The sequence below is a fragment of the Pteropus medius genome, unplaced genomic scaffold, assembly GCF_902729225.1.
Source record: "Pteropus medius unplaced genomic scaffold, Ma_sr-lr_union100, whole genome shotgun sequence".
NCBI classification, from domain to species: Eukaryota; Metazoa; Chordata; class Mammalia; order Chiroptera; family Pteropodidae; genus Pteropus; species Pteropus medius.
In genome coordinates, this window is record NW_024345953.1 from 21,695 (window position 1) to 87,774 (window position 66,080).

Below are 66,080 nucleotides of genomic sequence, written 5' to 3' on the forward strand. Positions count from 1 at the left end.
TATTGCTTGAGGTCCTGGACAAGCCTCCACTCTCACAGGTAAAATGGGAATGTTACAGGAAATAGTGTAAGAGATAAAGTGGCTGCGAGTTACGTCATCTTCTATTATGGGCTTCGTACTTTAAAGGGCCTCTTTAATGATGGGACGTTAATTCTAGGAAAAAGTTCTGAAAGATTCATTTAAACCTGAATAGGAGGTGCACTGTGGATTTTGCCAATATCAGTCGAAGAGTTTGCCCAAAAAGATGTCAGTTGATCCTATAGAGACAAAATTTTTTTTTAGGTGAGGCTACCATTGGTTGACCTCACAGATTGCAGGCTTTGTCAGTTTACAATCCCTTATTTTTTATTTTTTATGACTACAGCACCTGGTCTTTTTAAGTGGTCCACTGTGCTCATCATTTACATTATTGGTTGCAAATTCTTTTCACATGAGGACATTGGTCAGTCACTAAGTTACCCATGCCTGAGGATGAAATTTCTTTGAATCTTGCCTAAACCTTTAGGTTCTCAATATTTTTGTGTTACATGAGAACATAGAGGTAAGGTTAGTAACATCAGGTCTGAAGTGTCAGTACGTGTCCCAGGTATTTGAGTCACTTTATTGCTCTGAGCAATGAAATTAGCCTCCCCAGATTGAGATTTAATATCTGCAGTGAGGAGTGACTTTGATTTGTACTTGGCTGTTGTGAGGAAAAATATACACAAATGTCTTTATTCTAAAGGGCGTGACTTTGGACAAAGAGTTGTTGCTGTTAGTGTGAGATAGCTAGATAATTTTCCTGGCTAAAGAATGGTAAAAAAATGTATGGATGAGTTTGATTCTTGGCCAGGAAATGCTCTAGTGCTAGCATGATCACCTGGAGTTTGACTAATTGATCTGATATTTGGATCCAATCCTTGATCAGCGATGGCGTGTTCAATCTAGGGCCAAAACGCAGCATCTCAGCAGTGGCCTCCATCAGGTGCGGGTGTGACACACTCGTCCATAAAAGTATAAATCCCCTGGTCATTTGCATGCTCCCAAGTGACTCCCAAAGGGAACAATGTGTCTAGAAATGTGGCCTCTTTCAAAATGGATTGAATCACAGAACAGAACACACTCCCTCCTGCATATGGAATATGCCAGAGGCACCACTTTGGGCTCTTTGCTTGTTCCAGGGTAAGACTCTGGGGTCCAGCATGCATGACCCAAGATCAAATTGGGAAGCTTATTTTGGAGGATCAACTAGAGACTCTGTCAGTTGCCAGAAGTAGAGGCTCGAATTGTGTGCATATCCAGCTAAATAGTTTCTAATAGAAAAATGCCATGGACAATTATGTCCACCATGGGTGGTTTAGAAACTTTTGGATGAATAAAAGAAGGGATGTGGGGAAGACAACAATAAAGTGACTGTTATTCTGACAAATCCTTGAGCTATTCGTTTTCTCCATTCGAAGTCAATCATTAAGTGTCGTGTGAATAAGTAAACAAGCAGAGCTGATAAATATGCTATAGCTGGAATTGCCGTGGCTGAAGAAAATGGCCCATGACATAGTTTCTACATCTGCTTCTGTCACCCTCTCCAGACAAAGGACCCTAGTGTTGCTTTGGAGACATTTTCTAGAGCAGAACACACATAAATTTCTAAAGTTGTTTCCAAGTAAGCAGGCACAGAGTGGGCTTGAGTTGAGAACCAAAGACCTAGAAATAATTCTATAGACGGCAATGGAAAAAAATAACGCTGACGCACATAAATAAGGAAGTCCCTGGCAGAACATACTTTGAATATACTTCTAGTTTCAGAGCCACAGTACATTTGGAGATCTGTACAATGGATGTGTTTTGAACTCAAAAACTTCGAGAGCCCATTCACTTCACTCCTAGTTGTATGTATGAGATGAGGGCAGGTGCAAACCTAGAGGCTATTATCTCAATTAAGACAGTGGCAGGAAAGTCCAGCTGTGGCCTGTTTCACGCTTCTCCAGCCCTTGAATACTTCCCTAGGATGGTCTCTCTGTGGTACAAAAGAAATAGTTGAACACTAAAAACCAAGGTTCAAGAGTTTGACGTTTTCCTGGCATATGAAAGCTATTCTGTTGATTCTTAGACACGCACATTTACCTTTACATATGTTGTAAATTATAAATATGTATATATACATATATATATCTTAGGTGTACCTGAGTTTCCACAGATGTATGATACTGCCATCAAACGATAAAGAACATGCCATCGCCCCAAAAGAACACTATCGTGGTTCCCAAATGAAAGAAACCTCTTCAAGACGGAAGTTAACATTATAAAAAAAAAGACTGAATTCCTTTGCTTTGTAAAAATTCATAACTATTATTTTTCTCACTCTTCTTCATGTGCTGAAAGTCAAAGCACATGGAAGTGAAACCTTTGAAAATCAAAATGAGCTGTGGGGCTTTGTGGATCAACACAGACTTCCAGCTACTTCTGCAACAAAAAGATTGAAAATTTCTCATATATCCACTTACAGTTGAGGATGTTGCTCAAAATGATACTCTCTACAGCTAACCTCAATCATTCCTTCGATGATGCTCTAAGCGACCATGGCTTTGTGATATGTACACTGTGCAATCACAGTAAACTTGCATGGATATCACCCTACTCAGAGAATAAACTGAGAAAGCTCTAGAACAGTGCAGACTTAAATAATGCATGGATTGCTGCTACTTTTTAAAATGAAGAGGTAGGAAACTGCACAATATTGAACTTTTTTCCACTCAAGTAATGGGCAGGTCTCATTTGCATTCCTGTTGATTTCAAACATGTAATATAAAGATGTAAAAAAATAAAAAGTGCAGTGTCTACAAGTTCTTTGTAATCTTCAGCTTGTGCATAATTGTTTTAGTTTTTTTTTTTATGTTATTGTTTGAACTATCCCATCTCCACTGTTTCTCTTTGGGGTTTTAAAATATAAATTATTAGTTTGTATCATTTTTGTATCTACATTTTTTCATATTTTTACCTGGCCATTTAAAATTCTGTAAAATATTCTTAAATGGAAAAAAATGACGTTCACTTAGATTGTAAACTTTTCTCAGGTAGAGTGATAATCGCATTCATCATCTTGTGTTTTATGAGAAGGTGGCATGACAACTCCCTGTTGATTCTGTTTAAATAGATTTTGTCTTCTGTGATAAATTGTTGTGTAACAGTAAATAGAAAAACAAAAGATTGTTACCCATGTCAACTTCATGTGTCAACTTCTATATTTACACGTATTATCTCATTACTAAAATGTTTTGGCAATTTTATAATTTGCAGTTAGCAAATTTTGTATGTGATTTCCTTCTTAAAGATATCACATAGAGCTGACAGGAGATTTAGGTTTTAAGTCATTTGCATGTGAATATCAAATCACACTTTGGTAGTCTCTGAATAATGATTTAAAAAACACACCAAAACAATGTCCAAACTCATGACCACATATCCTTTATACAAAATGTTTTAACAATTGCAAAAATGAAGATGAACCATAGGTATATCTTTATCTTTATGGGGAATCTTTCCTGTTAATCACAAGAATTCAGGACTTTCTTGCTGTGCTCTATTCTACACGTAAGCGGTTCCTCAAACAGTGTTTAAATACATTGCATGGAAAAAATTCAAATTGTCAACGTTGACACCATCACTCACTGAGGCTCCTACCCTAACACCAAAGATATATAAACACTCCAGCCTCTCTACTATCTCGCATGTCGTTTACTTTCCTTCAAAGTCTTTATTTCCATCTTACAAACCAACATTTACCATTTGTAATTATCTCTTTTCCCATAAAAATATAAGCATCAGCACTGCAAAATCTTGTTTCCTGCCTCTATATCCAAATCCGCCAGCACCTTGCTAATTTGTGCTGCATTGGGTGTGTTGACTCGAAAGTGCATGGCAGCGAGAGATGTTATAACAATAATATCGGGAGTCTCTGAGCAAGAAAGCCTTGATTGGAATAGTAGTCCTTTTTCTCCCAGGCTAGGTTTCTGTTCTCTCAAATTTACCTAAACATATAAACCTCAGTTGAGTCAAAGAAATGTTTAAAATATTATGTAGTATACTCAGAAGCAGATTTATATATTTTAACCAAAGTACTTTATGGTAAACGGTGTTGCTGTGGGAAATGCAAAAGCTATTGCGAAGGACCAGGCGCTGGTGGCTTCGCCTTCACTGCAAAGACAACTCTTTTTCTCTTGAAGAGAAAAATGTCACAGATCGCCTTCATCTAAAATAACCAGTGACCATGATGAACTAAGACATTTATAAGTGTATTTTGTAACCATATACCTAACAATGTTAAAAAAATAAAGTTCTAAATCACAAAAATGACCAATATACCCCTCTTCTTACTAACATGACTAACTGGGGCTTCTTACTAATTTAGTTACACTACATTGTTTTTGCCTTGTAGAAAATGATTAAGATCACCAGTGATAGGGTCTACCTACTCTGAGCATTAAATACACAAAAATGTCTTTTTTTCTTGAATAGCAATTGAACTCTCAAACACAAGCCAAAAATCATAAGTCGTCATTTGCAGCACCACGTTACTCTAATACTCAGAGTTTGTGGTCATTCTCATTAGAATTCATTACATCCCTCTTTTTGACTACAGGTGTGATCCCGTGGGTGACTGGCAAGAGGGCACTGATAAAAATCATGATTTGAACCTTTATATTAAGAAAGAATAAAAAAAATTTCATGACAAAATTTGTAACTATAAAATACAAATAAAATTTGCCTGAATAAAACACCTGAATTTGTATGTACATATGATTAACACATCCATGTTATATGTGTGTGTGTGTGCGCACATATATATGTGTATATATGATTAAATCAAGAAAACTGCAAAGTTTACCTGGAAATCCAGTTATAATGGGACATTTTCACATATCCTCTCAACATGTTGAAAACACATTAGTTAACATTTGATGACTTAAACAGTTTAAAATATTTCTAAGAAATAACTGGAGAAGTGTTCCTTTGATTGAAAATAGCATGTACATTTAATCACATACAAGCAAATATTTGAAAACATCCTGAGGGATCGCAGTGAGCTAAAAGTGACAGGAAACACCACCAAGTATTCCTGACAGGAGGAAGGTGCTTATTCTCACATGGAAGGACCAGACCAAGGCAACCACTGTCCAGTGCAGCAAAGAAACAACCTCCCATGTTGTTCTTTTCGAATGAATCATTGTAGATGTCGTGAGAAAAACGGGAATACTTTTAACAGCATAAGGTGTTTCCTGTTCAAATTAGGCCTTATATGTATGTAATTTAAAGAGGGGATTCAGACAATAATCGCAAAAAGGAAACTGAATTAAATTCATGGTAGACTACTCAAGAGGTCTTACAGAAAAATCCAGACTTTGATGGATTTTTGATGTGGATCTTGTGAAGACATCAGTGAAAACACACACCTCTAAGAAAATGGAATCAAAAAGTTGAGGACACTCTTGATGGGAAAAGCAAAAAATATGAAAAATTAGCTGAAAGGTGATTTCTTCAGAGCTCCTATATATCTGTCTTTCTCCTGATATGGTGGCATCAAAATATGATTAATGCTTTCTTAACTTCTGCCTTCCAAATGTATGCAAGGCTCTTGGTGAATATTTTATTTTTTTGAGGGCTGGACTTGACTAATCTTTTATTTCGTTTTACTTCTCAAATTGTTTATTGGGGTAATATTGGTTAATATAATTATATAATTTTCAGGTGTACATTATAATTTGACATCTGCATATTCTATTGTTTCCCAAAGTCCAGTTTCCTTCAGCTACCATATATTTGATCCCCTTTACCCACTTCACCCTCCCCAAATCTACTATATTTGACCCCTTTACCTCACCTATCTCCCTCCACCTCCCCCACCCTCTACCCTCTGATAACGACTAGTCTATAGTCCATGTCCATGAGTCTGTTTCTTTGTCCTGCTCCTTTGCTGCTTTTAGGTTTATATCCCACATATAAGTCATATAATGTGATTTTCAACTTTTCCTGTCTAGCTTATTTTGCTTAGCATGATTATCTTGAGTTCCATCCATGTTGTCACGAATGGCCGTATTTTATCTCTTCTTATGGCTGATAATATTCCATTGTATATATGTACCATACCTTCTTTAGCCAATCATCTGTCATAGGACACTTTGGTTGCATCCATGTCCTGGCCACTGTAATGCTGCTATGGAACATCGGTGTGCAGATATCTTTTTGGATATGAGTTTTCCAGTCTTTGGGGTAAATACCCAGTAGAGAGATTGCTGGATCATATATTAGATCAATCCTTAGTCTTTTGAGAAACCTCCATAGTGTTTTCCATAGTGGCTGTACCAATTTGCAGTCCCACTAGCAGTTTATGAGGGTTCCTTTTTCTCTACATCCTCTCCAACATTTATTATTGCTTGTCCTGTTGATAACAGCTATTCTAACAGGTGTGAGATGGTACCTGATTGTGGTTTTGATTTGCATTTCTCTAATAGTTAGCAGTGTTGGGCATCTTTTCATATATTTGTTGGCCATTTGTACGTCCTCTGGGGAGAAGAGTCTGTTCAGGTCCTCTGACTATTTTTTGATAGGATCATTTGTGTTTTTTTGTTGTCAGTTGTATGAGTTCTTTGTATATTTTGGATATTAGGCCCTTACTGGAGGTGTTGCTTGCAAATATATTTTCCCATTTGGATGGTTCTCTCTTTACCTTGTTTATGGTTTCTCTTGGTGAATTCTAACATGAAATCATAAAGAAAATGGATTCTGAACAACCTAATTTGTAATATTACCCACGAGGGGGGATACCTACAATTCTAGTTTTATTCTATGACAGGTCTCTTTTGTTAAAGTCTATCCACCACATACAGTCAAAAGGAAGGTCAAACAAGAAAGGCTGAAACAAGAAAAAAGTTATATTCTTTCATAAACTTATTATACATAACTTATTCCAAATGAATTGATATGGAAAATAAAAAATGCTCTTATAACTGCCATCCCCTCCCCACAAAATCTTTGGCAGTAAAAGTTAGGATATATACAGGGAACTAGGCATACCCAGGTACTGTCACTAGGCCAGTAGGAAAATCCAAATATCAAACTGTCCTTTTTAAATGGAGCCTTAAAATGTAACAAATACAGTATTATAAAAATTGAACTTAATTGCATATTACAAATACACTTCGATTTATTCATGGATCCAACCGATTTCAAAGGAGAAAAAGAAAATATTAACTGATTTAAGGAAAATGCAATACCTATTAATCTTATGTATTATGGTTGAAAGATGACTCAGAATTATCTCACTTCAATAATTAGTTCATAAATTAGGAAAAATCCACATCCCAACGATGCACTTTTGTAAAGAAGCTGGATAAAACATATTTAGACATTTAATAACAACTCTCATGTGAAAAGTTTTCTGGAACATTAAACGTGGCTTAATTTCCATCAAGTTTTTTCATGATACTTATATTTTATTTGGTGAATTTTCTCTTATAAGGATGTGAATCAATTGAAGTCTTTCCCACACTGTTTACATTCGGGTTTTAACCAATGACCACTTTCATATCTTCAGAGAAAACTGGGATTAAAGCTTTCTGCACGTTGTGAACATTCAAATGGTGTCTACAGTGTGCATTCTCACGTCTTCAAATGGTTTGTAACAAATAATGGCTTTACCAATATTTATATTCATGTGGTTCTCTCCAGTGTTCTCTCATGTAGACCAAGATAACTGGAATAACCATGTATTACAGCATTTTGTACACTCAACAGCTTTTCTCCACTGAGATGTCTTTCAAATATTTGTAAACACAGATGAGAACTGAAAGCTTTACCACATTGCTCAATTCACAGGGTCTCTCCTGTCTTTATGTGTGTTGGTAAAAAACTAAAGTCCATAGGCTTTATGTTCATAGTGTTTCTGTCCGGTACGATTTCTTTGGAGTGCTTCTAAGGAAATGTAATCCCTGCAGGCTTTCCCGCCATTTTTACATTCATAGAACTCTCTGTAGCATGATTTTGCATGTTTTACCAGATAGTTAAAACACCTGAATATTTTATTCATTTTTCACATTCTTATGGTTTCTCCAGTGTGATTCATTTTATGTTTATAAAGAGAACTACAATAACGGTATGCTTTAGTACATTGCTTACATTTGTAGGGTTTCTCTCCAGTGTGAGTTCTCTCATGTGATTTTAAGAAATGGGACTCTCTGAAGGCTTTACCACACTGTTTACATTCGTAGGGTTTCTCTACAGTGTGTATTCTTTCATGTGTTTGAAGATAACTGACACAACTGAATGCTTTACTACATTGCTTACATTTATAAGGTTTCTCACCAGTGTGAGTTCTCCCATGTGTTTGTAATTTACAGTAATCTATGTAGGCTTTTCCACATTCCTTACATTTATAGAGTTTCTGTTCAGTGTGCATCCTTTTATGTTTACTAAGAGAACTGGGACAACTGAATGCTTTAGTACACTGCTTACATTCGTAGGGTTTCTCTCCAGTGTGAGTTCTCTCATGTGTTTTTAAGAAATGGGACTCTCTGAAGGCTTTACCACACTGTTTACATTCATAGGGTTTCCCTACAGTGTGTATTTTTTCATGTCTTTGAAGATAACGGAGACAACTGAATGCTTTACTACAATGCTTACATTTATAGGGTTTCTCTCCAGTGTGAGTTCTCCCATGTGTTTGTAATTTAAAATAATCTATATAGGCTTTTCCACATTCCTTACATTTATAGAGTTTCTGTTCAGTGTGCATCCTTTTATGTTTGTTAAGAGAACTGGGACAACTGAATGCTTTAGTACACTGATTACATTCGTAGGGTTTCTCTCCAGTGTGAGTTCTCTCATGTGTTTTTAAGAAACGGGACTCTCTGAAGGCTTTACCACACTGTTTACATTCATAGGGTTTTACTCCAGTGTGAATTCTTTCATGTCTTTGAAGATAACGGAGACAATTGAATGCTTTACTACATTGCTTACATTTATAGGGTTTCTCTTCATTATGGATTCTTTTGTGTTTTTGTAAGTAAGAATGATCTCTGTAAAATTTACCACACTGTTTACATTCATAGGGTTTCTCTCCAGTGTGAGTTCTTTCGTGTGTTTGTAATTTACTATAATGTCTGTAGGCTTTTCCACATTCCTTACATTTATAGAGTTTCTCTCTAGTATGAGTTTTTTTATGTCTTCGAAGACAACTGAGACGACTGAATGCTTTAGTACACTGCTTACATTCATAGGGTTTCCCTCCAGTGTGTATTCTTTCATGACTTCGAAGGTTACTGAGATATCTGAATGCTTTAGCACATTGCTTACATTTATAGGGTTTCTCTTCAGTATGGATTTTTTTGTGTGTTTGTAAGTAAGAGTGATCTCTGTAGAATTTACCACATTGTTTACATTCATAAGGTTTCTCTCCAGTGTGTGTTCTTTCATGTCTTCGAAGACTACTGAGACAACTGAACGCTTTAGTACAATGTTTACATTCATAGGGTTTCTCTCCAGTGTGAGTTCTTTCATGTCTTTGAAGAGAACTGAGACAACTGAATGCTTTAGTACACTGCTTACATTCATAGGGTTTCTCTCCTCCATTGTGATTTTGTTCATGTTTTTCAAACATTTGGAGATAACTGAAGGCTCTCACATTTGCCTTACATTTACGTGGCTTCTCTCCATGTTTCTGATACTCATTGGGATCGTGTCCAGTGTGACATCTGATGTGCCTATTACAAGATGAATGTTGTATGAAGACTTCTCTTCGCACACTGTATTCCCATGGTTTTACTCTTGGCAAAGTTTTCTTCTTCAGACTGAGATTTGAAATAAGGCTGAGGTTTTCCTCACACTGACCACTCGCTTCACTTTCATAGATTCTCTCTTCTATATGACTTCTGTGAAAATTAAGATGAACATTGTTCATGATTTCTCATTAATATTTTAGCATTTTGTAGCATATCTGAACTACAGTTTTACGATTTATAGCAAAAGTGTAGGTTTTCTGCCACCTCAATTGGCCGAATTAAAGATACTAAATTCTCCACAAGAGGACTTCACTCTTGCAATTATTAAAACAATGATATTCACATATAGGGTTTATTAATATCATTTCCTAGTCAACTATTTTGCAAACACAAACCATCTGTATCACATATAAGAAAGTAATTTGGTAAAAAAATTTTTGAGAAATTATAAATTTGACGAAGGGGTTCTTTTGCTTGCTTCCTTTTAAAATTTTGTAGCATACAAGGATGCCCACATATAACACTGGCTAATATTGTACGTGTGACTCACCTCAGTTTTCTCCCATGGTTTTTATATTGATCTTCAGTATCATAATCTTCCACTCTTTTTCCTAAAAGCAGATCCCCCCCAAAAAATTCCAAAGTATTAGAAATTATGGGAAAATTATTAGATTTTAGTTCTGTGGTGAGCTGTGACCATCCCCAGTTTATTTATCAATGCCCTGCATTTCCACATTCCATTGTCTTAGAACAATGCCGATAAGCAACAAACATCACCTCTAATTAAAGTGAAGATGAAGCTGTCATGCATACCTACTGAGGCCAGGTTCTCAAAGGTTTCCCGCATCACATCTCTGTAGAGTTTCTTCTGTGTAGGGTCCAGTAAAGCCCACTCCTCCGGGGTGAAGTTCACAGCCACATCCTCAAAGGCCACTGAGTCCTATAATATCCCAAATATGTGTATAGTAAAAGTTGTAAGACTGATAGCACTTGACACTTATACTCCATGTATAGACAAGTTACCTATGATTCCGTCATCTCCAAACATTTATTTTATAACTTGATCATCAAAAACTTACTCTCGGTCCACACTTACTTCCTCATTATTTTAACACCATCACGAATTATATTTTTACTGTGATCACATTACATCTCATTTTTCCCTAAGGCAGGGTCCACAGCATGTTGGAAAATGACAGAAATGAAAACAAACATCATTTTCAGACCATTAATTTCTTATGAGAAAAATTCTTTCTTCTCCTTCCTTAATCCCTACCATTTACAGCATTCCGTGAAGCGGTGGGTCACTTCAGCATGCGGTATTAATAAAAACGTGAAGAAGCAGAAGCTTTTTCTTCTATCCCCATTACTGAGAGGCTTGGGTAATGGTTAGCATTTTGTAGTATTAAATATTTTAATTAAGGTATGCACATTGGTTGTTTAGACATAGTGCTAGTTCACACTTAATAGACTACAGTAAAGTATAAACATAACTTTTATATATACTGGACATCCACAACATTCATGTAAACTACTTGATTAATATTCACTTTATTGCCATGGTATGAAATCACACCTGCAATATCTCTGAGTTATGTCTATAATGAGATACAACTGGCTAAATGGAAATATTCTTGTTGGGAAGCATTGCTTTTACCTTGTGTAATATTTATCACAGACTCAGTTCTTCCTTTCTCTCTCTGTAGGATTCTATGGTATAGACGGTTAATTTGGAACTTAGAGCACAAATATTAGGAAGAAGGCATGACAACTTAGACCACAAAATCCCTATACTCAGGTGCCTCAGGGCTACTTCCAGCCTATTTTTGGCACACACAAGCACACATGGAGATAATAATATGGTTTTGCAAGAAAAAGTACTTCTGGGGTAACAGTCGATCCTTAGCCCTGCTGACAATGGAGGAACAGGTTAATAGCTGCAGATTGCAAAAGAGTTCATTCACATCCACAGTGGCCTGGTGGTGAATTTACCTTTGATTATAGCATATGTAAATGTGTGCGCACTTAGGCAGCACACATACTAAAGGAGGAACAATACAGAGAAAATTAGCATGGCCTATGATCAAGGATGACATGTAAATTCATACCATATTTTAAGAATAGAAAAGAATAATAGAAAAATAAAAATAGGTAAAGGTGTCAGCAGTGCTTTCTTCCAAAAGAACAATTCAACGTCCACTCTCTAATCAGGAAGAAGCATTTCCCGACCAGCCACTCTAAAGGTTGCCCATCCTTCTTGGGTCATTGCCAAGCTTCCCCATGCAGTAAAGGAGCATGATCTCTCAACCCCAGAGCATAAGAATGCCAGGCATATGACACCATACATGGCCAATAGGGTATGAAAGGGTTTATTGCTCCCATAATTGAGTCTCTAGGGAGAGTAAGGTAGAACTTTCAAACAGGCATGAAATAGACAGAGAACAAGGAAAGGTAGACAAACTTGTTCTGTATTGCGGTTAGGTGAGCCTTCACACACAAAGATGGGAGCTTGCGTGGTTTTTAATCTCTTCTACCACAAGGGAGAAGATACTAAGGTGTTCTTATCACCTTGTACAGATGTGGGGCACAAGGCAAAGGAGGAGGGATGAGGCTCTAAAGCTGTCAGCAGTAAATGATAAAAAAAATGGAGTCAGAGACTTCTGGTTTCTGGTCTGGCATTTAAGTAACTTAGAAGCTGTCATTTCCTACCTTGCTATAAAAAAAAAAAAAAAAAAAGGAAATAAACATATTTTCTTAGATCCATCACAGAATTTAGATCACAGGATAAGAGACTTCTCCATAATTAAGAAAGAGAAAATAAACAGGGCACTCTGAAATATATCCCAGATATTCAATTCTTAATATGGCCTGTACTCAACAAAAAATATACTTCAGCAGTCTCATGCAAAGACAAAAAAGAACAAAAAAGAACACAATACCCATGAGCCCTAGGATAACATGCTTTACACTAAAGGTTTAAAAACACATTACGGGAATATATGAATGAAAACCGAGAAAAGAACAGAAGAAAGCAGTGAACAAACAATATTGAGATTTTCTTAAGTTTAACAATAGACAGCACACTATAGATTCAGGAAGCTCAGAGAACGTTCAATATTATAAACTAAAGTGCAGGACCACGTACGTCACATACAAACTATACAAAAAATCAAGACAAAGAATATATTGAAATAAGTGAGAAGAAAAAAGCACCTTAGTCATTAAAAAACAAAGATTAGAACTAAATCAGGCTTCTTTTCAAAAAATCATGCAAGCTTGAAGAGTGAAGAGAAATATTTCAAGTTCTGAAAGAAAAAGACCATTCTCTTACAATTTTGACAAGCAAAATTATCCTTCCAAAATGAAGAAATAAAAACTTTCTGAGACAAAGATTGCAGGAATTGTTCATTAGTACATCCACCTGGAAAAGATTCAAAAATTCATTAGAAAGAAAGTAAATGATAAAGGTAAGGAGTTACAAAAACATGAAGGTTAACAAGGCTTTTGTATTTCTTAAAATTAGTATAACAGATGACACTTTGCTGAAAGTAATATTATCAACCATTTATTTGGCAATTATAAGCTTATGAATAACTGACATAAATGACAACAAGGTGACAAGAACAAAAAGGAGAAAACTGGGAGACATTATAAGATACTTGGAAACCGGTGCAGTAGTGTGCTATGACTTAACACAGAAGGCGACTTAGATATAAATGTATAATGAAAACTCAAGAGCATCTACCAAAATAGTTTTTTAAAGTACGTGTAATTGATATTCTAAGACGGTAAAATACTCAATTAAAGCCAAAGAAGACAGAAAAAGGCAGAAAACAAAATAAAACAAAGAATAAGGCCAACATAGAGAAGAAGCGAGGATGTCAAAAGCATGATGGCTTGACGGACCCCTTGATCTCTCCCCTTGATAATACAAATTCACAGAAGAGACATACACCTCCCCAGGAAATAAAGTACATTTTTTTCTTTTGCTACCCAGCAAAGATCAGGAGGCCTGGGCAGTACAGGAAGCTTGTGTGCCACTGACTGGAAAACAAAGGAAAAATCTTTTCTTATCAATGGTCTAACAAGGCATTACTATTAATAATAATATAATATTTTTAAAAACAGAGTTCATTCCATAAATGCATAGGTGGAGAGATGGTCAATCAAATACCATGTATAACCAATGTAACAAGGCAGTTCAAAAAGAATCTTTAAAAGCTCCAGAAAATAAATTTAAAGATATGGAAATATGTGATTTCAATCATGTAGAATTCAATATTGCAGTTTTGAGAAAACTCAGAGATGCAAGAAAACTCGAATAAGGTAGATTAATGAACTCAGAAATAAAGATCAAGGAACAAAACGAATGCTTTACTAAAGAGCTTGAAACTTTTAAAAGAACCAAATAGAAATTCTAGAGCTGAAGAACTCAATAAAAAAAAGATAAGGAATGACTAGAGTTTGGAATTCAAGAAGTCAACAGAACACCCTATTATCTCAACCCAAAAAGAACTTCACCAAGACACATTATATTAAATTATCAAAAATCAATGACAAAGACAAAATTCTCAAGGCAGCCAGGCAGAAAAAAACGGTAACTCATAAAGGTAAACCCATTAGATTATCCTTGGATTTCTCAGAGCAAACCTTACAAGCCAAGAAAGAATGAAAACAAATATTTAAGTTAAGAAGTGAAAGGAACAACCAGCCTAGAATGATGTATCCAGCTAAGCTCTCCTTTAGATATAAAGGAAAAATTAAGACTTTTCCAGATGTACAAAAATTGAGGGAATTTTCCACCATGAGGCCTACACTACAGGAAATACTGAAAAAGGTCAGTTCACCTAAAACAAATGACAAAAAAAAAAAAAAAATTAGGAGTAAAGTGACTATCAGGCAAATAGAAGCAGAAGAGTGCAATCCTTGCTAAGAACAAGGCATTATAAGCTTAAATAATAAGAGAATTGTTAAAACAATATAGTAATGAATGTTCAGCATACATAGGGACGAATTGACACAACAATGACTGAAGGGGGCGGGGATTTAAAGATCCAAATTTGCAAAGGGGAATGGAGATAAAGCATACTTAGAAGAAAAAAGATGAATATATATATATATGTGTATATATACACGTATATATACATATATACGTATATATATACGTATATATACGTTATATACGTATATATACACGTATATATACGTATATATACACACACACATATATACATATGTATACATATATACATATATACGTATATATACATATATACATATATGTATAACGATCCTTTACATATTCATAATGGTAACCACATGCCAAAGATTCAGAACTGAAGTATATAGCATAAAACAAGAAGGATCAAAGCCACAAAAACCAACCAAAATAAAACAGAAACACAAGAACATGGAAGCAATGGAAACACTGAGCTACTAGAAAGCAAAAGATAAAGTGGCTATAAGAAGACCTCATAAAATGGCTATTTCAATAATCATCCTAAATGTAAATGGATTGAACTCACCAATAAAAAGGCATAGAGTTGCAGAATGTATCGAAAACAAAACCCAACCAAATGCTGCCTCCAGGAGACACATCTCAGTTCCAAAGACAAATACAGACTAAAAGTGAAAGGGTGGAAAATGATATTTCAAACAAATGGCAGTCAGAGAAAAGGGAGAGTAGCAGTACTAATATCAGACAAAACAGACTTCAAAATAAAAAAGGTAAAGGAAGATACTGAGGAACACTTCATAATGATAAAGGGAATCATGCACCAAGAAGACATAACACTTATTAATATCCATGCTCTCAATTAGGGAGCCCCGAAATATGTAAAGCAATTATTAACAGAACTAAAGAGAGAGACAGACCAAAACACTATCATAGTAGGGGACCTAAATACCCCACTGTCAGATATGGACAGATCATTCAAACAGAAATCAATAAAGAAATACATACTTAATGATACATTAGACCCACTGGACATAACTGACATTGATAGAGTCTTCCATCCCAAAACAGCTGGTTATACATTCTTCTCTAGTGCACATGGAACATTCTCAAGAATCGACCACATACAGGTACACAAAAATAGCCTCAACAAATATAAGAGAGTTGAAATCATACCCACCATATTCTCTGATCATAGTGCTTTGAAACTAGAGATCAACTGCAGAAAAAAATGAGGAAGAACCACAAATATATGGAGATTAAATAACATGCTACTGAAAAATAACTGGGTCAGAAAAGAAATAAAAAGAGAGATCAAGAGATATGTAGAAACGAATGATAATGATAGTACAACATATCAAAACTTTTGGGACATGGCAAAAGTGGTCGTAAGAAGAAAGTTCATATCATTACAGGCCTATCTTCAAAAACAAGAATGAGCCCAAATAAACAACCTAATGCTTCATCTTAAAAAACTTAGAAAAGGAAGAACAAATGAAGCCTAAAGTCAGCAGAAGGAAAGAAATCATCAAACTTAAAGCAGAAATAAATGAAATTGAAAACAAACAAACAAAAACACAATAGAAAAAATAAATGCAACAAAGAACTGGTTCTTTGAGAAGGTTAATAAAATTGACAAACCCCTGGCTAGACTCACTAAAGAAAAAAGAGAAAGGACACAAATAAACAAAATCAGGGATGAAACAGGGAAAATTACGACTGATATTACAGAAATACAAAAGGTCATGCAAAAAATAATATGAAAAAGTATATAACACCAAATTTAATACTCTAGAAGAAATGGACCAGTATTTAGAAAAATACAACCTTCCTAGACTGAATCAAGAAGAACTGGAAAATCTAAATAGACCAAGCAGCAGTATGGAAATTGAAACAATCATCAAAAACCTACTAAAAAGTAAAAGTCCAGTACCAGATGGCTTCGGCAGTGAATTCTACCAAGCATTCAAAGAAGATTTAATACCTATTCTCCTCAAACTTTTCCAAAGTTGAAGAGGAGGCAATACTTCCAAAGTCATTTTATGAGGCCAATATTACTCTGATGCCAAAACCTGGTAAAGATAACACATACAAAAAAGTTACAGACCAGTATCTCTCATGAACACAGATGCAAAAATCCTAAATAACATACTAGCAAACTGAAAATAGCAACATATGAAAAAGATTATACACCATGGTCAAATGGGCTTCATCCCAGAGGCACACGGATGGTTCAACATACACAAATCGATTAATGTGATACACCACATAAACAAGATAAAAAATAAGAATCATATGATCATATCAATAAATGCAGAAAAAGCCTTTGACAAGATACAGCATCCATTTATGTTCAAAACGCTCAACTAAATCGGAATAAAAAGTACCTTAACATAATAAAGATCATATATAAGAAACTCTTAGCCAACATTATACTTAATGGTGAAATACTAAAAACCTTCCCTTTAAGATCAGAAACAAGGCAAGGCTGTCCAGCATCGCCACTGTTATTCAATATAATATTGGAGGTCCTAGCAGGTGCACTCAGTGAAAAGAAAGGTGTAAAAGGTATCCAAATAGGAAACGAAGAAGTCAAACTGTCACTATTTGCGAATGACATGTTCTCTATATAGAAAACCCTAAAGACTCCACAAGAACACTACTAGAAACAGTAAGCAAATACAGTGAAGTCTCTGGATACAAAATCAACGTTCAAAAATCCATAGCATTCCTATACTCTAATAAAGAAGTGTCAGAAAAAGAAGTGGAAAAAATAATTCCTTCCACAATTGCAATGAAAAGAATAAAATTCCTAAGAATAAATTTAAAATTAAAACATGTGAAGGACCTATATAATGAAAACTATAAGATGCTATTAAAAGAAATTGAAGAAGATACAAAGAAATGGAAAGATATTCCATGTTTTGGGATTGGAGAATCAACATAGTTAAAATGACCATATTACCTAAAGCATTATACAGATATAATGCAATCCCCATCAAAACCCCATCAGCATTTTCTAAAGAAATAGAACAAAAAATCATCAGATTTGTATGAAAGTACAAATGGCCCCAAGTTGCCAAAGCCATCCAGAGAAAAAAGAATGAGGCTGGATGAAATATTCTGCCCAACTTCAAATTATACCACAAAGGAACAGTAAGCAAAACGGCATGGTATTGGCAGCAAAACAGACACACTGACCAGAGGAACAGATCGAGAGTCCAGAAGTAAACCCATATTTATATGGGCAAATAATTTTTGACAAAAATGCCAAAAATATACAGTAGAGAAAGTAAAGCCTCTTCAATATATGGTACTGGGAAAACTGGAAAGCTACCTGCAGAAGAATGAAACTAGACTTTTGTCTATCACCACACACCAAAATTAACTCAAAATGGATTAAGAATCTGAGTTAAAGATCTGAAACAATAAAATGCATAGAAGAAAACATAGGAACTAAACTCAAGGACTTTGGACTTTAGGGTTATATGAATTTGACCTCAAAAGCAAGGAAAGTAAAAGTTAAAATAAATGAATGACTACATCAAACTAAAAAGCTTCTGCTCAGCAAAAGAAATCAGCAACAAGTCAAAGAGACAACCATCCAATTGAGAAAATATATTTACAAGCAACGCCTCTGATAAGGGCCTAATATCTAAAATATACAAAGAACTCATACAACTCAATTAACAAAAAAATCAAATGATCCAATCGAAAAATGGAAAGTGGACCTGAACAGACGCTTCTCCCCAGAGGACATACAAATGGCCAACAAATATATGAAAAGATGCTCAACATCGCTAGCTGTTAGGGAAATGCAAATCAAAACCACAATGAGATACCATCTCACACCAGTTAGAATGGCTATCATCAACAGGACAAGTAATAACAAATGTTGGAGAGGTTGCAGAGAGAAAGGAACCCTCATACACTGCTGGTGCGGCTGTAAATTGGTACAGTCACTATGGAAAACAGTATGGAAGTTCCTCAAACAACTAAGAATTGATCTACCATATGATCCAGCAATCCCTCTACTGGGTATTTACCCCAAAGACTGGAAAACCCATTTCCAAAAAGATATTTGCACACCAATGTTCATAGCAGCATTATTCAGTGGCCAGGATATGGAAGCAACTGAAGTGTCCTACGATACATGATTGGCTAAAGAAGCTGTGGTGCATATATACAATGGTATATTACTCAGCCATAAGAAGAGATGAAATACTGTCATTTGCGACAACATGGATGGAACTTGAGATAACCATGCTAAGCAAAATCAGCCAGACAAAAAAAGCTGAAAATCACATGGTATCATTTATATATGGGATATAAACTTAAAAGCAACAAATGAGCAGGACAAACAAACAGAGACTCATGGACATAGACTATTGACTAGTTATTACTAGTGGTGGGGGGACGGGGAGTCACCAGGGTAAAGGAAGTCAACTGTAGGGGGATAGGAGGAGGGTAAGTGGGTAAAGGGGATCAAATATATGGTAGCTGAAGGAAACTGGACTTTGGGTGGTAAATACACAATCGAATATACAGATGTCAAATGATAATGTACACCTGAAAATTATATAATTGTATCAACCAATGTTACCCCAACAAACTTATTTTAAAAAAAATAAATTTTAAATTTAAAAAAAAGTAGCAAATGAACTAGCAAGCTAAGGAAATATAGCTAACAAGATAGAGAAAAGAATTAGTGATATTGAAGACAGAAATCTGGAAATGACGCAGATGGAAAAATCTGGAAATGACGCAGATGGAAGAGAGAGACTTGAGAAAAAGAAAAGGAAGAACTCTACAAGAACTATCTGACTCCATCAGAAGGAGCAATATAAGAATAACAGGTATACCAGAAAGAGAAGTGAGGGAGAAAAAAACAGCGAGCCGATTCAAACAAGAGCCAACGAGAACTTCCCAAGTCTATGAAAAGAAGTGGATCCTCAAATCTAAGAAGCCAAATGAATATCTCATTATCTCAATCCAGAAAGGCCTTCTCCATCGCACATTATATTAAAACTGTCAAAAATTAATCAGAAAGAAAGAATTCTCAAGGCAGCCAAGGAAAAGAAGAGGGTAACCTATAAAGGAAAACAACTTAGATTATCATCAGATTTTATAGCAGAAGCTCCAAAAGCTAGGAGGGAATGGAATTGAATATTCAAACTATTGAAAGAGAAAAAGTACCAGCCAAGAATAATGTATCCAGCAAAGTTCTCCTTTAGATATGAAAGAGAAATAAAGACCTTTCCAGACATACAGAGGCTGAGGGAATTTTCCAATGCAAGACCTGCATTACGGGAAATACTGAAGGGGGTCATTCCACCTGAAACAAAAAGATGAAGAAATACAGAACTATGAGTGAGTAAAATGACTATAAGACAGACAGAAGCAGGAAATGGCAATCCTTATTCAAAATAGAGAATTATACACTTAAGAATTACATGATGGTTAAAGAAGGTAAAATCATTTTTAAAAAGAGAAGACAATAGCTATTGCAACTCAGAAATAAATTCAGGGGATAAATGGGGATAATTTGAGACAACAAAAATAGAAGAGGGTATCAGGTAAAGTTCTGAATTTTCAAAGGGGAATGGAGATAAGACACATGCAGAACTACTGTATATATGAAACTTTCTTTTACATAAATTTCATGGTAACCATATAAAAAACATCTAGAAGTATGACACATAACATGAAAAAAAGAGGAAACAGAGGGAAAAATCATAGAATACCACCAAACTAAAATAACAAGACAGAAATGCAAGGGCAAAGAAACAATGAAGACATAGAGCTACCAGAAAACAAGATAAAATAGCTATAGGAAAACTTATATATCAATCATTACCCTAAATGTAAAGGAACTGAATTTGCTGAGAAAAAAGCAGTGTAGTAGATTGGATCAAAAAACAAAACACAAAGGGACTGAACGCACCAATAAAAAAACAGAGTAGCAGATTGGGTGAAAAAACAAAACAGAACCAAGTACTGCCTTGGAGACACATCTCAGAAGCAAAGACAAATGTAGACTCAAAGGGCAGAAAATGATGCTCTAGGCAAATGTCATCCAGAGAAAAGCGAGTGTAGCCATAAAGTAGACTTCAAGATAAAAGAGTTACCAGGACAAAGAAGGACACTTCATAAGAATAAAGGAACCCATACATCAAGAAGACATAACACTTATCAATATATACGCTCCCAATCAGAGAGCCCCCAAATATATAAGACAACTAACAGAACTAAAGAGAAACTGACAAAAATACAATTATAATAGGGTACCCAGATACCCAACTGACAACTAAAATAGACCAACTGGACATAATAGACATTTACAGAGCCTTTCATTCTTAAACGCCAGATTATACATTCTTCTCTAGTGCACATAAAACATTCTCAAGGATGGACTATATGTTGGAACACAAAACTAACCTCAACGAACATAAGGAGATTGAAACCATACCAAGTATATTCTCCTACCACAATGCTTTGAAACTGGAGACCAACTATAAAAAGAAAGTGGGGAAAACCACAAATATGTGGAGATTAAACAATGTGCTACTAAAGAACGATTGGGTCTAAGAAGAAAAAGAGAGAGTGCATGAGGTACATAGAAACAAATGAGAATTAAAATACAACATATCAAAACGTTAGGAATACAGCCAAAGCAGGTATAAGAGGAAAGTTCATATCATTATAAGTGATCTCCAGAAATAAGAAAAATCCCAAATAAATAACCTGACATCACATCTTCAAGAACTAGGAAAAAAGGAACAAATGAAGCCCAAAGTCAGCAGAAGAAAACATTACAGCAGAATTAAGTGACAATGAGAAGAAAAAAAGACTATAGAAAAAATTCCTGCAACAAAGAGCTGGTACTTTGAGATGGTCAATAACATTAACAAACCTCTGGCTAAACTCACTAAGGAAAAAAAGAAAAAGAACATAAATAAACAAAATCAAATTCAATAACTTAGAATAAATGGACTAGTTCTTAGAAATATATACAAACTTCCTACACACTGAATCATGAAGAACTGGAAAATCTAAATAGACCGATCAACAGTAAGGAAATTGAAACCACCATCAAAAACCTCCCCAAAACAAAAAGTCCAGGACCAGATGGCTTCACTAGTGAATTCTACCAAATATTCAAAGATGATTTCACACTTGTCCTTCTCAAATTCCTCCCAAGAACTGAAAAAGAGGCAATACTTCCTAAACCATTTTATGAGACCAACGTTACCCTGATACCAAACCCTGGTATAGATAACACAAAAAACAGAAAACTAATATCTCTGATGAATACAAATGTAAAACTCCTAAACAAAATACTAGCAATCAAATATAATACATTAAAAAGATCATACATTGTGATCAGGTAGGGTTCATTCAGTGAAGCATGGATGGTTCAACATATGTAAAGCGACCAATGTGACATACTACATTAACAAAATCCAGGATAAAGTCATGATCATATCCATAGATGCAAAAAAGGCATTTAACAAGATACAGCACCCATTTATGATTAAAGTATTTAATGAATACAGAAGAAAAATACCTCAACATAATAAAAGCCATATATATATGACAAACCCTCAGCTAATATCATACTGAATGGTGAAAAACTGAAAGCTTTCCCTCTAAGATCAGGAACAAGACAAAGCTGCCCATCCTCACCACTCTTATTCAATATAGCCAGAAATATACAATGGAGAAAAAAAATCCCTCTTTAATAAAAGATACTAGGAACATCGGAAAGACACCTGCAAAAGAATGAATCTAGACTGCTATCTATCACCATACATCAAAGTTAAATCAAAATAAATCAAAGACCTAAATGTAAGACCTGAAACAACATATTGTATAGAAGAAAACAGTTACTATATTCACAGACCTTGGATTTAGAGAGAATTTTAAGAACTTATCTCAAAGGCAAGGAAAGTAAAAGCAAAAATAAAGGAATGGACTATATCAAACTAAAAAGCAAATGGAACCATCAACAAGACGAAGAGGCAACCAACTGAATGGGACAAGATATTTGCAAACAACTCCTCCGATAAGGGGCTAATATCCAAAATATAGCATATAACTCAAACAACAACAACAACAACAACAAACCAGAACAACAACAAAAAGCCAGAACAACAACAACAAAAAACCAGACAAACAAGTTAAAAAAAATAGGAAGAGAAACTGAACAGACACTTCTCCCAAGAAGACATACAAATGTCCAACAGACACATGAAGAGATGCTCAACTTCACTAGCTATTAGGGAAATGCAAATCAAAACCACAATGAGATACCACCTCACTCACATCTATTAGAATGGCTATTATCAACAACAAAAGTCCTAACAAGTGTCGGAGAGGCTGTAGGGGAAGAGGAACCCTCATTCACTGCTGGTGGGAATGTCAACTAGTACAGCCACTATGTAAAATATGGACCTTCCTCAAAAAATTAAATTAAGAGAGAACTATCATATGAACCAGCAATCCCTCCTCTGGGTATCTACCCCAAATTATTGAAAACATTTATCCATAAAGACACATGTATCCCAATGTTTATTCAGCATTATTCAAGGTGGCCAAGACATGAAAGAAACTGAAGTGCACTTCAATAGATGATTGTGTAACATGGATGTGGTACATATATACAGTGGAATACTACTCAGCCATAAGATGAAATACTGCCATTTGCAACAAAATGGATGGATCTTGAGATTATGCTAAGCAAAATAAGTCAGAGAGAAAAAGCTGAGGACCACATGATTTCATTTATATGTGGGATATAAAATTAAAAGAAACAAACAAATAAGACCAACAAAAGACTCATAGACAAAGACAACAGCTTAGTAGTTACCAGAGGGAAAGGGGGAGAAGGTGCATAAGGGTAAAAAAGGTCAAATATATGGTGACGGAAGGAAATTTGACTTTGGGTACTGAACACACAAGGCAATATATGTATGACATTATTAAATTATAAACTTGAAATCCCAATAAATTTAATTTAAAAAAACAATTAAAAGATGTGATAGATATTAATCCAAGTGTATCAATCACCACTTTAATCATCAATGGTCTCAATACAACTGAGAGATAAGTAACATCAGATTTCAAAAAACAATTCCATGTTCTCTACTTTAATATAAACACAGAGATAGATGAAAGATAAAGATAAGGAGAAAAATACATCATGCCAACACGAATGAAATAATAAGAGGCCATAGGTATATGAATTTCAAATGCAGATTTCAGACCAAGGAAAACTCAGGGACAAAAAAGGGACATTACATAGTGATAAAAGGGACCATTCTTTGAAAAGGCATAGCATCCTTTATGTGTATGTGCATAACAACGGAGAGGCAAGACACATGGGGTAAAACTGACAGAATGCAAAAGAAATAGATGAATCCACTACTATTATTGTAGACTTCAACATCACCTCATGAATTATAAATCCCAGCAGGCAGAAAATCACCAAAGACAGAGACGAAATCAACAATGCCATAGAAAAACTGGATTTAATTGTAATCTATGAAATACTTTACGCAACAAGAACAGAATACACATTCTTCACAAATTCACATAGAACACTCACCAAAGCAGAACACATAATAGGATATAAAACACACCATAACAAATTTGAAAGGACAGAAATCACATAAAAGATGGTTTCACACCATTAAGGCATTAGTCCAGAAATCAATAACAGGAAGATAACTGAAAAAAAAAAAAGTCTGAAAATTCAACAACACACCTCTAAATAATACATGGGCTCGAAGAAGTCTAAGAGAAAGGAAAATCATTTGAATTACATGAAATAAAAATTCAACTTATCAAGGTTGTGGGAGGCAGCAAAAGCAATGCCTAAGGATAATTTATGCCATCGAACATATTACACTAGAAAATAAATGTCTATAATCAATAACGTAGTCATCCATTTTAGGAAACCTTAAAAAAGAGAGCAGCACTTCCTGAAGATGGTGCTGAAAGCAAAGAAGGAAACTCTTGTCCCTCCCAAAAACCGAAGCCAAAGCAAAGGCTTCGAAGGCAAAGAAAGCAGTGCTGAAAGGTGTCCATGGTCACAAAATACAAGATACACACATTACCCACCTCCTGAAGGCCCAATACGCTGTGACCATGAAGGCAGCCCAAATACCCTAGGAAGGGCACCCTCAGGAGAAACAAGTGACCACTATGCCACCACCAAGTTCCCCCTGACTACTGAGTCAGCCATGAAGCAGCTAGAAGACAACAGTGCACTTGCGTTCATTGTACATGTCAAGGCCAACGAGCACTCGATCAAACAGGCTGTGAGGAAGCTCTATGACGTTGACCATCGACACTGTCAACACACTGATCAGGCCTGATGGAGAGAAGAAGGCACATGTTCGACTGGCTCTCGACTACGATGCTTTAAATGTTGCCAACAAAATTGAGATCATCTAAACTGAGTCTACCTGGTTCATTCTAAATATAAATGTTTTTACTGTAGAAAAAAAGGAGAGTAAATTTAAACCAAAACAGAGTAAAAGAAGTCATAAGAATTTGAAAAGAAATCAATGTAATTACAGGAAGTCAAAACAAAAAAGTTGGTTGACAAGATTTAAAAAAATGATAAAAGTCTAGTAAACATAATTGAAAGGGAGACAGAAATTACAACCTGAGGCCATTATGGGTCACTCAAAGAAGTATGAGAGTGGTAACTGACACCTCTATGGTGAAGGTGCCTCTGAGGACACTACCAGGTGTGCCCGTTGTATGGCAATTTAAACAGCCCAGGGCTTTCTATGGTAGGGGGGCCCATTCAAAGTGGGCCAATTTGCAAGCGACAACAAAAATGGGCTCAAGTAAACTTTGTAAACAGGACCTGTGTTGCCTCCCAAACATCAAAAGAATCTAGACAATGTGGTGGGTGCTGTGAGGGACTTCTAATTTTTCATGGAGTCAAAAAGGAAGTGATCTTCTGTTTATTATACAATGTTTTAAAATATAACCAAGGCATCAGGGACTCATAGTATGTTTTCACAATGGCCCATCCACTTTGTGCAAGGCTCATTTTCCATTATATGTATGTCCTGAATGTCAAGTGAATGTTCACAAAGGAGAATGTCATGAACGTCATGTCATACCTGTGCTCCCGGAGCAAGGTAAACGCAGCTCAGATCTCCCATGCAGAGGCTGTGTGCGGTAGCAGTGGTGCTGGGGTTCCCTGAGGGGAGCCAGGTAAGGGTGTGTCATATCCCTTCAGAGATGAAGGCCAAAGACAGCTGGGAGATCATTGACACAGGCACTGAACAGATCAGACTTGGCCAACCTGTGATAGCAGAATGTGTACCAATTGCCAAGTGGATGGAGTGGATGGGATCAGTAATTCCCATAATGGTAGGGACTAGGACAAGGGGCTGATTGGGTGGGACCACAGCCTTCAGGTAGCAGTCATCCACTGTCTTTCCACATTTAAGAACAGTCCAAATTTGGAAAGGACAAGCACTGGGGATAATCACTTCTTCTTCAAAGGTTTCTTAAAACATTTTTCAATCCTGGAGGGCCCTGTTCAATGGACACTGGGCAATACTAACTAATTTAATAAGGGATAGGGACCATGCAGCTGCATTTTTGTGAAGCCAGTGGGGAAGTGCTGGTGAAGACTTAATTTAAATTCATGAACTGTTGGTTCAGAGCTGTTCTACTCACTATGGGTTATTTTAGGACAATCGGTGCTAGGAGTGTGAGAAAAGGCAAAGATTTCTGATGCTTCAGGCCAAGTACTCCACTTTGTCCTCTATATTGTTTCGGTAACTCCCCTGAGATCGTGTGCAACTTCACTTCAGTGACTGAGAGCCCAAGTATAACTGTAATGTAATGTAGCATTGAGTTATTGTGGGAGGGTTTGTCAATTACTGCACATCAAGAGATGGCAACGTTTATTCAAACCCTATGTTTTAGAGTCTTGAAAGATAAGGAGTCTCCACTTATCTTTTTGTTTTGAAATTCTTTTAGTATATTTTGGATTTCCAACTGGATCAAATTGTGGACTTGTTAAAATATATTTCTCCTTTGTTTCCTTCCCTGATTTGCATTTTAGGCCACTGGATAAACATGGGGAGACTGGATGTCCTCTCTACTCTGGTATCTATCTTTTTTTTTCCCCGAGGGCCTCAAATCAGTGCCATCAGGGTTAGAGGCTTCTCCCATAGAAATGGTCACTGTGTAGAATTTAAGGACCCAGGGCTGAAATGCTGTTTGAACTAGTCCCTTTGCTGTGCCACAGTGAGGCTGTGGATTGTCCACAATAGCCGCAGGGCTGGGATCTGCACTGAGGCAGAGGCAGGGGCAGCAGCAGCAGAGGCACATAAGGAACGTGGGGAGTCCTCTGCTATCAGGAGAGAGGACCCAGCCCACCAGCTATGGGCTGCCTAACCTGTCTCCTTTCTCTCTCGGTTTGGAATACCTGCTCTTTAAGGAGTGACTGTCTGATGGGCTCACCTCACTCACTAATCATCCTTCTTCCTCCTTAGACTTATCCTACTGTGAGGAAGAAATCGGTCTAGTCACACCTTCACTCTAAACACACAGAAAGGTTCCACCCAAGACATCGACCCAAGGGCACTGTAAGGAAGGCCCCACTCCCATACCCCTGCTCCCTAAAGACATCAAATTACCAAACTGTCAACCTAGGCTCCTTGGTATACAGATCCCGGGCTCATTGAGTCCACGACATAGCACAGGACAACACAGCATGGGGCAGCACAGCCCACAGGAGGGCTCCCCAGCAAGCAGCAGCTCAGTGCAGGGGGGCGCCTCAGGGTCCTCATCAGCCTGACACATAAGAAGCACTAGGGGGAAAGGGAGGGGTGGGGGTTACTTTGTTAGAGGTCAAACATTAAGTAGGTGGACCTGCACTACTCACTCCAAGAACAAACACGTGTAAGAAAAATGTTCTTGGCACTGGCTAGTTTTTATATTAAGAAACTAACAGGATGATCGGGAAGTGATCAAAACTGGTTGCTGGACTGTGGATGGAGTCAGAGCACAGGAGCCGAACAAAATAACCTTCCAACGCACTATTTATGGAAAATAAAAACAAAAGTTTATATATATCATATTTTCCTCTAGTGAATTATAATTTTAATCAACTTTTGCTTTTAAAAATTGCCTTATTTTAACTTTTCTACTTCTAAGATGTATTCCTTTAATCACTGACAAATAACAACTGCAGACCATAAAAACTAACAAATCTCTTTCCATCTAAAAGGACAAAGGGTTTTACGATAGTTATTCCCTCTCCTATAGTTCAAACTGGGGATATTTTCAGAATTCAGTAGCACATTATAATGCATTAGGGTTTTTAATTAAGCTCCAAAATCGACTACAAATTTCAAAGATTTCCATAGGCTTTGAGGTGTTTTTCTCTTACCAATGAAAACAGAAATTTGATTGCTTTTTCCTTATGGCCATCAAATATGAATTCATTTGCCTTAAAAATAGTATAGCCTTATTTTATTGTTTTTTTGAGCTTTTGTCACTTTATTGTTAACCAGTAAATGTTATCCAAAATTATTGATGTCATTGTAACTTCACTGTACAACACAAAATTATGCTAATAGTAAAAGCCTGTTGAAATTTACCAAATACTCATTAATATATTTTTACATTGCCACATGACTATGCACTCTCAACTGCTAGTAATAAAAGTTACCATTAGTTTAATCATTATAAAAACCCATATTGCAAATAGTCGTTTCTGTTTAGAAAAATTAGCACAGCTTTAAAAATGGACTAAATCCATTTTAATCCTAACCTACAGATAGAATGATTAACAGCAAGTATAACTGGTAATTTTTCAACACTGATATCAAACTGATGCAGCGATCATAGTGTACACAATTCAAAATGAAGAAAATTAATACAAACCCAACGGTAGTGCAGGTTTTCACCTGCTACGGCGACTGCTTTAATGCTTTGGAAAAGTGAACACTTAAGCTTTAACACATGAACAGTGAGGTTCTCCATCTTCTCTGTGCTGCTGCAGGTAGAAACACTTTCATCCACTGTTTTGAAGCATGTGTACAAACACCTTTCAACAGCCATTTCAAGGTTATTAACCCAGTTATCTTTTCTCCTACAAAGTCCAAAAAATACACTCAATGCAACCTTTCCTTTTCATAATGTCTGCCCGGATTCATTCCTTTCAAGTCAGCAAAACCAAAAAAGCACAAGAGATATTTTCAGATCCAAATTGAGTCTAAAAACAGAAACAAACCCATAGATATAGAGAATATTTTGAGGGTTGCTATTTGGGAGAGGGGTTGGGGGATGAAAAAGGGGAAGGGATTAAGAAGTACAAATTGGTAATTACAGAATAGTCATGGGAATGTTAAGCATAACATAAGGAACATGGTCAATATACTGTAATAACTATGTATGGTGTCAGACAGGTACTAGATTTATCGGGTAATCACTTCATAAGTTACATAAATGTCAAACACTATGGTGTACACCTGAAACTACTGTAATATTGTATCCCAACTAGTATTGAAAAATAAAAATATTTTTTAAAATGTCAATGGCATTTTTCACAGAATTACAACAAATAACCCCAAAATTTATATGAAACCACAAAAGACCCTGAATAGCCACAGTAATCTTGAGAAAAAAGAACAAAGTTGGAGGTATCACGCCATCTGATATGAAACTATGCCAAAAGGACATAGCACTCAAAACAGCACGGTACTGGCATAAAAACAGACACATAGATCAATGGAACAGAATAGGGAGCCCAGAAATTAGCTGCACCTATACAGTCATTTAATCTATGACAAAGGAGGCAAGAAGAGACAATGGCGTAAAGACAGTCAATTCAATAAATGGTATAAGAAGTACAAAACTGGACAGATACATGCAAAAACATGACACTGGACCACTTTCTGACTCTACATACAGGAATAGACTCAAAATGGATTGAAGACTTAAATGTAAAACCAAAAATCATAAAACTCCTAGAGGAAAACATAGGCAGTAAACTCTGACAATGGTCTTAGTAATAGCTTTACTGATACAAAATTTATAAAAAACTCATACAACTCAATGCCCCCCAAAAAACCCCAAAATATTTAGCTAATAAATAGGAAGAGGATCTGCATAGACATTTCTCCAAATAAGACATGCAGATGGCCAACAGACATATGAAAAGATGCTCGAAATCATTAATCAACAAAGAGATGCAAATTAAAACCACAGTAGGACATCACTTCACACCTATCAGAATGTCTATAATCAATAAGTAAAAAAACAAGAGTTGGTGAGGTTGTGGAGAAAAGGGACCCTCTTTCACTGTTGTTGGGATTGTAAATTAGTGCAGCCACTATGTAAAATAGTACGGAGTTTCCTCAAAAAATTAAAAATAGAACCATCTTACAGCCCAGCAGTTCCACCTATGGGTATTTATTCAAAGAACTCCAAAACACAAATTCGAAAAGACATATTCCCTCTTCCCGTAAGCAGCCTGACATGTCCTCTGAAAATGGTTCACTATTCACTTGAACGAGAAATGCCCCCCAAAATCATGCAAATCAAGAGATTCAAATCTTCGTGTTCACTTTAACAACAATTGTGAAACTGCCCCGGCCATCAAGGGTATGTTTACCCGAAAAGCCACCAAATATTTGAAGCATGCCACCTTACAGAAGCAATGTGTGCCATTCTGTTGTTACAGTGGTGGACTAGGTAAGTGAGCCCGGACAAAGCAATGGGGCTGGACACAGGATCGGTGGCCCCAAAAGTGCTTAATCTTGGTTGCACACGCTTAAAAAAATCAGAGAGTAATGCTGAGCTTACAGATTTAGATGTAGATTATCTAGTCATTGAGCACATCTAGGTGAATCAAACCGCCAAGACACAGCGCAGAATTTAGAGCTCTCCCTGCCACATTGACATGATCCTTACTGACAAAGAGCAGACTTTTCCTAATTCAGAAGAGGAGGTTGCACAGAAGAAAATGATATCCCAGAACAAACTGAAGAAACAAAAATTGATGGCCCAGGAGCAAATTCAGCATCAAATAAATGCTAATAAATGTAAAAAAAGAAAAAGAAAGAGAAAAGATATATGCACCCCTATGTTCACTGCAGCACTATTTATGACAGCTGAGATACCGAAGCAACCTAATTGTCCATCAGTAGACAAATGGATCAAGATGTGGTACATATATACAATGGAATTAATAAAAAATGAAATCTCACCACTTGCAACAACATAGGTGGACCCGCAGATGGTATTATGCTAACTGAAATAAGTCAGAGAAAGGCAAATATCCTATGATCTCACTTATACGCGGAATCTAAAGAACAACAACAACAAAACAGAAACACACACATAGATACAGAGAACAACCTGACCTGGGAGGAGGGTTGAAGGATCTTGGTGAAAAAGGTGAAGGGATTTAGAAGTCCAATATGGGAGTTAGAAAATAGTCGCAGGGATGTAAAATACAGCATAAGGAATAGTGTATAATATCCTAATTACTATATATAGTGCCAGGTGGGTACTAGACTAATGGGGGAATCACTTCATAAATTGTATAAATGTCTAACCACTATGCTGTACACCTGTAACTAATATAAAATAATATTGAATGTCAACTATAATTGGAAAAAAATAATGTCTAAAAATGTCTAGGCCTGAGAAACCACAATCCGCTCCCCAGGAAAGCAATTGTCATCATCGCCCTGCAATCCTCAGCAGGGCTCTGTATTTCTCGGTATAAAGTGCGCCCTCTGATGGGTGTGAGTCCACAAGACACCTGCAGGAGGAGGCTTCCCAGGAAGAACTCGGCTTTCAAGAGCTTGCCTCCCTTTTCAGGCCAAAGGTACCTTAATCTTAGACACTGCCCTCAGGCCTCTACCCGCATTGGAGTAGCTTTGGACCACTACAGATATTTTTAAAGACACAATGCCAGTGTTTGAACAATTCCTAAATAAAGCGAATGTATCTTTTAAAGGTGACAACCTCAAGGAGGGGCAGTGCTGACAGGACAGAACGCCCAGGAAAGTTTCCCAAGGAGCCTCCGCCCAAAGGACTTCCCACAGGACGTCTGTGCCCAGGGAGGGCCTTGGGGACAGGAATGAGGATTTCATGCAACTCAATGTAAATCTACAAATGTAAATCTTTTTTTTAAAAAAAAAATGGTACATGGCTCTGGGGAAAGAAAGGTAATCAAAATATTGTGTCTGTCTGAAATGTACCCCAGAAGAAAAAGAGTGAATAACGACCGTGTGAGTTGGAGCGGGGAATTTGGCTTTGGGAATGCAAGCAGTAATCTGGAAATATCAGGGACTTATTCTCAGTTCCAGGAAGTGCTAGGCTGAGAAGTCAGGGTCGTAGATTTGAGATCCTGTTCCCCAAACATTTTGGGGAGGAAGATAGGACTGGAGACCACACACTCCATAGCTCCTCCCACGTACGCGCCTCGGAGGCCGAGTCTTGTATCTACCCTGACGATCCTCCCCATTATCATCTTACAAACAGGGGAGTCGCGGGGCTGCAGGCGCAGAGCCGCCAGGACAGGTTCCCGGCCAAAGTTGGTGGCCTGCACTGATGCAAGCGGACCCCGGGTCCGGGCTGCGGCCCAGCCCCCACGCCGCGAGCAGAGGAGGCTGACGTCCCATCGGCGCCCCGGAGGGACTCTGGGCTCAAAGACTCGGAAGTTGACCAGGGGGAGCCCGCTTGCATTACAGGCGGTTCCAGCTGGTTCCAACCAGCCCCTCGTCGCCGTCGCCGCACCAGCCCCCGCACACTCACCATTTCTGTTTCCTGGGTCTCCCTGAGTCCTTTTCACTCTTACAACCAGTGCAGATCACAGGGCGACAAAAGCTGCCGTACAGCCTCCAGAGACTGTTAACAGATAGTGATCTCAAGGAGCTCTAAAGCGAAAACGAATGTCTTCCCGGTGTGGCAATTCGCCTCGCCCCTACGTGTCTAATTGGCACTGGGGTGGGGAGGCGTGGCTTAGTTAAATCAGCTTCTGTCATTGGGCAGGAATTTCTTCCTGCCTAGAATGTTTGCATTTAAACAGAATTGTTTTGGGCCCTGGGGCAGACTCTTTAGTCTTCTCCCTGTTTCTTTGGAAGACTTGGTCACAGGTGGGCACAGGAAATTCCTGATTCAGTTTCCAGATGGAGGAAGTACTGTTGCAGAAATAGCAGACCTGCGAGAAACCAAGCACCATTCCGAGAGTTGGAGAACTCAGGTTTCTTCTTCTTGGGTGGTCCCAGAAGATGTGGCGCCCTGAAGATCTGGGACTGGAGCTCAGGGGTAAACTTACTTTTATAGGGTTTATCTGCACAGTTGAAGTTTTACAGTTGGCATGGCTGATTGGTTGATTTGTCCTCAGGCAGTTACAGAGCTCTGGAGTTGCTATGGGTTACAGGCAGTCAGAGAGTGCAGATTTTCAGACAGGATCTCTGGCAATACATCTATCTTTAGTTATTTTCGAGGTCACCCTGCCCTTCAGCCTATGCAGCTAGCATGTCTACAGAAGCAGAACAAAGAGCTGATTATAAGGTGGAAAAATTTCTCTTCCTTCTCCCCTTTTGATGCCCTTTAAATTCTTATAGGGCATCAACCTTATGATCTTCCTGGGCAGGGGTGGGTACCTCCACAGTATGAGGACCTTTGCTGCAGTTTATCTTTCTACTATAGCCTCTATGAGGGAGGTAGTTGATGGATAACAAGAGGCAATAGGCATGGGAGGAAGAAGTAGGTCCCGAGGAGGAGGAGGAGGAGTACTATCCCAACTAAGGTCTTAAAGCCACCGAAAGCAGAGAACTAACCTCCAAAGAGGTTTCTAGGATCCCATCCTTTCCAACTTTGGATGGGTACATGAGCTATTTTCCTAATATTGGTAGCTATATTAGTTACAGCTTTGCCATTGTCATCTATTTGGAGACAACAATTGGATCGGTTAAACTTCCTGCATATTCCCTCTTCCTCTGCTAGCAAGTACTCTAAAGCTAAAAGGTTCTGACATATTGCTGCATGCATCTGGGAATGTTGCATGACCAGGAGTTCTAGGGCCGAGGCCATCTGGTTAGTTACGATTTCTACTACAGCCTGTAAACCGATGATCCAATTAAGCATGTATATGGGGGTCCGGTAACCCCAGCTTCAATCTTGAGCCCAAGTTGCGGGGCCATAGTATTGAATAATATGGTGGGGAGGCCATTCATCCTCCCCCCATGTTTGTTGTTCCTCTACTTCGAGTGACCTCTTAGTCCTGGCCTTTAAATCTTGATATAAGGAACACCTAGCTCATTTCCTTCTTGGTCTGATAGGAGGAAGAAGCCAGGCTGAATGATCCCGATGGTGCAACTTTCCTTCCAGTTTTTTGGGAGTTGGGTGTAAGCCCTCTTTCCACAAATCCAGAAGAGCCCATCAGGCACTTCCAACTCCCAGGGCTAGTGGAGTCGAGGGTTTCCTAGAATGTGCTAATAGCTGGGATGATACGGAAGGGATTAAGGACCGTGCCCTCCTTTATAAAATACAGTTTGTTACAGTCAAGCTTTGGCAGAGAGAGTGGCACAAGGAGGAGTTAGTTATAATACTGTTAGCCCAATACCGGGAAGGAGCTTTGGGCCACAGGTTAGGTCTGTGTGATTTAAAAATAACATTTTTCTACATGGAGTCTTTCCAACCCACTGAGTGTATCCTGGACCCATCTGGCTAAGACGTTCTTCTCTTACTACTTCTGAGGAGAGGACCCAGGTCCTGGGTTGACTCTCTTCATGTTGAGCCACCGTGTGGTTCCACTGGAGGAAGTAAAAGGCATCTAGGCTAGTTCCCTTCCAAGGCCAATTTTTGCTCATGAGTGCTCCTCCACAAACCCAGCATTTAGTAACACAAGTTCATGGGCTATCCTCTCAAGTAGGTCAACAAAGAGGTTCCTTCCCAGGGTTGGGAGGTCTAGGTTTTCGCCTAAGGCCCTTTTAAGTGGGTCATAAATTGGACTGGTCCCTGGAGGTGGTTTACATTCTGTCTATTCAATTACTTGCTGTACGTCTCTTTGACTAGCTGGGATCGGGCATAGTCGTAGACTCCCCTTCCATCTGAGATACCTATTTGCCCAAAGTATGTACAACAGGCTCATTTCCCTGTTGCCCCTGGGCTCAGCCCTTGGCAAATGTATTCTGCTACATATTTGGTTTTTATCCATCCATCTAGTACCTTCTGCCAGCATAAGTGCAAAGGGTAGCTGAGTTGAAACAAGCGACTAGTTGGCGGGTATATGAGGTAAAGGCCTGTTGGACCCGACCACCTATTTGGATGGCCCCTGTACATTTATTTCATTGAGTCTCAGTGGCCGCCTCCAAGGGCAAGATTATGAGAAGTATTAATAGAGTCCTCATGGGTATGTTGGTCATTTTAGTGAGGCGCCGGCGTCCTCAGGCTTCTGCCGTGCATAGACAGGCCAGCTTCTGGGGATGGCCAGAGCAGGGCCGAAGATCTCAAGTGGATCTCTGCTGCCCGGAACGTGACTTGGAGGGGCTGATCAGGAAGAGGCTCCGCAGTCCATGTCTCTTGTTTTTCCAGAGGTGTTGTTCTCTTTAACCCGGGTATGGTGGATCCCCAGGGTGATACCTGCAACCTTAACAGCAGTGGGAGTTGCTAATATAACAGTGTGAGGTCCCGTCCAGATTGGCTGGAATGGCTCCTTCTTCCAATCTTTAACCTATACTTCATCTCTTGGCTGATAGGGGTGCACAGTTTCCTAAGGGGATAGGGGCTCTTTCTAGGCTTTACTGGGTGTTGTGGCAGAGGATCCTCTCTAGGTCCTGAAGGTGTCGGGACATTTCTAGATCAGCTATCAGTTGAGAGTCTCTTTTTACCTTCCTTATCACTGGGGTAGGTCTCCCGTAAAGGATTTCAAAAGGGGAGTAGCCTGAAGGTCTTGGGGGTGCACCGTGCACAGAGTAGAACCAAAGGCAGGAAGTCAATCCAAGGTAACTGGGTTTCTTGACAAAGCTTAGCTAGAGTGGTCTTGAGGGTCTGGTTCATGCGCTCAACTTTCCCTGAACTTTGTGGTTTGTAGGCTGTGTAGAGCTTCCATTGCATTCACAGAGCTTTGAACAGAGTCTAGATTATCTCAGACACAAAGGCAGGTCCATTGTCAGATCCTATAGAGAGGGGCAGCTCGTATCTTGGAACAATTTCTCTCAATCAGGCTCTAGCTCCTTCTCGTGCCCGTTCAATGAATGTAGGGAAAGCTTCAGCCCATCCGGAGTAGGTGCAAACTAACACAAGCAAGTATCGGGGGCCCTGGCAGGACTTGACCTCAGTAATGTCCACTTCTAAGTCTTCGAAGGGCATAGTCCCAATTGTTTACACCTCTGAATTTGATTTTGGCCTTTGGCCAGTATTGTTTCGTGCGCAAGTTACACACCTAGTACTAACCTGAGCACACAGGGTTGGGAGCTTGGGTATGAAATAGTAGCCCCTAATAACTTTCTAAAGTGGTCTTCCCTAGGTGAGTCAACTCATGGTGTTGTGTTACCATGGCAGAAATAAAAAGTATCTGATCTGGAAGTTCTCACCAGCCCTCCTTTCTCTTGGTTCCCCCTATACTTAAGACTCATTGTTTTTCCTTGGTATATACTGGGGACAGAGGCAATTCTGGAGCTAGGAGAACCTTAAAGACTGGCTCAGGACCCACTGTGGAACTTGGTTGGTTGGCAGTCTCCCTAGCTGCTTGGTCTGCCAGTCAGTTTTCCCTACTGACAAGGTCAGTTCCTCTCTGCTGGCCTTTGCAGTGAATGACTGCCATCTGAGAAGGCTTCCAGACAGCCTGTAACAGTTGAAGGATTTCTTCTTTGTTTTTGATTTCTTTTCTTCCCATTGTCAGTAGTCCCCTCTCTTTATAAATGGCTCCATGTACATGCAAAGTAGCAAAGGCGTAACTTGAGTCAGTGTAAATGCTAGTCCGCTTCCCTTCAGCCTGCAGCAGCACCTGGATGAGTGCCCATGGCTTGGCCCACTGTGCCGACCAGCCCTGTGGCAGAGCCTCACCTCTGAACACCTCATCTGTTGTTGTAATTGTGTAGCTAGCTTTGCACTGTCCTTCATGAATGAAGCTGCTCCTATCAGTGAACAATACCAGTTCTGGGTTCTGAAGACAAACTTCAGTCAGGTCCAGCCTGTTTGAGTAGACATCATCTGTGACCTCTTCAGAATCATGGCCCCTCCTCAGTGCACAGAAAAGTAGCAGGGTTCAATGTCTGCACAGTCTTGAAGAGGACACGTGGATTTTCGCAAAGCACTCCCTGATAATGAGTTATTCTGCCTTGGTCAGCCACTTGTGTCCCTGATTATTCATTAATGCAGTAACAGCATGGGGGACCTTTACATTTATATTTTGTCCCCAGTGTGAGCTTGTCCACTTCTCTGACCAGGACTACCGTGGCAGCTAAGGCCTGGAGGCATGGCAGCTATCCCGCAGCCACTGGATCTAGGTGTTTGGATAGATATGCAACCGGGCGCTGCCATGGCGGACTGTTTGTGTAAGGACCCCAGTACCTGATTCTTCTCAGGTAGGAAGAGGTTAAATTCTCAAGTGACATCCAGTAGCCCTAATGCTGGGGCAATGGTCAAAAGTCTCTTTATTTCTTTAAAGGCCTTTTCTTTTTTGGAGCCCCATTCCCGGGGGTCTTTACCAGACCCAGCTGTGGCCTCGTACAGTGGCTTGACAATTTCAGAAAAACCTGGTATCTGATCCAGCAGAATCCAGAAGCCCTTAGGAATTCACGGATCCCTTTCTTAGTGTTTGGCCGAGGTATTGAGCATATGGCCAGTTTCCTCTCATGTCTAAGTGCCTAAAGTCTTTCTGAGATAATGAACCCAAGGTATCTGAATTCTTGTTTGCAGATTTGAGCCTCCCTCCATGACACTTTGTATCCCATGTTAGAGAGTAGGGCCAACAAAGCTCTAGTATCTTTCCAGCAGTCTTCTTGGGTGGGACTAGCCAGCAATAGGTCATTTACGTACTGGAGTAGAGTGCAGTTCAAAGTCTCTCTGGGGAAGACAGCAAGATCTGTGGCCAGTGCTTTGCCAGACTGGGTGAGTGAGTTCTTGCAGGCCTGTGGCAGTTGAGTCCAGGTCAGTTGTGTCTTTTTCCCGGTGTGTGGGTCTTCCCACTCAAAAGCAAACAAAGGCTGGCTGGCCAGTGATAACCGGAGGCAGAAGGCATCCTTGAGATTGAGGCAGGTAAACCAGCTTGCTTAGGCAGGTAAGAGACGCAGGAGGGTGTACAGGTTTGGGACCACTGGATAGATGGTTACCACTGCATTGTTACAGTGTGGTGGTCCTGGATGGGGCAGTAGTCATTCCCTCCGGGTGTGTTCCAAGGTGACGGCACTCAACTAGAATTCTGGTATCGCACAAACACTGGAAGTAGTCCCTAATTCTAAAGCGTGCTTCCCATGGCACTGGATATTGCCTTTGTGTGACAGGAGTAGCTCCTGGCTTTAGGTCCACAGGATGGGTACATGATTTTTGTCTAGACCTGGGGGCCCCTTTTCTGCCCAGACAGCAGGGAACTCTTCTAGCAGCCTGTTTGGATATGTTTGTTTTCTTTCCGGAGAATAGAGGCACCATTCATCTTCCCTGGGCACAGTCACAGGAATCATTTAGCGCAGATTGGCTCCCCAGGGTGAGAGTGGTGGGCTTCCCGGGGGCAAAGGTGATATGTGCTCCAATGTGCTTTGTTAATAAGTCTCTACCCAAAAGGAGGATGGGCACTCTGGTAGATAAAGAAACTCATGAGTCACTAGGTGGCCCCCAACCGATGTGAGTGGGCTTTGCAGAAGGAGTGGGCAACGTGGTCCTCCAGGGCCCCGACAATAGTTGTCATTTGGTCTGTGAGGGGAGCCTCAGGCATGGAATGTGTCGTCTTCACTAATCTCAAAAGGGCCTCGCATCTCTCAGAGAAGCATCTGGAGGGCCGCAGGCTGCTGGGCTGGCTGTGTGGCCGAGCGAAGAAGCCATGGACTTGGGCTCGGCGACTGCTCAGGCTATTGGGGCAGTGAAAACACCAATGGTGGAGGGCTGTTTGGCAATTGGGGGTAGAGTGGTTGTGCAAAACGTATGGCGCTGGGAAGAGAGGTTCTTCCTCAGGGTCCCCTTGGTGGATGACTTTTGCTGGCTCTTCTTTGTTCTTTCTCCGAGTAAGTTGGGCCACAAGTACCTTATTCCGTCCCTGCCTATTTGCATAGAACCAAGCCCCAGGGGGCATTACAGTAGCGATTTGCAACCATGAGTCTATGTATGGAAACTGTTCTGGAGGTCCAGGGATCCCTGTCACTACCCGGTAAACAGCTCTAATAAGGGGGAGATCCAAGGTCCTTTCCGAAGGCCATTCTACGCCGTAGGTGGGCCACTCAAGCTCACAAAGAGTACAAAGTTTTCCTGGGGTCAACATGACCCTGTAATCCTCTGAGAAGCCTTTCTTAAAATTTTTAAACATACAATTTAAGACAGTTTTAGAGGAACCTCCACTCATATTGCCTTAGGGAGCTTCCTAATGGAGGGGAAAATAGACCTTAAAATTTCAAGAAAATAATTTGATAGCGGGCCCCTATGTGAAAAGGGCCATTTAGAGATAGACAATTCATTAGCTGAATCAGTGGTTAATTGCCTCCCCCACCAGTGCATCCCACCCTGTGTTGATGACACAAAGATAAACAAATGTGGGTGCATCCTCCGAAGAGGAGACCACTCAGGTATTTGACTGGCCATGTCCTGAAGGAGCTTAGGTGATGCTTGGCTGTAGTGGACTTGGTTAGTGGCTTACGATCGGACCCTAGTCCAATGTCACCCTGGACTGTATGCCGTGCATCATGGAACTGCAGATGAGCCCAGTCAGATTCCATAGCCTTTAGGGAACTGTAAGGGTGCTCAGCCATGGAGCCACAAATTTGTACCTGAGTGAGTCAAGTCGGCTATGCCTCTCAATTACTCACTCATTCACACATCAAGTAAAACATTGCCTCCCCTCTTTTCGGAAGGCCCTGACCTTTGTCTATTCCCCCTGGGAAGACCATGATGTCTTTCTCCAGGTGAGAAGACCCTGACCTGTGTCTTCAAACTGAAGACTTTAGGAAGTAATCAAGCTCCCTTTCCATCCGGAGATGGAACCTAACTAGGGTGCTGAGCCCCAGGACTTTACCTTATCCTATGGCTGTTCTGGAGATTTGGTCTCCTTTGAGTCCGGTCGGGGGCTCGACCGTCTGGAGAATCGGAGCATGGGTCAGAAAGAGAACCTGGAATACTGTCAGATGGCATGCCTCCTTGTTTGTCTCGGAGCTCCTCCGCCCCAGCCTGGCCAAGCCAGTCTGACGGCTCAAAGGGCCAATGTGGTTGGGAATCTTGCTGGGCCTCCAGAAATGTTGCAGAAATGTTGCAAAATCAGAGCTGTGAGAAATCAAGCACCGCTCAGAGAATTGGAAAACTCAGGTTTATTACACTAGCAGAGGATCTAGCGCTCTGAAGATCTGAGCCCTGAGCTCAGGGGAATTTTGCTTTTATAGGGTTTATCAGCACTTATTCAGTTGGCATGGGCCAATTGGTTGACTTGTCTTCAGGCAGTTACAGACCACAGGAGTTGCTATGGGTTACAGGAGCCTGGGGGAGTTGCTATGGGCTTTGGGCAGTTACAGAGCATGAGATTTTCAAGCAAAAATTTAGGCAATACATCTGTTAACTAGACAACTATCAAAGGGGAGGGTGAGTCTTCAGTTGATCTGGAGATCAACAGTCCTCCAGCTTATGCAGCAAGCATGTCTACAGAAGCAGAACAAAGAGCTGATTATAAGTTTAGCCTTTTGAGTAAAAATTCCTCTTCAGTATTACAATGCATTTGTGCAAACTCATAAGTACTCCATATGTATACATATGTACACATAAACACACTCCCTTTTATTTGCTAGGAGAATGTTAACATCTCTTGAACATTGATTTTTATGTGTTCAACTCTTTTTCCACAACTATTGAGATCCTTTTAGGAAGAATTCAAAGACTGGTGAAGAAAACGGGCCACAACCGGCCTTTCCTTACAATTTTGTCTTCACTGAGAAAACGCTCTCTGGGGTTGCACTGCCCTCTTCTCACCCAGTAACTAGGAGTGAAGTGGGAGGGCTCCCAGAATCTGTCCTGGAGTTTAAATCAAGCTCCTCAAACAGATCTGGACAAGCTGTGGCTCTGAAACATAAAAGTGCGTCCCAAGTAAAATCTGCCTGGGGATGTCCTCAGTCCTGGGCACCAGCATCATTCCTTCCATCACCTCCATGGCCCAATTCTAGCTCTTTGTTTTCAACTCAAGTCTACTTGTGCTTGCTGAGGCCTTCCCAAAGCCACCTTAATTATAAGCATCCTATTTTACCTTGGATGATGAATGCAGGACACTTCAGACTTTCTAACCAGCTGCTTCCTCAGTGAAGAGATACTGGGACTTACAGACTAGAGCCCAAAATGGCACCTCTGGAGTAAGAGTGTTCCCCTGTTCTCTGATTGATGCAGTCTGTTCTAGGAGAAGTCACCTTTCTAGATAAGTTGGCTACTTTGGGAGTCACTTGGGACTACATGAATGACCAGGATGTTCATATTTTTATGGACAGTGTGCTACAACCACACCTGATGGAGTTTACTGCGCAGATGCCGCATTTTGTTCCTAGATCTAACAGACCATCCCTGACCAAAGACTGGATCCAAGCATCACATCCATTAGTCAAACTGCAGGCAATCATGCTGGCACTTGAGAATTCCCTGGCCAAGAATCAAGTTCAACTGCATGGTGTTACAGTCTCTTTGACCGGGACAATGATCTAGCTGTCTCATTTTACCAATCAATAGCAACAATTCTTTATCCAAGGTGCCCCCTTTGGTGTAAATATCTCTGGGAATATCTTCCTTCACAATTCCCAAGTACAAATTAAGGTCATTCCTTACTCTGCACATTTAAAACTTCAGTTCACAGAGGCTCATTTCTTTGCTCAGGACAATAAATTGCCTCAAATTTCTGAAACACACACCTCCATCTTAGCCCTGATGCTGTTAACCTTGTCCTTGTGTCCCACGTAATATGTAACCATTTTGAAGTCTCTAACCTAAAGGTCTAGGCAAAATTCTAGGGATTTCCATTCTCTGCCATGGCTAACTTAGTGACTGACCAGTGTTCTTAATGTGAAAAAAAAAGAAAAAAAAATGCACCACTGATAATATAGCCAATACACATACTTTTAAGGGCCAAGAGTTGGTCTCTACAGCTAATGGCCAATAGTCTTTGTAGGGCCCCTGAACCCCTTTGCTGGGCTGCTTGCTGTAATCAGATTATGGTAGAAATATCATATAAACAAACTATTCATCCAATTATCCATGACTCTACTGAAACCAAAATGCAAGGACCCACCAAGACAGTAGACATTATGTTTTCAACTCATTTCTCAAAATAAGAAACACTGTGCTCTTGAAAAATGTATTCCATGGACCTTGTACTTCTCTTATGACCCCAGATTACAACTCTCATAGTATGGCCTAATGGCTTACTTCTAAATCGGTCTTTCTGCTATTTGAGGCATTAGTTAGAGTCAACTCCCAGTTTGGTGACCTTGCAAAAACTTGACTTCTTTAAAATGACTTTTCCTCTTCTCTTTCTCCTTCATTCAAACTGGCCTTGTTTAGTCTAATAGCACCATGACTCACTTGCTTCTTTTCTTTCCTTATCCTTCAACCTTGTACCTACTGCACAACCACTTTCTTAATCATTAAGCCCTTAGGACATCAGATTCTAGTCAGAACCAAACAGTCTTAGGAATGAAGCCTCAGGTCTGTTGATCAGAGAAACAGAGTTTCAGTCAAACTAAAGATAACATCTTAATCTCAATTGTGTTTCAGCTCCAAATTCATGAAGGCCTACCAATCCCACAACCATATATCCTCAAAACCATACAGAACAGCTCCACCACTGACATCAGAATCTGATGCAATGATCAACTGCTTCCTACAAATCAGTAGAACCCAGGACCTCAACTCCTTTAGCTACTATGACTAACAATCTATCTAACCCTATGGAATCTGTAACTTGCACACCATGGGGTAGGGGATGGGGGGGAGGGGGTGGGGCAGGTCTTTGAGTGCTTGCTTGCCTGTGTCTCTGAGCTTGGCGCCATTTCTTTAAATAAACTTTTACTTTCTTAGCTGCAAATCCCTATTCTGTCTCATTTAACTTTAGTGTGCACTGTTACAGGATTCTCAAACGGAGAGATGGGACACTGAGGCTATAAGCAGAAAGCAGCATTTATTGATGCCGGCACCAGCTCAGCAGATTCTTATCCAAAGGCTGAGACCCGACTGTAACATAACTGGCAGCTTTATACAGTCTTGTCATTCCTACACAGCTACAGATATATATAAGAACATTAATTGACTGGCAAACTACGAAACAACTGATGTTAGCTGTGGAGTCCTTGAGGTGGGGGAGGTAGCTATGAGAAAACTGATGTTAGTTGGAGAGTCCTGAAGGTGGGGGAAGGGCAGTCAGGAATGAACTAGTTTGAGTAGGAAATGGCCACACAGGATCAGGCTGCCACAGCACAGGCAAAACAAACCTCCTTTAGTTCAATAACAGTTTCAGGGTGTTAAGGGTGGAAAATTTTCAAGTGAGCAAACTAGCTAAGTCAGGTACAGGGAAGAAATATCTTTAGATATCAGAAGTTGTCCTACTTGCTTGTGTGTGGTTTAGGAAGTGTATTGTATAAAATATGTAGATGGCCAATGTCTGCTTCTGTAATCCATTTACTTGTTAATTAAGGGTGTTGTTCCGGGCAAAGATATGCTAAAAGCCAACTTCCACTTCTGTAATCTGCTGGCTTGTTCAGGAGACCACCAGGATATGGTCTTGAGCTTTATCAGCTGCCTGCTCTGAAAGCTCGGGGCTGATCTCCTCTAGCCCTGCATGGTAGAGAGTCAGTCGCCGGCGGGCTAAAAAAGGCTCATAATTAATCTCAATTGGCTCCGTGTGTCTCAGAATCGTTCGCGCCATAACAAGGGGCTGTTACTTTGTTCTGATCACAGGCTTACTGACACCTTGTAAGTAGAGCCTTTCAGTACTAGACATTTTTGTTGGAATGATGACTCTCACAGGTCTTTAGTATATTGGACCCGTTCAGCCTCCCGCCAGTCTTTCTCCTAACATCACCCAGGGTCTGTGTACCCCATGTCAATATTTCATTTTTGAGCACCCTCCTTCAAAACCCTTCGGCCCCATACAACACAAATGTGCTGTTTTCCTACCAATTGCACTTGTTTTTTGGTTCCAATGCTTTTTTTTTTCTGAAACTGACTAAAGCTCTGGAAGGATGCCCACATCATCCTTGATATTTATGCCTGTGCACCTTTTTGCCATAACCATGCCAGACTCCAGTGCCAACAAAGATCAAAGTCGATACGGAGCCAGATTAATCATTGCACAGGGTGAGGTGACTTCTAAGTTTGGCAAGAAGAATCACAGTTCCCCGTGGACTCGCAGCACTACTTTTCTAAGCAAATGTCCCTGGATTGCATGTGTTCCGTCAGTTGGCTCAGAGGTCTAACATCAATCAGGCTGATGTCACTCAGACACGAGGCCTTGCAAACTGCCCAATCAAGGGCGGGTCCTGGAAGGTGGGTGGGACAAAGCTTGGCAACCACGCCCCACATCGCTTCTTTCTCTGGCGGATCTTGAGATCTAGGTCGCCTGCCTTTGAAGGCCTCTGTTTCCCTGTGACCTATACAGTCCGCGGGAGTCGTAGGAAAGACTCAGGGAGACCCAGGAAACCTAGATGAGTGGTGAGTGTGGGGCCGGATGCAGAGACTGAAACGAGGGGCTGGTTGGAACCGGCTAGAAACGGCTTGAACTGGCAGTGGCGGGATTGAGGTCCACCTGGTCAAGCCCGGTGTCTGGGACCCGAGTCCCCTGGGGGTGCCACTGGGACCTCAGACCCATCCGGCACGCAGTGTTGGGGCTGGGGCAGCAGGCGGATCCGGGACAGCTGCCTGATCCGGGGCAGCAGCCTGATCCTGGGCATCCTGTCCTGTCACTGGGCTGGGTGACTTACCCCCCGGAGCCTCTGTGGGCAGCTCTGTGCCTTCAGCCCCGCAACATCTCCACAGAGGTTATCGAGCCACAGTTGTGACTCCATATCTGGGGTTCTTACATGGGAGGAGCTGTGGTCTGTGCGGTCAACAGTCCCTCCTTTTCTCCCAGTGGGACCGTTTTCTCCTGAGTTTTGCAAATGTTTGAGAAATAGGATTTGAAATCCAGGAACCTGTCTCACTAGCCAAGCTCTTCCTAGGGTACAATAGACCCCTAAATTTCTAGATTCCTCCCAGCCATCCCGAAGGCCAAATTTCCCCTCGTCCCACCAGTAGAGTGAAAACCTATGCCCACAGCAACAAGACTAGTCCCCAGGTAGACACACGATTCCTGCGGTGTCTTCCTTGACATCCATGTGAATCCCACGCGGTGTTCATATGACTGCCACATGATTCCCTAATGATTGCTATGTGATTTTTCTGGATACTTACACTTTATTATTCTTCCCTTATTCTCAACCAAGTGTTTTCAAAACACATCTCATAAAATGCACATTTTCAATATTTCAGCATTGATGCATTGGCCGTTAAGCAATTCCCTCTCGACTGTAGTGGCTTAAAGCCTCATCCAAGAATAGTGCAGGAGTCACATCTGAGCCATTAGGAGTTATGCTCACAATGACTCAGCATTTTGGCTACAATACAGCAAAATGGTGGCCGCTGTTTCCGCTGCTCTAAAGAAGCTTCCTTAAGCAGACTTAGCCTCCAAATTTCAGCACGGTTAATTTGCGAAAGCCACTCTCATTGCCTTCAAGCAGGTTGCCTGACCACAGCTGAAACCTCAAGCCAGTTATCTAAGGATCATTGTCTGATAGCCTACACTGCTGTCCTCAAGCAAATCTTATGCAGACCTGACCTTTCATCTGAAGGGCAGTGAGGTGGCTATCTCAGCCACACTCTGTTACGCATGGACTCTCCTTTTCTCAGTGTTTATGTGAATTTTACCAAGAAATGTCGAAGGATAACTCAAAAGTGAGCACAACACCATCTCCCAATGTCATGTGATCTCCCTGTGATGCCCTCTTGCCAGTCTCTTGATGGTCACGTGATTCCCACAATGCAGCCATGTGAATACTGAGTGATTCCCTAGTTCTTGCTAGGAGATTCTCAGGTGACTTCCACCTCATTTTCCTCTGTTGGCTTAAATCAAGGGATTCAGAAACACGTTGAAGGAATTGCCTCAATGTCAATATCTCAGCTTTCTTTCCACAGTTGTTAAGCCAGTCCCTCTCAGAATTTTATAGTCTGAGGTTTACTACAAGAATTATGAGGCAGCTGCTCTTTCCACCATTAAGATGTATCCTCGCAATGATTCAGCATTTTTCCTACAATACAGCCAAATGGCAGCTGTTGTTTCCTCCGCTATACAGTCGCTTCCTCACAGCGGACTTAGCCTCTAATTTTCAACGCGGCCAATGTGCAACCGCAGCCTCCACTGCCTTAGAGCAGTTCCTGACAACAGACAAAATCTAAGGCTAATTAACAATCATTGTCTGGCCACATATACCATTGACCTCAAGTAAGTTTTCTAATGAGGACATGACCTTTTCGATTGGAAGTCAGTTATGATCCTGTCTCAGCCACCTTTATTACACACAGCCTCTCATAGTCTCAGTGCTTATGTGAATTTTACCAAGCAATGTGAAAATGTAATACAAAAGTGAGTGCCACAAAAAACATCCAAAGTCACGTGATCTTCCTATGCCTCCCACTGGCCATTCTCCTAATGTTTACGTGATTCCCTCAGTGTGGTCACATGCCCGTGGTTAGATTCCAACAGGGGTTGTTCCTGACTGCTGCATGATTCCCTAGTTATTGCCATGAGATTTGGGGTTGTTCCTGACTACTGTATGATTCCCTAGTTATTGCCACGAATGAGAGGGCGGCTCCCTTGTCCAACCTGTTTTACAGCTACGGATGTCACAATGTGTTGCATAGCCGGCCTAGCTGTGCCTGTTGTTAACAAACATCCTTTACCACAGCAGCTGCTGGATTTTTGTGGTTGCGGATGTCAGCACGCATCTGTCATTAGGGTTTTGGCTGCTACGACACTTTTTCAGTCTTGTTGAGCCATCCTTTAGGAAGTGAGCATGCAGCAGCATTTGAAGCCTTTGGCCAGTGTTTGCCGAATACAAAGTCAATTTAAGTTCTGGGCCCACTGAGCCAATCATGTCCCTTCGTAGAAGGAGATAGAGTGGAGGCCTTGGTCAAAGGTTTTAACCTTGTTCTCTTTGAGGATGAAGTAGAGTAAAGTCCTTGGTCCAAGGAACCAAGCATGTTTTTTTCAACAACACTAGAGTGGAGGCAATGATCCCCCAGCAGCAAGCCTGCCTTCTCGGAAACGATGTAGAGTGGAGACCACGGCCTATGGCTACAGGCCCATTTCATTTTGAAAGGAACTGAAGCGGAGACCTTAACCCACCAAAAAAAGCCTGTGCCATCCCGAGAAACAGTAGAGTTGAGACCAAGAACCCTGGCACCAAGCTTGGCCTGTTCTATTAAGAACCAGAGTAAAGAGCATGGCTTGCATTACCAAGCCTTTTCATTATTTCCAGGAATTACATTGGAGACATTGGCCCACAGCATCTAGCCTGTCTTGTGTTGACAGACCTTAAGCAGAGGCCTTGGCCCACAGTTCAAAGCCTGTCCCGTCTGAACAGGAAATGAAGTCAAGGCTTCCACCCACAGCAATGGGACTGTCCTTATGCCAGAGAAGCTAGAATAGAGACTTAGGCCCATGACACTGAGCCTGGACTCTCCTAATGGGAACTGGAGTGCAGGCCCAGGCTCCCAAGGTCAGAACCATCTAATTTTGAACAGACTAGGCTAAAGACCTATGCACAATAGACCCAGCCCCTGTTAACAGAAACTAATGCAGAGTGCATAGCCCACAGAACAAAACTGTCTACTCTTAACAAAAGAAAGAAAGGAGGCCTCAGTTCATGGCACCAATACCGTTCTCCCTTCAGATAATGTAGGTGACATGGGCCCATGGCACAAAGCCTGCCTCTTCCTAATACTGAATACAGTGGAGATCTGGTCCCAAGACACCAAGCTTGACCCCTGTGAAAACTAGTAGATTGGAGACCTTAATTCACAGAGCTAAGCCTGTCCTCTGAGACGCTTTCTTAGAGACCTAGAATCTTGGCTCCAGGCCTGGACTTTTCTATCAGGCCTTAAATGAGACAAGGTGCAAGCCAGGGGCAGAGGGCGGTGCCTCACATTTTGGTACATGAGACCATATATACCCTAATAAAACTTGGTTTCATCAGTGCCACATGCCACTGCCCTCTTGCTGCACTGCAGCCATGAGACTGCATCTGCATCTGCTTGAGGGGAACTGCTTTACAAAGGCAGCAGCAGCTGCTGCCATACAATTGCCAAAGAGCAGCTTTCGGTTTGCATATGTTGGAAGGGAACTCTATCTAAAGCAGCAGTAGCAGCTGTCACAGCATTGGTGCTTTGAGGTTAATTTTCAGGCCAAGTCCATTGTCAGGGAACTTGATTTATGGCAGCAGAAGAGGCTGCCACACTGCTGCTGTTTCAAAAAGTCGTGCTTGTTGGTGCCGAGGTACCTTGCTTTATGGCAGGGGCAACAGGGGCAGTTGCCGCAATGTGACTGTCAGTTGAGACCATCAGGCCGAGTCTGTTCTGAGGAAACTGCTACAGGGGTGTAGCGTATGGGTAGCAGCAGAGGGTCCCTGCAGGGAAAGAATGGAATTGAACTGTGGGGGAACATGCAGCCCAGCCACCAAGGGTCAGCTTCAAAGTGCTCTTTGGTAGATGTTTGAATAAAGATGTGGTATATATATACAATGGAATATGACTCAGCCATAAGAAAAGATGAAATACTGCTAGTTGCGACCACTAAGATGGATCTTGAAATAATCATGCTAAGTGAAATAAGTCAGAAAGAAAAAATTGGGATCCATATGATTTCACTTATAGATGGAATATAAATCCGAAAGCAACAAATGAACAAGACAGATGAACAAAAAACATAGACACAGACAACAGTTTAGTGGTTATCAAAGGGAAGGAGAAGGTAAATAAGGGTAAAGGGGGTCAAATATATGGTGATGGAAGAAAGTTTAAATTTGGGTGGTGAACACGGTGTGATAAACATATGATATATTATTGAATTGTACTCTTAAACCTATATAATTTTATTAATCAATATCACCCCAATAAATTTAACAACAAAAAAAAACATTTGTGATTAGTGTCAGGATTAGGGCCAGAGTTAAAGTTAGATATATAGGTTTAGGGTTATAATTAAAGTTAGTTTTAGGGATGAGTTTTGGTATAAAATTAGAGTTAGATTTATGATAAATTTTAGGGTTATATACAGCTAGGTTAAGGATTAGAGTTAAGGTTAGGGTTGAGGATAGATAAAAAATTAGTTTGGATTTGGTATGATTTGAGTTGAGGTTAAGTATGTAATTATGGTTACATTTAGATTTAATTTTGGGGGTAGTGTTAAGGTTAGATATAGGATTAGGATTAAATAAATGGTAGAGATTAGTATAAAGTTTGTGTTATAGAGAGGGTTACAGCATTAGAGTTATAGAGAGGGTAGGTATATATTTAGGGTTAGGGTTAGGGTTATGATTGAAGTTATGTATACGTTAAGGTTAGTTTTGAGATTAGGTTCAAGGTAAGAGTTATAGATAAGTTTAAGTTTGAGGTTAGATATAAGATTATATTTAGGTTTAGGGATAGATTTGGGCTATAGATAGGGTTACAGATAGGGTCAGGTATAGGTTAAATGTTAGGTTTTGGGTTGGGGTCGAGGTTAGGTATTGAGTTATGGTTTAAGTTGGGTTAAGGTTTGGGTTAGTGTTAGGGATAGCATTAAGGTTAGGTATAGGGTTAGGTTCAGATTTAGGGTTAGAGTTAAGGTTTAATTTAGGTAGAGGGTTAGGGTTAGTATTAGAGTTGGAATAATGGAGAGGATTACATATAGGGTTAGGTTTTGTTTGGATCAGGGATGAGATTAGAGTTAGGGTTAAGTTTAGAGTTAGGATGATGGTTAGTTAGGGTTTATGTAATATACAAGGTTAGGGTTTGGTAAGGCTTAGTATTAGTATTAAGGTTATGTTTAGGGTTATGGAGATGGTTATATATAAGATTAGGTTTATGGTTGGTTTTAGGGTTGAGGTTAGGTTATCATAAATGGGTAGAGGTTAGATATAGAATTATGGTTAGTGTTAGGGTTAAAGTTGGCTTAGGGTGAGGCTAGGTCTAGTGTAAGAATTTAGGTTAGTGGTAATAGATATTAGGTTAAAGTTTGGTTTAGGATTAAAATTATGGTTATGGAGAGAGTTCAGTGTAGTTTAGATTTACAGAAAGGGTTTAGCTTTAGGTGTATGGTTAAGGTTAGGTTAAGAATTAAGTTTGAATTTTGGTATAGAGTTAGGGTTAGAGTTATGGTTAGGGTTGAAGTTAGAAATAGGGGTAGGTATAGGGTTGAGATTAGGTGTATGTTTGGGGTTACAGTTAGGGAAGGGTTAAAGTTTTTATTAGGTATAGGATTACATTAGGGTTAGAGTTAGAATAAGTGTAAAAATTAGGGTATGGAGAGAGTTAAGGTAAGTGCTAGGGTTAAGGTTAGGTTCAGGATAGTTATAATGTTAGGTTAGTGTTATGGTTAGTGTCAAGGTTAGTTACAGCGTTAGGATTAGGGCTAATTTTAGGGTTAGGGTGTAGGTTAGGTATATATTAAGGTTTAGGTTAATGGGAGAGTTTAAATTAGGTTTTTGGTTATGGTTATTAGAGTTATGAAGATGATTAGGTATAGATTTAGGGTATAGTTTAGGGTTCAGGGTATTTTAGGATTATTGTTTTTTATTGTTTTGGGGTTAGGGTTGAGATTAGGATTAGTGTTAGAGTTAAGGTTAGTTATAGGGTTAGGGTTAGGATTAGGATTAGTTTTAGGATTAGGACTAGTGGTATGGAGAATGTTCCGTATAGGTTTAGTGTTATTTTTATGTTTAGGTAGGAGATTACAAAAAATATTTTCAAGAATAACTTTAAGGTGATAGTAAAATGTAGGACGAGGGTCTTCATTACAATTAACTTCAGGGTTAAGTTTGAGGTTGCATATAGGTTTAGAGGTTGGGTTAGTGGTAGAGGTTAGGTTAGGGATTGGGTTATGATTAGGATTAGAATTGTGGAGAGGGTTTAAGTATAGCCTTAAGTTTAGAGTTAGAGTTATTGTTGAGTATAGATATAGGTTTCGGTTTGCGGTTAGGGTGAGATTAGTAACAAGTCGAGTTTATATAGAGAGTTAGAGTTAGGATTAAAGTTAGGTTTAGGGTTATTGAAGTAGTTGTGTATATGTTTGAGTTTATTGTTAGAAACCAGATTGAGGTAAGTTTGGGTTAGCGTAGGGTTAAATTAGTGTTGAGGTTAGGTATAAAGTTAGGTTTAATGTTATGGTTAGGGTTGAAGTTTGGTATGGGTTTTTGTTCAGATAGGATTAGAATTAAGATGAGTTGGTTATAGAGTTAGTGTTAATTTGAGCTTTAGGGTTGAGGTTCAGTATAGGAATAGGTTTTGAGTTAGCAATAGAAGTTTATATGTAGAATTAGGGTTAATATTAGGGTTAGGTTTGAGTTTGGTTCTAGGTTTGGTTTAGGGTTAGGTTTAATATTAGGGTTGGGATTGAGGTTAGGTATAGGATTAGGGTTAAATTAGTAATAGAAGTTATGATAGAGTTTGGGTTAGTGTTAGGACTGGGTTATGGAGAGGCTTAAGTATAAATTTAGGGTAACTGGTAAAGTTAAGATTATATATAGGATTAGGATTAAAAATAAGATTAGGGTAGATACTAGGTATAGGTTTCAGGTTTAGTTTAGTGGTAGAAGTTATACTAGGGTTTGGGTTACAGTTAGAATTAAGGTCAAGAAGTGGAATTAGGATTAAGGTTAAGGGTCAGTTTTAGTTTTGAGATAAGTGTAAGGTTATGCTTAAGGTTAAGATTAGGGTTATGGTTAGGTGTGTGGATGTTAGATACAGGATTAGGGTTAAGGTTGAGTTTAGTTATAGGGTTCAGATTAGTTTGGGGGTCAGTTTGGCTTAGTTCGCTTTAATTTACGGTTAGATTAGAGTGTAGGTTTAGTGCTTGACTTTGTGTTGGTTTTAGGGTTGAGGTTAGGTAAAAGGTTACATTTAGGGTTAGAATTAGGTTGGAGATTTGGTAAGAGTTTGGGTTCTGATTAGTGTTAGGTTTAGGGATGAGTTTAGATATAGGATTAGTGTTAGGATTAGGGTTAGGTCTATGGTAATTGGGTTTTGGTTTAGAGTTTAGTTTATGGTTATGTTTAGGTATAAAGCAAGGATTAGATTTAGGATTACAGTTAGGACTGAGTTTAGATATAAAATTAGAATACAGGTTAGTGGAAGAGGTTAGGGTAAGGTATGGTTTATGGTTAGAATTAGAGTTATGTAGAGGCTAAATATAGGGTTAGGTTTATGGCTAATGTTAGAATTGGTGTTAGGTATAGTGTTAGGATTAGAATCTGGGTTAGAGTTGAAGTTAGGGCTTAATTTAGGGTTATTGTTAGGATTTAGGTTAATTATAGGGTTAGGGTTATATTTAATCTTATTGAGAGATTTAGGTACAGGGTTAGTTTAAGTGTTAGCATTCAGTTTAGGTATAGGATTAGATTTAAATTTAGATTAGGTTTGAGATTAAAGGTAGAGTTAGGTTTAGTGTTAGTTTTAGGGTTTGTGTTAGGGTTGAGATAAGGTATAGAATAAGGGTGAGAATCAGAATTTGGATATAGGATTAAGGTTAGGATTGGAGTTAGGGTGGAATTTTGGGGACAGGGTTATGTTTAGGGTAAGTATTGAAGGTTAGGGTTAGGCCTATAGCATTTGGTTTGGCTTTAGTTACAGGTCTAGGGTAGAGTTATTGTGAGAATTAGTGTTTGTGTTCAGTATAGACTTAGTGTTAGGTTTAGTGTTAGGTTTTATGTTAGGTATAGGTTTAGGGTTATGGTTAGGGATGAGTTTGGGTACAATATTAGTGTTAATGTTAGGTTTAGTTTTAGGGTTAAAATTAGGTATAATTTTAGAGTTAGAGTTAGAGTTAGAGTTAGGTACAGGGTTTGGGTTAAGGTTGGAATAGGATTAGGATTGAGTTTTTGGATAGGATTAGATTTAGGATAAGTTTTGAATTTAGGTTTAGGATTCAGGATAGAGTTAGGGTTGAGGTTAAAGGTAGAATATGATTTTGGGTTAGGGTTAGGGTTTGGGTATGGTTGAGGTTAGGTACAGGATTAGTGTTAAAATGAGAGTTTGGGTTGGGCTTATGGAAACAAATACAAAGATAGAGTTGGGGTTAGGTTTATGGTTGAAGTTAAGTATAGTGTTAATTTTAAGGTAAATTTAGTGTAGAATTAGGGTTCAGGATAGTTACAGGATTAGGTTTATGGTAGTTGTAAAAGTTAGGTTTGGGTTAGCGCTAAGAATAATTCTAGAGTTGAGGTTAGCTATAGAGTTAGGGTTAAGATTAGCACTGAGGTTAGTTAAGTTTAGGGTTAGGGTTAGGTTTGAAGTTACGTATTGGTTTAGGCTTAGTTTTAGATTTAGGGTTGAGGTTAGGTATAGGGTTAGGTTCAAGGTTAGGGTTAGGTTTAAGGTTAAGGTTTGTGTTTGGTAAAGGTTTAAGGTTAGCGTTAGGGGTGATAAGTATTTTTATTGTTAGGTTTCAGTTTATCAATGAGTTTAGATATAGAATTAAGTTTATGGTTAGTACTAGGATTACAGTAAGGGGTAGAGTTATGAAGAGAGTGTTCAGTTTAAGGTTCAGGTTAAGGTCAGGTATAAATTTATAAGTAGGATTAGGTTAGAGTTGAGGTTAAGTACAAAATTAAGATTTAGGTTAGTGGTAGAGTTTAGGTTAGGTTGTGTGTTACTGTTAGGATTAGGGCTATGGAGAACTTACATAGAAGGTTATGTTTCAGGTTAGGCTTAGGATTGATTTTGGGTATAGGGTTAGGATCAAGGTTAGGGTTTAGGATAGGGTTAGGGTTGTTAGGTTTGAGATTAGTTATACACTTGGGGTTAGGGTTACTCTTAGGTTTAGGGCAAGGTTTGAGGGTAGGTATAGTTTTAGAGTTAGTGTTAGGATTCCTTTGGTGGATCAAATTGACCATGGAAGATCCCAGTGTCCCTGATCTTAGTATTCCTGGTAGATCCAAGTGTCTCTGGTTTTCCTGGTAGATCTCTGTGTGTATAATGGATCCTAGTGTCCCTGTTGGATTTTTATTTCCCTGGAAAAACCCAGATGCCCTGGTGGATCTTAGTGTTTGTAGTGTATCCGAGTGTCCCTTTTGGACCCTGGTGTCACTGGAGGACACCAATTTTTCTACTGGATCCCAAAGTCTTTGATTAACTCAGGTGTTCCTGGTGAAACCTGATGGGCCTTGTGAATTCAGGTGCCCATGTTGAACCTGGAATCTTTGGTGGATCCAAGTGTACCTGGAAGTCCCTGGTGTTTCTTGTAGCTCCTGGTGACCTTGTTTGACCCTGATGTACTTGGAAGATCCCTTTGTTTTGGTGGAAACCACTGTTCCTTGTAGATCCACATCTCCCTGTTGGGTCATGGTATCACTTGTGGATCCAGATGTTGCTGGAGTAGTCTAGTGACCATGATGGATCTCAGTGTTTCTAGTGGTTTCTGACATTCCATTCACCTGTGTTCCTGGAAGAGCCCAGTGCCCCTGGATGATCCTAGTATCCCTGGAGGACCCATGTGTGCCTTGAAGTCCCCAGTGTACCTAGTAAATTATGATGTCCCCAAATGGAACCAAGTGTCCCTGGCCAATCCCTGTGTCTTTGGTGAATCCATGTGATCTTGGAAGGCTCCAATGTTTCTAATGTATTTTTGTGTTTCTGGTAGATCCTGGTGTTTCTGATGGATCCATGTATTCCTTGTGGAACCTGGTGTCCCTGGTGGATCTGGGTTTCACTGGAAGATCCCAGCGTCTTTTTTTATTTTTTTAGATTTTGGTGTCCTTGGTGGATCCCAGTGTCCCTTGCAACATGTTGGCCCTGGAATAACTTGGTGTCATTAGTGAATCCAATTGCTTTTGTACACCCAGGTATCCATGGTGGATGCTGGTCCCCCAAGAAGATTATGTTGTCCCCCTTGCCCAGTGACCCTGGAAGACCTAACAGTCCATGGAGGATATAATTGTTCCTCAAGGACCTCAGTGTTTCTAAAGGACCTTGATGTCCTTGATGGTTTTAGGTTACCCTACAGGACCACTGTGTCCCTGGAGTTTCCCATATTTCTAGTGGAACTCGATGCCTTTTGTGGATCCAAGAGTGTTCAATGAACTTTGGGGTCCCTGATGTCCTTGGTAGATTGATCTTGGTGTTTATGGTTAAACCCAGTGTTCCAGTATGACCCCAATGCATTTGAGAGATCCTAGTGCCCCTAGTGGATTCTGGTGTTTCTGGCATATCATGGTGTCACAAGTGAATGCAAGTGTCCATTGTGTATTTCAGTGTCTCTGGTGGATTCTGGTGTCTCTGGAGATTCCCCAGTGTCTCTGATTTGAGGACCGTGGAAAACTCTGAGTCCCTGGTGGAAAATTGTGTCTCTAGTGGATCTGTTATTTCAGATGGACTCTGATTAATTTGAAAAATCCCAGTGTCCCAGGTACTCCTGGTGTTCCTGGTGGACCATCATATCCTGGGGAACCCCAGTATCCTTAATGGATCCTGGTATCCCTAGAAAACCACAGTATTCATGGTACACCTTGGTGTCTCTTGTGAATCCTGGTGTCCCTCACAACCTGGTGTTCTTTGAGGGCCCCAGAGTCACTTAAAGGTCCAAACGTCATTGAAGGACTAGAGTGTCTCGGGAGGATGCCAGTGTCCCTGGTGGATCTCAGTGTTCATGGAGGATCCTGATATCCTTGGAGGACCCCTGTGTCCTTAAAGGATTGCAGTGCTTCTGGTAGACCCTGATGTTCTTGGTTTATCTGATTTTCCCTGGAGGACCTCCGTATCGCTGGTGAACCCTGATTTCCCTGGTGGATCCCAGTTTTCTGAATGAACCCGGTGTCCCTGATGAATACAAGTATCCCTGGTGCATTTCTGTGTCCATGGAGGACCCCAGGGTCCATGAGGGCACTGTTGTTCTTGGTGGATCTCAATTTTTCCTGGTAGATCAAAGTGTCACTGGTGGACCTTGGTGTCCTTAGTGGATCCCAAAGTTTCTATTTGACCTCAGTTTTACTGGTGGAACTTGGTGTCCCTTGTGGATTCAAGTTTCCCTAGTGAATCCTGGAGTCCTTGAGGGATCCAGTTGTCCCTGGAGGGTCCCAGTATCACTGGTGGATAATGCTGTCCCAAAATGGATTCCAGTGTCCCTCAAAACACAGTGCCACTGGAGGACTCAAATGTCACTGGACAATCCAAGTGTCTATGGTAGATTCTGTTGCCCATCCTGGATCCATGTTTCTTTTGAAGACTCCAGTTTTCTATTTGGCTTTTGTGTCCCTGGTGTTTGAGGTGTCCTTCACAAGCTAGTGGCCCTGGAAGACCTTGGTGTCCCTGTTAGATTAAAATGTCTTTATAGGACCTCCATATCCCTGGAGAACCCCATTGTCTCTAATGGATACGAGTTTCTATGATGGATTTCATTGGTGCTGGTGGGAATTGTGCTTAGCTAATCTTTAGTTGTTCTCATAGATGGTTGTTTTATAACTTAATTGTAATTTTGATGTGGTTGTGGGAAGAGTTGAGCACAGTGTTTACCTACTCTGCCATCTTGACTGAAAGTCCTATCATTACATACTTTTGTCTGATAGATTTATCAGTTTTTGATAGTGATGTGTTCAACAATAATAGAGTATCTATGGTGTTTATATCTTCCCTAAAAATAGTTATTTTTAATTAAATCTTCTCTCCTCTATTCTTCTATATGGTAATGATCTGGAATTTTAGGAAAATGAGGTTTTAATGTCATTTAAAAACTAATACTAACTTATATACTTATTTTTTCATTTCATTTTATTTTTTAAATTTGTTTATTTAAATTAATTTCAAGCATATAGTGCATTGATTAGACATCTATACAGTTCATAAAACAATCTCCCCAATTGCTCTCTCCCTTTCCTGGCCCTCCACCTAGCCATCATATTAATGTTAACTGCATTCCCTCTGCTGTGTTCCCCTACCCCATGACCAACTATCAACTACTAATTTGTACTTCTTTAACCCTTCACTCCATTTTCCTAGTCCCTCAAACCCACTCCCCTCTGTCTGTCACAAAATTGTCCACTGTTTGTGAGTCTGTTTTTGATTGGTTTGTTAATTTTGTTCCTTAGATTCCACATGTAAGTGAAATAATATGGTATTTATTTTTCTCTGTCTGATTTATTTCACTCAGCATAATAACCTCTAGGTTCATCCATGTCATTGAGAATGGTAGGATTTCATTTTTTTAATGGAGGGCAGAGTAATATTCCATCGTATATATGAACCATGATTTCTTTATCCACTCATCTGTTGATAGGCACTTAGATTTCTTCCATATCTTGGCTATTGTAAATTGTGTTGCCATGAATATTGGAATGCATAGATCTTTATGAATTATTCTTTTGGTTTTCTTTGAATAAATACCCAGAAGTGCAATTGCTGGGTCAAAAGGTATATCCAGTTTTAATTTTTTGAGAAACTTCCCAATTGTTTTCCATAGTGGCTATATGAATTTGCAATCCCATCAACAATGTATAAGGGTTCCCTTTTCTCCACATCTTCACCAACACTTGTTGTTTTTTGATTTATTGATGATAGCCATTATTGATAACAGGTGAGAGGGGATATCTCATTGCGGTTTTAATTTGCATTTCTCTGATGTTTGCGACCTTGAGCATCTTTTCATATGTCTATCAGCCATCTGTATTTCCTCTTTGGAGAAGTATCTGTTCAGGTCCTCTGCCCATTTTTTAATTGGATTGTTTTTTTGTTATTGAGTTGTATAAGTTCTTTATATATTTTGGATATTAACTCCTTATCAGATGTATCATTAGCAAATATTTCTCCCAAACAGTCGGTTGTCTTTTTGTTTTGTTGATAGTTTTCTTTGCTGTACAAAAACTTTTTAGTTTCATGAAGTCCCATTTGTTTCTTTTTCTTTTGTTTCCCTTGCCTGAGGAGATATATCTGAAAAGAAATTCCTGTTGGTAATATCAGAGATATTACCTGCCTGTTTTCTTGTAGAATTTTTATGGTTTCAGGTCTTACATTTAAGTCTTTAATACATTTTGAGTCTATTCTTGTACACAGTGTAAGAAGATAGTCCAGCTTCTTTTTTTATAAGTATCTTTCCAATTTTCCCAACATCATTTATTGAAGAGACTGTCTTTACCCCATTGTATATTCTTAACTCCTTTGTCATAAATTAAGTGAGTGTATAGGCAAGGATTTATTTCTGGGATCTCTATTCTGTTCCATTGATCAATGTATCTGTTTTGATGCCAGTACCATGCTGTTTTGATTACTGTAGCTTTGTAGTATAGTTTGATATCAGGTAGTTTGATACCTCCAATCTTCTTTCTCAAGATTGCCGAGGCAATTCAGGATTTTTATAGCTCCATATAAATTTTAGGATTATTTGTTCTAGTTCTCTGAAAAATGGCATTGTTATTTTGATAGAGATTGCATTGAATCTATAGATTGATTTTAACAATGTTGATTCTTCCCGTGAACACGGTATATGGTTCCATTTATTTGTATCTTCTTCAATTTTTTTTTCAATGACTTATAATTTTTTGAAAACAGGTCTTCTACTTTCTTGGTTAATTTGATTCCCAAGTATTTTATTGTTTTTGATGCAACTGTAAGTGGGATTGTTTTCTTAAATTCTCTTTCTGAATATTCATCATTGGTGTATAAAAATGCCACTGACTTCTGAATATTTATTTTGTAAACTGCTACTTTATTGAATTCATTGATCAGTTCTAACAGTTTTTTTTGGTGGAATCTTTAGGGTTCTCTATATATAGTATCATGTCATCGGCAAATAACAAGAGTATTACTTCCTCCTTCTCAATTCAGATGCCTTTTATTTTTTTTATCTTATCGCTGTGGCTAAGACTTCCAATACAATGTTGGAGAGGAGTGGTGAAAGTGGGCATCCTTGTCTTGTTCCTAATCTTAAGGAAATGTTTTTAGCCTTTCAGCATTGAGTATGATGTTATCTGTAGGTTTGTCATATATGGCCTTTATTGTGTTGAGGTATATTTTCTCTATTCCCACTTTGCTGAGGGTTTTTATAAAAAAAAATAGATGCTAGATTTTGTTGAACACTTTTTCTTCATCTATTGATATGGTCACATGGTTTTTATCTTTTGATTTGTTAATGTGGTGTATCACATTAATTGATTTGTGGATATTGAACCAACCTTGCATCCCAAGAATAAGTCCAACTAGATCATGGTATATGATAATTTTAATGTATTGCTGAATTCAGTTTGCTAATATTTTGTCAAAGATTTTTGCATAAATGTTTATAAAAGATATCAGCCTATAGTTTTCTTTTTTTGTAATGTCTTTGCCTGGTTTTGGAATCAAGGTAATGGTGGCCTTATAAAAGGAATTAGGGAGTCTTCCTTCTTGAATTTTTTGGAATAGTTTGAGAATAGGTGTTAATTCTTCTTTGAATGTTTGGTAAAATTTGCCTGTGAAGCCATCTGTTTCGTCTTGATTCAGTCTTGGGAGATTGTATGTTTTCAAAAATGTGTCCATTTCTTCCAAATTGTCCAATTTTTTGGTGTATAATTGCTCATAGTATTTTCTTATGATCCTTTGTATTTCTGTGGAGTCCGTGGTTATTTCTCCTCCTTCATTTCTGATTGTATTTATTTGAATCTTCTCTCTTTTTTCCTTGATGAGTCTGGCTAATGGTCTGTCAATTTTCTATCATTTCAAGGAACCAGCTTTTGGTTTCATTAATCTTTTCTATTGTTTTTCTAGACTCTATTTCATTTATTTCTACTCTGAGCTTTATTATTTCCTTCCTTCTATTCACTTTGGGCTTTGCTGTTCTTTGTCTAACTCTTTTAATTGTAAGGTTAAATTGTTTATTTGAGCTTTTTCGTGTTTCTTGAAGTAGGCCTGTATTGCTATGAATTTCCCTCTTAAGACTGTTTTCGCCATGTCACATAGTTTTTGAATTGTTGTGTTTTCATTATCATTTGCCTCTAGGTATCTTTTGATTTCTTCCTTGAACTCATTAATAATCCAATCATTGATTAGTACATGTTATTTACCTTCCATGTGTTTGTGTATTTTCCAGTTTTTTTCTTGTAGTTGATATCCAGTTTCATACCTTTGTGATCAGGGAAGACATTTGATTTCAATCTTCTTTATTTATTGAGAGTTGATTTGTGTCCTAACATGTGGTCTATCCTTAAAATGTTCCATGTGCACTTGAGAAGAATGTATATTTTGCTGCTTTGGGGAAAAATGCTCTGAAAATATCTTTCAAGTCTATCTGTTCTAGTGTGTCCTTTAAGCCCATTGATTCCTTGTTGGTCTTTGCCTGGAAAATCTATCCATTGGTGCCAATGGGGTCTTAAAATCTTCTACTCTAAGTGTATTACTATTGATCTCTCCCTTTATGTCAGTCAATAATTGCTTTATGTATGTAGGTGCTCCTATGTTCGGTGCATATAAGTTTACTATGGTTATGTCCTCTTGATTTATTAACCCTTTTATTATTTTGTGATGCCCTTATTTATCTCTTATTATAGACTTTATTTTTTATTAAGTTTATTGGGTAACACTAATTAATACAATTATATAATTTTCAGGTGTACATTATAAATTGACATCTGTATATTTTATTGTGTGTTTACACCCAAGTTCCAGTTACCTTCGGCTACCATATATTTGATCCCCTTTTCCCACTTCACTGTCCCCCTACCCCTTTATATTTGATCCCCTTTAATCATCTACTACCTCCTCCTCCCCCACTCCCAATCTTCTGGTAACCACTATTATATAGTCCATGTCCATGAGTCTCTGTTTGTCCTGTTCATTTGTTGCTTTTAGGTTTATATCCCACATTTAAGTGATATCATGTGATTTTCAATGTTTTCTGTCTGGCTGATTTCGCTTAGCATGATTATCTAAAGTTACATTCATGTTGTCACAAATGGCTGTATTTCAGCCCTTCTTATAGCTGAGTAAGATTCCATTGTATATATGTACCACAGCTTCTTTAGCCAATCATCTATCGTAGGACACTTCGGTTGCTTCCACGTCCTGGCAACCATGAATAATGCTGCTGTGAACATCGGTGTGCAAATATTTTTTCATATATGGGTTTTCAAGTTTTTGGGGTAAATACCCAGTAGAGGGATTGCTGGATCATATGGTAGATCAATTCTTAGTTTTTTGAGGAACCACCGTACTGTTTTCCATAGTGGCTATACCAATTTGCAGTCCCACCAGCACCGTATAAGAGTTCTTTTCTCTCCGCATCCTCTCCAACATTTGTTATTACTTGTCCTGTTGATTATAGCTATTCTAACAGGTATGAGATGGTGTCTCGTTGTGGTTTTGATTTGCATTTACCTAACAGCTAGCAATGTTGTGCATCTTTTAAAATATTTGTTGGCCATTAATATGTCCTCTAAGGAGAAGCATCTGTTCAGGTCCTCTGCCCATTTTTTGACTGGATTGTTTGGGTTTTTTTGTGTTGTTATTATTGAGTTGTATGAGTTCTTTGTATATTTTGGATATTAGGCCCTTTATAGAAGGCATTGCCTGCAAATATATTTTCCCATTCAGATTGTTGTCTCTTTACCTTGTTGACGATTTCTTTTGTTGAGCAAAAGCTTTTTAGTTTGATGTAGTCCCATTTATATATTTTTGCTTTTACTTTTCTTGCCTTTGAGGTCAAATTCATAAAATCCTCTTTATGTCCAAGGTCCTTGAGTTTAGTTTCTATGTTTTCTTCTATGCATTTTATTGTTTCAGGACTTGTATTCAGGTCCTTAATCCATTTTGAGTTAATTTTCATGTGTGGTGATAGACAACAGTCTAGTTTCATTCTTTTGCAGATAGCTTTCCAGTTTTTCCAGCACCATTTATTGAAGAGGCTTTCCTTTCTCCACTGTATGTTATTGGCTTTTTTGTTGAAAATTATTTGCCCATGTAAAGATGGGTTTACTTCTGGACTCTCGATTCTGTTCCACGTGATCCATGTGTCTGTTTTGCTGCCAATACCATGCTGTTTTGATTAATGTCACTTTTAGTATAATTTGAAGTCGGACAGAGTGATGCCTCCAGCCTCGTTCTTTTTTCCTAGGATGGTTTTGGCAATTTGGAGTCTATTGTGTTTCCATACAAATGTGATAATTTTTTGTTCTATTTTTTTAAAAAATGCTGATGGGATTTTGATGGGGATGGCATTAAATCTGTATAATGCTTTAGGTAATATGGTCATTTTAACTATGATGATTCTTCCAATCCAAGAACATGGAATATCTTTCCAATTCTTTGTATCATCATCGATTTCTTTAAACAGTGTCTTGTAGCTTTCATTATATAGGTCCGTCACATGTTTTGGTAAATTTACTTCTAGGTATTTTATTCTTTTCGTTGCAGTTGCAAAAGGAATTATTTTTTCCCTTTCTTTTTCTGACACTTCATTATTAGAGTATAGGACACTATGGATTTTCAAACATTGATTTTGTATCCAGAGACTTTACTGTATTAGCTTATTGCTTTTAGTAGTGTTCTTGTAGTCTTTAGGGTTTTCTATATAGAGAATCAAGTCATAAGTAAATAATGACCGATTGACTTCTTCATTTCCTATTTGGATACCATTTACATCTTTCTTTTGCCTGATTGCACTTGCTAGGACCTCCAATGTTATATTGAATAACAGGGGCGATAGTGAACAGCGTTGCCTTGTTTCTGATCTTAGAGGGAAGGTTTTTAGTTTTTCACCATTAAGAATAATGTTGGCTGACAGTTTGTCATAGATGGCCTTTATTATGTTAAAGTACTTTTCTTCTGTACCGATTTTGTTAATTGTTTTTATCATAAATGGATTCTGTATCTTATCGAAGGCTTTTACTGCATCTATTGATATGATCATATGATTCTTATTTATTAATTTGTTTATGTGGTGTATCACATTAATCGATTTGCATACATTGAACTGTCCCTTTCCCTCTGGGGTGAAGCCCACTTGATCATGGTGTATAATCTTTTTAGTATGTTGCTATACTTGGTTCACTAGTATCTTATTTAGGATTATTGTATCTGTGTTCATGGGAGATATTGGTCTGTAGTTTTTTTGTGAGTTGTTTTGTTGTTGTTATTATCTTACCAAGTTTTAGTAGCAGAGTAATATTGGCCTCATAAAATGAGTTGGGAAGTATTGCCTCCTCTGAATTTTTGGAAGAGTTTGAGGAGAATATGTATTAAATCTTCTTTGAATGTTTGGTAGAATTTACTGGTGAAGCCTTCTGGTCCTGGACTTTTACTTTTTGGTAGGTTTTGATGATTGTTTCAATTTTCATACTGTTGATTGGTCTATTTACATTTTCTATTTCTTGATTCAGTCTATGAAAATTTTAATTTTCTAAGACCGATCCATTTCTTCCAGGTTGTTAAATTTGGTGTTATATATTTTTTCAAGTATTCTCGTATGATCCTTTGTATTTCTGCGATATCAGTCATAATTTCCCCTTTTTCATCCCTGATTTTATTTGTGTTCTTTCTCCTTTTTCTTTAGTGAGCCTAGCCAGGGGTTTGTCAATTTTATTAACCTTCTCAAAGAACCAACTCTTTGTTGCATTTATTTTTTTCTATTGTGTTTTTTGTTTTCAATTTCATTTATTTCTGTTCTAATTTTGATGATTTCTTTCCTTCTGCTGACTTTAGGCTTCATTTGTTCTTCCTTTTCTAGTTTTTTAAGATGAAGCGTTAGGTTGTTTATTTGGGCTTGTTCTTGTTTTTGGAGATAGGCCTGTAACGATATGAACCTTCCTCTTATGACCACTTTTGCCATGTCCAAAAGTTTTGATATGTAGTACTATTATTATCATTTGTTTTTATGTATCTCTTGATCTCTCTTGTTACTTCGCCTCTGACCCAGTTATTCTTCCGTTGTTTGATCTCCATGTATTTGTGGTTCTTTCTGCTTTCTTTTTACACTTAATCTCTAGTTTCAAAGCATTATGATCAGAGAATATGGTTGGTATGATTTCAACTTCTTATATTTGTTGAGGCTATTTTTGTGTCCCAGTATGTGGTCAATTCTTGAGAATGTTCCATGTGCAGTAGGGCAGAATGTATGAACAGCTGTTTTGGGATGGAAGGCTCTGTAAATGTCAATTATGTCCAGTTGGTCTAAAGCGTCATTTAAGGATGTTATTTCCTTATTGATTTTCTGTTTAGATGATCTGTCCATATTCGATAGTGGGGTATTTAGGTCCTTTACTACAGTAGTGTTTTGGTCTGTTTCTCCCTTGAGTTCTGCTAGAAATTGCCTTACATATTTCGTGGCTCCCTGATTGTGAGCATAAATATTAATAAGTGTTGTGTCTTCTTGTTGCATGATTCCTTTTATAATTATGAAGTGTCCCTCAGTATCTTTCTTTACCTTTTTTATTTTGAAGTCTATTAGTACCGCAACTCCCGCTTTTCTCTGAATGCCATTTGCTTGAAATATCATTTCTCACCCTTTCACTTTGAGTCTATATTTGTCTTTGGAGCTGAGATGTGTCTCCTGCAGGCCCCATATGGTTGAGTGTTTTGTTGTTGTTGTTTGTTTGTTTGTTTTGATTCATCCTGCAACTCTGTGCCTTTTTATTGGTGTGGTCAGTCCATTAACATTTAGGGTGATTATTGAAATATGAGGTGTTCTTATAGCCATCTTATCTTTTGCTTTCTGGTAGCTCGGTGTTTCCATTGCTTCCGTGTCCTTGTGTCCTGTTTTCTTTATTTTGGTTAGGTTTTGAGAGTTTTGCCTCTGATTCTTGTTATATGTTATATACTTCAGTTCTGAATCTTTGGTGTGTGGTTACCATTATGAATATATAAAGGATAGTTATATATATAGTTGTCCATTTTCTTTTGCACATGCCCTATCTCCATTCCCCTTTGTGAATTTCGATCTTTGAATTCTCCCCCTTTCAGACATTATTGTTTCAGTTTGTCCCTATGTATGCTGAACGTTCATTATCTTGTTATAACAATGCTCTTATTATTATTTAAGCTTATAATGCCCTGTTCTTAGTAAGGGTTGCACCCTTCTGCTTCTATTTGCCTGATAGTCACTCTACTTCTAATTATGGTTTTTTGTTTGTTTGTTTGTTTTTTGTCATTTGTTTTAGGTGAACTGACACCTTGCAGTATTTCCTGTAGTTCAGGTCTTGTAGTGGAGAATTCCCTCAATTTTTGTATGTCTGGAAAACTCTTAATATCTCCTCATATCTAAAGTAGAGCTTAGCTGGATACATTATTCTTCACTGGCAGTTCTTTTCACTTAATAGGTTAAATATTTGATTCCATTTCTTTCTAGCTTCTAGGGTTTGTGCTGAGTAGTCCGATGATAATCTAATGGGTTTACCTTTATAAGTTACTGTTTCCGCCCCGCCCCCCAGCCCGGCTGCCCTGAGAATTCTGTCTTTGTCATTGATTTTGATAATTTTAGTACAACGTGTCTTGGTGAAGGCCTTTATGGGTTGAGAGAATTGGGTGTTCTGTTGACATCTTGAATTCCAAGCTCCAGCTCATTCCTTCGATTTGGGAAATTCTCATCAACTATTTGTCTGAAAATGCTTTCTATTCCCTACTCCTTTTCCTCGCCTTTCATAATGCCCATTATTCTTATGTTTCCTCTCCTGATGGTATCAGCTAGTTCTTGTATTTCTTTTTCATTATTTTTCATTCTTTGGTTTCTTTCTTCTTCCTTCTGATTTATTTCTAGATTTCTATTTTCGATATCGCTGGTCCTTTCCTTTATTTGGTCAACTCTATTTCCCAAGCTTGTTATTTCATTTTTCAACTTTTGCAATGTGTTCTTCATCTGCAGAAGTTCTATTTGGTTCTTTGTGAGGGTTTAAATCTCCTTGCTCTGCTCATCTTGGTGTTTTTTTTTTTTTCAATTCCTGAAATTGTTGGTATGATTCCTTTCAGAA

The 66,080-nt window shown here is 39.0% G+C and overlaps 1 protein-coding gene and 1 pseudogene across 1 annotated transcript; one reads left to right on the forward strand and one right to left on the reverse strand.

Annotated features, from left to right (window-relative positions):
* Window positions 1-6,890: 6,890 nt before the first annotated feature.
* On the reverse strand, window positions 6,891-32,680 carry LOC120612427 (zinc finger protein 709-like). Its single transcript, XM_039874857.1, has 4 exons — window positions 32,518-32,680; window positions 10,566-10,692; window positions 10,303-10,363; window positions 6,891-9,902 (listed from the first exon to the last, which is right to left on the reverse strand). The coding sequence occupies exons 1-4, from the start codon at window positions 32,518-32,520 to the stop codon at window positions 8,066-8,068; spliced, it is 2,028 nt and encodes a 675-aa protein (XP_039730791.1). The 5' UTR covers window positions 32,521-32,680; the 3' UTR covers window positions 6,891-8,065.
* LOC120612428 (uncharacterized) lies at window positions 11,770-11,869 on the forward strand (annotated as a pseudogene).
* Window positions 32,681-66,080: the final 33,400 nt, after the last annotated feature.

Bases quoted from the DNA above. Each gene is read 5' to 3' on its own strand.
- LOC120612427 (XM_039874857.1), bottom strand. The intron at 10,364-10,565 runs GTATGCATGACA...ATCTGCTTTTAG, and splicing joins TGAGAACCTGGCCTCAGTAG to GAAAAAGAGTGGAAGATTAT. The intron at 9,903-10,302 runs GTGAGTCACACG...TAATTTTCACAG, and splicing joins AACCATGGGAGAAAACTGAG to AAGTCATATAGAAGAGAGAA.